At 35.6% G+C, this 72,089-nt stretch overlaps 4 protein-coding genes, 1 non-coding gene and 4 pseudogenes across 7 annotated transcripts; 6 read left to right on the forward strand and 3 right to left on the reverse strand.

Annotated features, from left to right (window-relative positions):
- Window positions 1-521: 521 nt before the first annotated feature.
- LOC145116231 (PI-PLC X domain-containing protein At5g67130-like) lies at window positions 522-3,543 on the reverse strand. The gene is made up of 9 exons (XM_079052593.1): window positions 3,356-3,543; window positions 3,189-3,269; window positions 2,954-3,076; window positions 2,728-2,865; window positions 1,840-1,938; window positions 1,401-1,704; window positions 1,107-1,330; window positions 923-1,009; window positions 522-791 (listed from the first exon to the last, which is right to left on the reverse strand). The coding sequence occupies exons 1-9, from the start codon at window positions 3,359-3,361 to the stop codon at window positions 564-566; spliced, it is 1,290 nt and encodes a 429-aa protein (XP_078908719.1). The 5' UTR covers window positions 3,362-3,543; the 3' UTR covers window positions 522-563.
- A 3,030-nt stretch (window positions 3,544-6,573) lies between these two features.
- On the forward strand, window positions 6,574-7,276 carry LOC145113224 (AP2/ERF and B3 domain-containing transcription factor RAV1 pseudogene; annotated as a pseudogene).
- A 1,383-nt stretch (window positions 7,277-8,659) lies between these two features.
- On the forward strand, window positions 8,660-9,362 carry LOC145113225 (AP2/ERF and B3 domain-containing transcription factor RAV1 pseudogene; annotated as a pseudogene).
- Window positions 9,363-10,699: 1,337 nt separating this feature from the next.
- Window positions 10,700-11,402, forward strand: LOC145113226 (AP2/ERF and B3 domain-containing transcription factor RAV1 pseudogene; annotated as a pseudogene).
- A 1,385-nt stretch (window positions 11,403-12,787) lies between these two features.
- Window positions 12,788-13,490, forward strand: LOC145113228 (AP2/ERF and B3 domain-containing transcription factor RAV1 pseudogene; annotated as a pseudogene).
- A 7,471-nt stretch (window positions 13,491-20,961) lies between these two features.
- On the forward strand, window positions 20,962-22,181 carry LOC145117759 (trigger factor-like protein TIG, Chloroplastic). The gene is made up of 6 exons (XM_079054070.1): window positions 20,962-21,134; window positions 21,208-21,300; window positions 21,396-21,483; window positions 21,710-21,790; window positions 21,876-21,950; window positions 22,064-22,181. The coding sequence occupies exons 2-6, from the start codon at window positions 21,251-21,253 to the stop codon at window positions 22,094-22,096; spliced, it is 327 nt and encodes a 108-aa protein (XP_078910196.1). The 5' UTR covers window positions 20,962-21,134; window positions 21,208-21,250; the 3' UTR covers window positions 22,097-22,181.
- A 961-nt stretch (window positions 22,182-23,142) lies between these two features.
- On the reverse strand, window positions 23,143-25,450 carry LOC145116222 (uncharacterized). Of its 2 annotated transcripts, XM_079052587.1 has the most exons (3): window positions 25,264-25,450; window positions 24,839-24,900; window positions 23,143-24,747 (listed from the first exon to the last, which is right to left on the reverse strand). In XM_079052587.1, the coding sequence occupies exon 3, from the start codon at window positions 24,718-24,720 to the stop codon at window positions 23,416-23,418; it is 1,305 nt and encodes a 434-aa protein (XP_078908713.1). In that variant the 5' UTR covers window positions 24,721-24,747; window positions 24,839-24,900; window positions 25,264-25,450; the 3' UTR covers window positions 23,143-23,415. The 2 variants fall into 2 exon arrangements, with proteins under 2 accessions (XP_078908713.1, XP_078908712.1); XM_079052586.1 differs by lacking the exon at window positions 24,839-24,900.
- A 32,830-nt stretch (window positions 25,451-58,280) lies between these two features.
- Window positions 58,281-61,875, forward strand: LOC145117350 (uncharacterized). 2 transcript variants are annotated; one of them, XM_079053644.1, is made up of 11 exons: window positions 58,281-58,663; window positions 59,124-59,351; window positions 59,495-59,561; window positions 59,695-59,723; window positions 59,843-60,054; window positions 60,268-60,386; window positions 60,602-60,697; window positions 60,756-60,828; window positions 60,911-61,064; window positions 61,176-61,359; window positions 61,689-61,875. In XM_079053644.1, the coding sequence occupies exons 2-10, from the start codon at window positions 59,136-59,138 to the stop codon at window positions 61,344-61,346; spliced, it is 1,137 nt and encodes a 378-aa protein (XP_078909770.1). In that variant the 5' UTR covers window positions 58,281-58,663; window positions 59,124-59,135; the 3' UTR covers window positions 61,347-61,359; window positions 61,689-61,875. The 2 variants fall into 2 exon arrangements, with proteins under 2 accessions (XP_078909770.1, XP_078909769.1); XM_079053643.1 differs by lacking the exon at window positions 61,689-61,875 and having other exon boundaries at window positions 58,282-58,663; window positions 61,176-61,524.
- Window positions 61,876-70,135: 8,260 nt separating this feature from the next.
- Window positions 70,136-70,208, reverse strand: TRNAR-UCU (transfer RNA arginine (anticodon UCU)). Its single transcript has one exon. It is a non-coding gene; the product is annotated as a tRNA-Arg (tRNA).
- Window positions 70,209-72,089: the final 1,881 nt, after the last annotated feature.

The following is a 72,089-nucleotide window of genomic DNA, read 5'->3' on the forward strand; positions in this document are numbered from 1 at the left end:
GTGAGGTACTGATGACTCGAGACAATTGCATGCACTGAAGTGCTTCATCTAGCTACATACATTTATTTAACTCTTATATTTGCAAATATAAACTAATTTGTACTCACTAAGCTTTATAAATTTAATACTTGTTCTTTGTCGACATTTCTATGCATAATGCATGGTTATGTAATTTGAGTACTCAATTTCTGGACAAAAGTGCGCTTGTGTACGTCAATATTGTCGAAAATCATGGTAGATCTTATAATTAAGTTAAAAGGATTTTTATTCAAGTGAAGTTCACGTCAATACTATTTTACGCGTCTGTTGTCAATTGATCACAAAACTTGCATATAACTTGTCAAACTAATTGTTGAAATCTATTCTCTCAAAAAGTAAAATACTTTGCTTAGAAAGAGAGGTTGCATATATATATGCACAACTCAAGTGAAAGTTCGTAGCGTATTTAGACCGAGTTCAAAAGTTGACTACAAAACAAAAATTATCTATAGCCAGAGAGCATTATATCTATATATGACCACATTCTGATTATGTTGAATTAAAACTGGGAATCTACCTTACATTTACATACAAAGAAGAGAATAGATGATACCTATCAAAGCAGTCGTCACCAACCATTCCAATTCAATCTGTTCACAATCAGAATTGGCAAAGCTCTTCTTATATCCTTCTCCTCCTCCTTTTGCTGCTGCAGATGCCGATGCAGAATTTGATGCTGATGATGCTGATGTTGTTGGGGCTGGAGCAGGACTGGATTCTCGTGGGTCACAGTCTCCAAATGTCATCTTTGCCTTTATATTATATTATACAATAATAATTAATAATCCAAATCTAAACTGGTTAAATCATACTGTACGTTAATAATTAATTATATTATCACGCTAGCTAATGATTTTTTTACTGATTAATATATGTTACATACCCTGCATGAGTCAATGTTGTTACATCCACAAACTAGGTGCCCATTAGCGAAATCTACAGCAGCAGGTGCACCTCCACCATCACTCCTCTGAAAAATTCCATTACATATAATAGCACGTGTAAAACTCAAGATTTCATAATTAGCACGTGTAAAAGTCAATGTGGTGGATGAAATGAATAAATACCTTGTAAAAGTCAACAGCGATGAAATTAGGCCATCGTTTACCAGCAGCATCATGGCAAGTATTCATCATGGTTATTAATGGGGCTGAATTTTGCTTACAAGCTTCGATAAAATCTGGGGTGTCTGGGAAGTGATTCAACAAAACCAGAGATCTTGTTTTACTGTTCATGGCGGCTGACTCAGCACGACTCGGGCAAGACCCGTTTTTCATCCCGTCCGTACCATCTGTAATTTTTAGAGTTCATTTACAAAAATCCAAACGGAATTAGATCAAAGTTGAGAGATTAAAACTTACATTGATTTTCAACCACGTATCTCCATATATATGCAATTCCTTCGGAGGCTTCTTTGGAGGATTTAGAAGTGAATACTACCAACCGTTGATTCTGCTGGATCATGGAATCAAGGGTGGGCCAATTACTACCGTTGCTTGGCATTCGAGCTACTGGAAACCAGAACTTGCCCAGGCCTGAAGCTTTGAAGATCTTGGTTAGACCACTTTGAGAGGTCACGTAGTCTTCTATGAATATGGTGATGATTTCTGTAGGATTTGCTTCTAGGAATTCCTCAACCTCTTTCAGGACATTGATAGCAGGTTGCTGATGAGATCAAGATTATAATTCAATATAATATCAAACACCCTATGGTTTAGTGTTCATAAATGGCTTAACTGAACTAAACTAAGCTGGCATAGATCAAAGATTAATTAATTTTACAGCAGAGTAAGTACTTACAAATGCTGTGTAGTTGTAGCACTTCCCATGAAAGGAGTGACATAACCAGATATCGTTCTCAAATTCATACATATCGAGCATCAGACCTCTCACGCCATTCTGCAGAAACAGTAAGCAAAAATCCTTATAATGTCTTAAACTTAATAATACAGAGTATAGGATGTAAGTAATGAGATGGTTAATGCATATACAACAATTAATCCTGCTGGTATAGTTTTTTAACCCAATCAAACATGATTTCTCCATTGAAGTCTCTGTGCATTCATCATTTAAGAAAATAGTAGGTTTTGACCTTTATCAAGTCTACAGATAAGTGGTGTTAGAAAAAATATGCAGGTATGCATGAGAGATTGCTACTTTCATAGTGTTATTCATGCTTTACAAGGCAAAATTTCAACACTCGGTTGCTAACAGCATATTGATCTAAAGTATCTACAAGATCATTCCTGTTCTTAATTTCTCTCCCTTGTAGGATGTTTTTGCAACCCAGATTTCTATACTAAAAAGCTGTCAAGCAAGCAATCGTGGCTGAAAAAAGAGATCAAGTTATTTTAAGGGGAAGCAAATTCTAAATATGAATCAACATAAATTCAATTGGAATTTCGTGGCCACAATGTTTTATTTACAGTTGCTGCTGAAATTTTTGTTTCAGTTCTGCCGGTTTCAAGTTCACTATTACTGTATTTGACGTTACAAAAATTATTGCTTATTTCTGGAGCATAGAGAGCATTAAGTATCAAATCGAATGCATTTGTTCGTTGAGATAGGTAATCAATCATGCGTTACGAAGAGAAATTGACTAAACAATACCAATTTAACGCCGAATTGAGAGTTTAACATTCTGAGAGAGAGAGAGAGAGAGAGAGAGAGAGAGAGAGAGAGGCATACGTTCAGCTGAGCAGTAATTGAATCCTGCTGGTTAACCGGAGCTAGAAGAACAGAGCCTGTATCTGACTTGTGTCCCATTCTAGCGAACGCATTGTGAGTCGTTAACCACGAGTAGCGATTGAACGGCAATCCTCTCACCTAAAACAAGTCTCGATCACATCACACACATCCATGATCCATAATCTATACACTCGTTTTCACACTTAAACAATACAATAAAGTATACCTTACGAACAGGACTATGAGGCTGGACGCGAATACATCGGGGAGGAACACTGACGTTTCCGGTGCAAGTTCCACATTGTGATCCACTGTCACAGCTCTTGTCGTTGATGCAAGTCTGTTTTTCCTGTTAGGTTCAAATAAAAGCTAATTAAGCCGATTGAATTGCCATAAACAGATCTCAGAGCTAAAACACAACAGAAGTGAACACATTCATCGATCAATAATTTGCAAATTACCTTGAGTCCTGAAGACAAAGTGAATAGAAAAGCTGCGGTGAAAAGAGTTGCGAAGAACACATTCGACGCGAGTTTGATACTCTGAAAACAATCAAGTACATGTTTCAGTTCTTTGTTGAGAGAGAGAGAGAGAGAGAGAGAGAGAGAGAGAGAGAGAGAGCTGTTACCTCCATTAATGGCTTTAGGAGAGGAAGTCGAGGAGAGTCTAGTGAGGGAGAGAGAAATGTATCTGTGTAATAAGTTTGTTTGAATGCCGGTTCAGGCTGTGGGAGAGAGAGCGAGAGATGCTTTTCAGTCCCGCGCCACGTCTAACAACCTCTTCTTGTGCCCCTTCTCGTTTCTGTTTGTTGGGAAATGATTATTATTTCTCTCACTGAATTTAGGAGAATGTAGGCGAATCTATCTTCTATAAAATATATTTAATCAATCCAACTACGAAAAACAATTCAAAAGTCATTTGTGTAATCGGTTTTTATTAAAATTAAATAAATTTAATCCAAATTAATTAAAAGTACTATAATCCATTATTTATATCTGTTTAATGATTAAATAAAAAATGTTGACGCGTAGTGATCAAATATTAAAAAAACAAAAAAAAAAACGGTAGTAAACTTAGAGGCTGTTTGATAGTTTCTGACTGAGTAAGATATGACTGAGTCAGAGCCTGACTGGGTCTGAAGTCTGACTGAATCTACATCTGACTGAAACCATACTGTCTGATTATGCGTCTGACTAGTTGTGCTGACTGTTCAAAATGACCATTTTACCCTTCTATTATATTTTTTAGTGGTATGAAAAAAGAACAAAAAAAGTACATTGTCATTTAGTGTAGGTTTTAAAAAGAAACTAATCAACAAACTAAAGTAAATTGCTATGTAGTGCACCTATGAAAAAGAAAAAATATAGCTTTTTTATAAATTTCTTTGCAATAACCTAGATAGCAAAACCATCGGGTCCTTTTGCTCATTAACCTTCTCCACCACATCGTTCCCTTTTAATCGCAAATTCCCCCACAAAATCAAACCCCATTGAATATGTTTGCATACTCAAGGTCTAAATAGAAGCTATCCAACTACAAATAATAATAATAATAATAATAATAATAAAAATAAAATAAATCTATTTTCTTGGTATGAACCTATCCAACTACAAAAATAAACAAAAAAAAACTTAAATCAAGATACTTGATTCACCTACTATAAGGTTAAAAGTAATGAGCTAAATGAACACTGATGAATGCAGACTTGATTATCAATTAGGAGAAATCCCAGGTGAACTATGAACTATAATGCACACTCATGGTTTATGTATCTGGAAAAAAAAACAAACTGCAAAAGGAAAATATATCAAGAGAATCCAATATCTCATCATGAATCTGAAACCATATCTTACAATAAAGGGGCAATGATATTCAACAGTAGGCGCCAAATTGATCAACAACCAAATCTTTCATTAACATAAGGGGTTAGGGCAGTTGCAATCGATTAGGAATGAGTTAGGGAGAGAGTAGATACATAAAGAAGTATTGATAAATTTTTAGAAAAAAAAGGGAAAGAGAATTATACCTGCAGCTTGATTAACAGAAATGGGGGTGAAATCTCATTTGCATTCATCGCGATGGGAAGAACAAGAGAGATGGCAACAGCAGGTGGGTCGTGCTGGAGAGGACGACGATGGAAGAGGTGGTCGGCGAGGCTGGAGACGATCGAGAAACACGAGAGGAGTGAGGACGAAGATCGCAGAAGGGTTGTTCAATGGAGGAAGTTGCCGACGAACAGAAGTTATTGAGATTGGGGAAGGCGATGGAGAAGGCAAAGGGCAAAAATGAGAAACACGCATAAGAGACTCGGTCAGCTCCATTTTTTAATAGGACCGAGTCAGCTGTTATTTACCGGGTCAGAATAATTTTTTGTGGGTATCAAACATGCTGATTGGGCTGACCGGACCGAGTCAGTCAAAAAGTGCTGACCGGACCCAGTCAGCAAGATATCAAACGGGCCCTTAGAAGACTTATTCATTAAAATGGTAATTTTGAAGGTTACATACATCAAAGTATACATCAAAGTATACATCAAAGTGACGATAATTTTTTTATAACAAGACAACGGCCGTGTTCGGCACGAAGCTTTTGGGAGCGTTTGAGAGCTTCTAGCTTCTAGCGTTTGACAAAACGCTCCGTTTTAGACAGAAAGTCTTGTTTGACACTACAAGCTTCTAGCGTTTAGTTTAAACAAAACGCTCCAAATCCAAATGCTACTTCATGTAGCGTTTAACAAAACGCTACAAGCTACCCGCCACCCGCTACAAGTTACCCGCTACCAGCTAATTTTGCCGAACACGCCCAACGAATCATGTATAGAAGACAACTATTTTAACCGAAAACATATTCGTGAATTATGAGGTTACTTATTATGACAAAAAAAATCAGGCAAAAATACTTGTTAAATTCACTCATGAATTTTCTCTTACTAATTAAGGTTTAGACCTATAAATAGGGATAAATAAGAAACATAATCTAAACCTAAAAGGCTTGAGTCTAAACTCTAATCACTAACATTTTCGAATATGTTTATGCTTGTGATTTTTTTTTTTCTGTGGTGTGATAATTTTGTCAAGAAGCTTTTAATAGACTTTGTTTTCCCTACAAAAATCATGTTAAAGGTTCTTTATAACCCGTTTAAAAATAAAATGAAGAAGATGATGGACACAAGTATCACATGTTAAAATGTTTTATTTTTATATAAATTGGATAAAATCAAAAACAGAATTATTAATTATTTCATATTGTATGTACTTTTGAGATGCAAAAAAAATATTAAAACAAGGAAACAGAACGTGTGTTGGCATATGATCAAGAATATATATATATAAAATAAGATAAATGACGATAGTTGAATAGGCTATAGTGACATTTACCTATATATATATATATATATATATATATATATATATATATATATATATATATATATATATATATATAGGTAAATGTCACTATAGCCTATTCAACTATCGTCATTTATCCTATTTGGTCACTAAAGTATTTTTTTTTTGCTCAGTAGGTCATTAAACTTACAATTTACATGTCTATTAATTCATTTTCGTTAGTTTTTAACAGATCTTACGTTAACCGGTTATTATAATTTACAAGAATGGTTACTATGATTTCAATTTCTTTCGAGGTTCGTCCCATACCAGCATAGCTCATCACCGACGTCACCACCGTTCAATTCCGGCAACCACCACCCTTCACCTCGGGCAACCCCGACAACTATTATACTCAATCTTTCTCTTGCACCCACTTCATATACATCATATTTCTACCTATACATATAGAACCTCATTCTTCTTCCTGCTTCTCTCTCTTTCAATAGCACTAATTACAATGGAAGGAAGTTCCACTGATGATCAAAGCACAACTATAGAAACAACTTCAACAGTTGCAGCATCGGTGACTACGCCTTCACTGATCGGCAGTGGGGGCAGCATGGTTCTTGACACCAATGAAGCGATGTTGGAAGCTAGTTAATTCTCATTCAAAAGCTGAGATCGTCGATGTGTTGAGGAAACACACATACAATGATGAGCTAGAACAAATTAAGAGAAGTTGCAGCTTATAAAAAACCTCTTTTACAAACGGGTTTAGATCGGGTGACAACTTGGTCAACGCCCGGGAACAACTTTTTGAGAAAACAGTCACCCCCAACGGCGTCAGAAAACTAAACCGGTTAGTGATACCAAAGCAGCACGCAGAGAAGCATTTCCCGTTGCAAAGCGGAAGCACTTCCAAAGGAGTTCTTTTACATTTCGTCGACATTGGAATGAAAGTATGGAGATTTCGTGATTTCGTTACTCATACTTGAATAGTAGCCAGAGCTACGTTTTAACCAAAGGTTGGAGCCGATTCATGAAGGAAAAGAACTTAAAACTTGGTGACATTGTGAGCTTTCAAAGATCCACGGGTTCAGACAAGCAACTTTACATCGACTGGAAGACAAAAAACAGGTGAGGTAGCTCCAATATTCAAGAACAAGCAACTTTACAACATGTTCAAGAACGGTAGTGGTGCAGGTGACGAACGATGCTAGCTAGTAAAGGACCAACCATGAAATAAATTGAAATCATAGGGACCATTCTAGTAATATTATAATAACTAGTTAACGGAAGATCTGTTAAAAAACTAACGAAAATGACTTAATAGACATGTAAGTTGTAAGTTTAATGACCTATTGAGCAAAAAAAATATTTTAGTATAAATGACGATAGTTGAATGGGCTATAGTGACATTTACCCTATATATATATATATATATATATATATATATATATATATATATATATATATATATATATATATAGTTCAAATAAAAACAGTAATAGTGTGAGAACGTAAAAACATTATATTTATGTTGTTATTCTGTAATGAATAATGTATATGTCTATTGTTGAAGTAATTCTGATATGAATATCAACATTTGATTATTCATATATTCATTAGAATGTTATTATTCTATTATAAATTTATGTATGTGCATTTTTGTACTAAATTCTAATTTTAGTTTTAACCTGTGACTATTTATTTATTCATTGCTGAATAATCACACAAAGTTGTGGATACAAAATTCATTGCAGAATAATAACATAAAAATAGTGTTTTTACGTTCTCACACTATTCACTGTTTTTTTTTTTGAACTATCCCCTATATATATATATATATATATATATATATATATATATATATATATATATATATATATATATATATATAGAGAGAGAGAGAGAGAGAGAGAGTTGTTAGAAATGTGTGCACGACAGAGGAGAGTCGGAGATGACAAGCTTGACGTTGTAAGAGGTTGTTGTGTTGAACAAGAAGACAATAGGGTTGAAACGTTTAAGTCGAATGAGCATGGGAGAGAGGCGCTATTGTTGAGGAGCGTGCCTGATATATATGATGTTAGGAGTAGTTTGGGTCAGACCCGCTCACCAACTAGCGGGTCTGTTTAGCATGAATGATGATTATTTGTTAGGGATTTTTTAATATGTGCCATAATGGCACATATAAGAAGCATTAAGTATGACAAATATTATGATAACTAAATGTAAAATGCAATAATTATGGGACAATTACTAATCTAGCCAAATTAAAGAAGTCATTAGCAATTTATAGCCAAAAATTAGTAAATGTCCAATTATAGCCCACGAAACCGTAGGTTTCGATATTCGTCTACTGTTTCGTCAAATCGTCTAATGATTTCAATTTCTTTCGAGGTTGGTCCCATACCAGCATAGTTCATCACCGACGTCACCACCGTTCAATTCCGGCAACCACCACCCTTCACCTCGGGCAACCCCGTCAACTATTATACTCAATCTTTCTCTTGCACCCACTTCATATACATCATATTTCTCCCTATACATATAGAACCTCATTCTTCTTCCTGCTTCTCTCTCTTTCAATAGCACTAATTACAATGGAAGGAAGTTCCACTGATGATCAAAGCACAACTATAGAAACAACTTCAACAGTTGCAGCATCGGTGACTACGCCTTCACTGATCGGCAGTGGGGGCAGCATGGTTCTTGACACCAATGAAGCGATGTTGGAAGCTAGTTAATTCTCATTCAAAAGCTGAGATCGTCGATGTGTTGAGGAAACACACATACAATGATGAGCTAGAACAAATTAAGAGAAGTTGCAGCTTATAAAAAACCTCTTTTACAAACGGGTTTAGATCGGGTGACAACTTGGTCAACGCCCGGGAACAACTTTTTGAGAAAACAGTCACCCCCAACGGCATCAGAAAACTGAACCGGTTAGTGATACCAAAGCAGCACGCAGAGAAGTATTTCCCGTTGCAAAGCGGAAGCACTTCCAAAGGAGTTCTTTTACATTTCGTTGACATTGGAATGAAAGTATGGAGATTTCATGATTTCGTTACTCATACTTGAATAGTAGCCAGAGCTACGTTTTAACCAAAGGTTGGAGCCGATTCATGAAGGAAAAGAACTTAAAACTTGGTGACATTGTGAGCTTTCAAAGATCCACGGGTTCAGACAAGCAACTTTACATCGACTGGAAGACAAAAAACAGGTGAGGTAGCTCCAATATTCAAGAACAAGCAACTTTACAACATGTTCAAGAATGGTAGTGGTGCAGGTGACGAACGATGCTAGCTAGTAAAGGACCAACCATGAAATAAATTGAAATCATAGGGACCATTCTAGTAATATTATAATAACTAGTTAACGGAAGATCTGTTAAAAAACTAACGAAAATGACTTAATAGACATGTAAGTTGTAAGTTTAATTACATATTGAGCAAAAAAAATATTTTAGTATAAATGACGATAGTTGAATGGGCTATAGTGACATTTACCCTATATATATATATATATATATATATATATATATATATATATATATAGTTCAAATAAAAAACAGTAATAGTGTGAGAACGTAAAAACATTATATTTATGTTGTTATTCTGTAATGAATAATGTATATGTTTATTGTTGAAGTAATTCTGATATGAATATTAACATTTGATTATTCATATATTCATTAGAATGTTATTATTCTATTATAAATTTATGTATGTGCATTTTTGTACTAAATTCTAATTTTAGTTTTAACCTGTGACTATTTATTTATTCATTGCTGAATAATCACACAAAGTTGTGGATACAAAATTCATTGCAGAATAATAACATAAAAATAGTGTTTTTACGTTCTCACACTATTCACTGTTTTTTTTTTTTGAACTATCCCCTATATATATATATATATATATATATATATATATATATATATATATAGAGAGAGAGAGAGAGTTGTTAGAAATGTGTGCACGACAGAGGAGAGTCGGAGATGACAAGCTTGACGTTGTAAGAGGTTGTTGTGTTGAACAAGAAGACAATAGGGTTGAAACGTTTAAGTCGAATGAGCATGGGAGAGAGGCGCTATTGTTGAGGAGCGTGCCTGATATATATGATGTTAGGAGTAGTTTGGGTCAGACCCGCTCACCAACTAGCGGGTCTGTTTAGCATGAATGATGATTATTTGTTAGGGATTTTTTAATATGTGCCATAATGGCACATATAAGAAGCATTAAGTATGACAAATATTATGATAACTAAATGTAAAATGCAATAATTATGGGACAATTACTAATCTAGCCAAATTAAAGAAGTCATTAGCAATTTATAGCCAAAAATTAGTAAATGTCCAATTATAGCCCACGAAACCGTAGGTTTCGATATTCGTCTACTGTTTCGTCAAATCGTCTAATGATTTCAATTTCTTTCGAGGTTGGTCCCATACCAGCATAGTTCATCACCGACGTCACCACCGTTCAATTCCGGCAACCACCACCCTTCACCTCGGGCAACCCCGTCAACTATTATACTCAATCTTTCTCTTGCACCCACTTCATATACATCATATTTCTCCCTATACATATAGAACCTCATTCTTCTTCCTGCTTCTCTCTCTTTCAATAGCACTAATTACAATGGAAGGAAGTTCCACTGATGATCAAAGCACAACTATAGAAACAACTTCAACAGTTGCAGCATCGGTGACTACGCCTTCACTGATCGGCAGTGGGGGCAGCATGGTTCTTGACACCAATGAAGCGATGTTGGAAGCTAGTTAATTCTCATTCAAAAGCTGAGATCGTCGATGTGTTGAGGAAACACACATACAATGATGAGCTAGAACAAATTAAGAGAAGTTGCAGCTTATAAAAAACCTCTTTTACAAACGGGTTTAGATCGGGTGACAACTTGGTCAACGCCCGGGAACAACTTTTTGAGAAAACAGTCACCCCCAACGGCATCAGAAAACTGAACCGGTTAGTGATACCAAAGCAGCACGCAGAGAAGTATTTCCCGTTGCAAAGCGGAAGCACTTCCAAAGGAGTTCTTTTACATTTCGTTGACATTGGAATGAAAGTATGGAGATTTCATGATTTCGTTACTCATACTTGAATAGTAGCCAGAGCTACGTTTTAACCAAAGGTTGGAGCCGATTCATGAAGGAAAAGAACTTAAAACTTGGTGACATTGTGAGCTTTCAAAGATCCACGGGTTCAGACAAGCAACTTTACATCGACTGGAAGACAAAAAACAGGTGAGGTAGCTCCAATATTCAAGAACAAGCAACTTTACAACATGTTCAAGAATGGTAGTGGTGCAGGTGACGAACGATGCTAGCTAGTAAAGGACCAACCATGAAATAAATTGAAATCATAGGGACCATTCTAGTAATATTATAATAACTAGTTAACGGAAGATCTGTTAAAAAACTAACGAAAATGACTTAATAGACATGTAAGTTGTAAGTTTAATTACATATTGAGCAAAAAAAATATTTTAGTATAAATGACGATAGTTGAATGGGCTATAGTGACATTTACCCTATATATATATATATATATATATATATATATATATATATATATATATATATATTGTTCAAATAAAAAACAGTAATAGTGTGAGAACGTAAAAACATTATATTTATGTTGTTATTCTGTAATGAATAATGTATATGTTTATTGTTGAAGTAATTCTGATATGAATATTAACATTTGATTATTCATATATTCATTAGAATGTTATTATTCTATTATAAATTTATGTATGTGCATTTTTGTACTAAATTCTAATTTTAGTTTTAACCTGTGACTATTTATTTATTCATTGCTGAATAATCACACAAAGTTGTGGATACAAAATTCATTGCAGAATAATAACATAAAAATAGTGTTTTTACGTTCTCACACTATTCACTGTTTTTTTTTTTTGAACTATCCCCTATATATATATATATATATATATATATATATATATATATATATATATATATATATATATATATATATATATATATAGAGAGAGAGAGAGAGAGAGAGAGAGTTGTTAGAAATGTGTGCACGACAGAGGAGAGTCGGAGATGACAAGCTTGACGTTGTAAGAGGTTGTTGTGTTGAACAAGAAGACAATAGGGTTGAAACGTTTAAGTCGAATGAGCATGGGAGAGAGGCGCTATTGTTGAGGAGCGTGCCTGATATATATGATGTTAGGAGTAGTTTGGGTCAGACCCGCTCACCAACTAGCGGGTCTGTTTAGCATGAATGATGATTATTTGTTAGGGATTTTTTAATATGTGCCATAATGGCACATATAAGAAGCATTAAGTATGACAAATATTATGATAACTAAATGTAAAATGCAATAATTATGGGACAATTACTAATCTAGCCAAATTAAAGAAGTCATTAGCAATTTATAGCCAAAAATTAGTAAATGTCCAATTATAGCCCACGAAACCGTAGGTTTCGATATTCGTCTACTGTTTCGTCAAATCGTCTAATGATTTCAATTTCTTTCGAGGTTGGTCCCATACCAGCATAGTTCATCACCGACGTCACCACCGTTCAATTCCGGCAACCACCACCCTTCACCTCGGGCAACCCCGTCAACTATTATACTCAATCTTTCTCTTGCACCCACTTCATATACATCATATTTCTCCCTATACATATAGAACCTCATTCTTCTTCCTGCTTCTCTCTCTTTCAATAGCACTAATTACAATGGAAGGAAGTTCCACTGATGATCAAAGCACAACTATAGAAACAACTTCAACAGTTGCAGCATCGGTGACTACGCCTTCACTGATCGGCAGTGGGGGCAGCATGGTTCTTGACACCAATGAAGCGATGTTGGAAGCTAGTTAATTCTCATTCAAAAGCTGAGATCGTCGATGTGTTGAGGAAACACACATACAATGATGAGCTAGAACAAATTAAGAGAAGTTGCAGCTTATAAAAAACCTCTTTTACAAACGGGTTTAGATCGGGTGACAACTTGGTCAACGCCCGGGAACAACTTTTTGAGAAAACAGTCACCCCCAACGGCATCAGAAAACTGAACCGGTTAGTGATACCAAAGCAGCACGCAGAGAAGCATTTCCCGTTGCAAAGCGGAAGCACTTCCAAAGGAGTTCTTTTACATTTCGTTGACATTGGAATGAAAGTATGGAGATTTCATGATTTCGTTACTCATACTTGAATAGTAGCCAGAGCTACGTTTTAACCAAAGGTTGGAGCCGATTCATGAAGGAAAAGAACTTAAAACTTGGTGACATTGTGAGCTTTCAAAGATCCACGGGTTCAGACAAGCAACTTTACATCGACTGGAAGACAAAAAACAGGTGAGGTAGCTCCAATATTCAAGAACAAGCAACTTTACAACATGTTCAAGAATGGTAGTGGTGCAGGTGACGAACGATGCTAGCTAGTAAAGGACCAACCATGAAATAAATTGAAATCATAGGGACCATTCTAGTAATATTATAATAACTAGTTAACGGAAGATCTGTTAAAAAACTAACGAAAATGACTTAATAGACATGTAAGTTGTAAGTTTAATTACATATTGAGCAAAAAAAATATTTTAGTATAAATGACGATAGTTGAATGGGCTATAGTGACATTTACCCTATATATATATATATATATATATATATATATATATATATATATATATATATATTGTTCAAATAAAAAACAGTAATAGTGTGAGAACGTAAAAACATTATATTTATGTTGTTATTCTGTAATGAATAATGTATATGTTTATTGTTGAAGTAATTCTGATATGAATATTAACATTTGATTATTCATATATTCATTAGAATGTTATTATTCTATTATAAATTTATGTATGTGCATTTTTGTACTAAATTCTAATTTTAGTTTTAACCTGTGACTATTTATTTATTCATTGCTGAATAATCACACAAAGTTGTGGATACAAAATTCATTGCAGAATAATAACATAAAAATAGTGTTTTTACGTTCTCACACTATTCACTGTTTTTTTTTTTGAACTATCCCCTATATATATATATATATATATATATATATATATATATATATATATATATATATATATAGAGAGAGAGAGAGAGAGAGAGTTGTTAGAAATGTGTGCACGACAGAGGAGAGTCGGAGATGACAAGCTTGACGTTGTAAGAGGTTGTTGTGTTGAACAAGAAGACAATAGGGTTGAAACGTTTAAGTCGAATGAGCATGGGAGAGAGGCGCTATTGTTGAGGAGCGTGCCTGATATATATGATGTTAGGAGTAGTTTGGGTCAGACCCGCTCACCAACTAGCGGGTCTGTTTAGCATGAATGATGATTATTTGTTAGGGATTTTTTAATATGTGCCATAATGGCACATATAAGAAGCATTAAGTATGACAAATATTATGATAACTAAATGTAAAATGCAATAATTATGGGACAATTACTAATCTAGCCAAATTAAAGAAGTCATTAGCAATTTATAGCCAAAAATTAGTAAATGTCCAATTATAGCCCACGAAACCGTAGGTTTCGATATTCGTCTACTGTTTCGTCAAATCGTCTACTGTTTCGTGTTTTGTATAAAAAAAATCATTTTTAGGATACAAAACCGTAGGTTTTTTAAAACCTACGGTTTTGGGTGAAAAAATACGTTTTTTTTTTTTAAATCTACTGTTTTGGGGGTTTTAACTACTGTTTTGGGGAAACCGTAGGTTTTCGAGAGGAAACCGTAGGGTTTAAAAAACCTACGGTTTTGTATCCTAAAAATGAAAAAAAAAATTATACAAAAACGAAACATTAGACGATTTGGCGAAACAGTAGTCAACCTACAGTTGACTACTCTTTTGTGGGCTATTTTTGGCTAAGTGGTTTTTTTTGGCTAATTTTTGATGAGTAATTAAGGATTTTGGCTAGATTTGTATTTTCCCCTAAAAAATATTATCATAATTAAATATGAATTGCATTAATAATCTTCATAATAAATGTGTTTCACATTTAATTATGATAATATTTGTAATACTTAAAGCTATGAAGGTCTAAATATTTGAGAACTTTAAATTTATAAGAAAATAAGAAAAATAATGTATTATTAAAATAGAAATGTTTTTTTATTTTTTAAATTAAAAAAAATAAGTTAAATAAATAATAATAAAAACTAATGAACTTTAATTTAGAAATTTTAAAATTAGAAGGTAAATTCATTAATGAAATTGATATCCATTTATTACTACATTTATTGTATTTATTACAATAAAATATTATGTGAAATTTAATCAAATATTAAAACCCATAAAATGACATGTGGAAAAATAATAATTCAAAATAACCACAAAATAACATTTAACAAATTGAATGAAAGTGTGACATGTGGCAAAAAAAAAAATTATTTATTAAAGAGATCTAGGATTTATTAAGAAAAAAACAACAAGACTCGGTGTAAATCATATGTCTACATCAAAATATCATACATATTAATGTCTACATCAAAATATCATACATATTAATCAAAAAGATTTTTTCTAATCGAAATGCTTTAAGCTCTTTTTTGGGTTTATTCGCTTTTACCTCATAACTTTTTTTCAATATTACCCCATAGATTAAGTCTAAGGGTTTCTTATCGAACTTAAAGAATTTTAACTGAGAATGCTTATTTAAAAGTTTAGAATCTAATCAAAAGGATTTGGAAAATAGGAGGCCACATTTCAAGATTTTGAGTTAATGTATCTGATCTTCACTTAACCCTTTTAATTAGATTTTGACTTGGAATGTTAAATTGAATGCCATATTAGGTTAAAATTGAAAGAAAAGAAGTTGAAGGACCATTCTTGCCAATATAGAAAAGATTAAATCTAAAAGGCCCCGAAGTCTCCTATCTTCTTCATTTGAACAATTGGATCATGAAGAACATAATGAAACTCTTTTTTTTAAGACATAAAAGTTCTAGCTTCAAAACACTAAAGGAAAGATAGTAAAGTTATCTTTTATTACATTTCCTTGTCATTTGAGCTTCCATTAATAGTTGATTTTATAAAGTTTCTTGGGATTTTTCTGGATTTAATTTCTTCATTTTTCTTATGGTGATTGCTAAAGGTGACTAGGGTGGGTGACATTGGATCTTTTAACATGGAGTGTGGGGGTAAGTACAGGCGGATCCTCTTAAGGGCTATGGGGCCATGGCCCCCTGATTTTTTTCACCAATACCAGTATTATATGTATATAGAAGATTGTTTTCATTTTTCACTAAGGTTTTGGCCCCCGCCTATTAATACATGAATATAGCAAGAACATTAATTAAAATATAACTGATTAACTTAGGAAAACAGAAAAAACCCATAGAATCAATCGTATGTGACTTATAAATTAAGAAACTAACCAAGTAATCAACAAAAAACACGAAATTTTTTCAAAAAATCAAAACCAATCCTAGTAAACTTAGGATGCTAATTATTCGGAAGTTTAAACTTAACAGAAACCAAAAATCTATCTTGACGTACAACTTTATAACTCTATGATTTAGAAAATAATTAAAACCCTAACCTAACTACTGTCGGAAAAAGATTTGCTCTCCGGAAAAAGAACTAATGCCGGAAACACAATTACACAACTGAAACGGCGGTCTTTGTGGTCGGTGCTCACCACTCCGTTCTTCTTCTCGCCATCATTGACATTTGTACGCTCTCTGTGTCTCCTCTCAAACGTTTGCGGAAATACTACTCTGACCGGTGACCTTTGTGGCCGGTGCTTCATCTTCGCCAGAATATTATTGAGCTCTTGTGCTCTATCTCATCTCTCAAACCGTCTGACTAAGGTAAGCCATTTTTCTTTTTCTTTATTTTTCTTTCTCTTTTTGATCCCTAAATTAAAACCTGAATAACATATGAAAACTAATATGTTAAAAGTACTAAAATGTTTGCACGTGCCAGTGTGCCAATTTATTTTATAAATTGTTGTTTGATTTACTATTATTTATTGTTTTTCCAATTTATGATTCATTGTGTTAAACAAAAGAATGTTACGATAGTTTGAAGAATTTTACTAAAATCTTAGGAAAATTATTAGGAATATTTATCTTATGTTAGTTAATTTTGTTATTTGATTGATAATATTTTGTGTTAAACAAAAGAATGCTACAAAAGTTTTAGGAATTTTATTGTTAGTTAACTGTGCAAAACTTCAAATAAGCAAAAAAATCGACGAGTTTCAATGATATCAGAATATTTCATTTTATTCGGTTTGTAGATGTCTCTTTTATATGTCACAATTTCGAACCGAATTAAATTTGCATATATAATTTGTTTTGAAGTTTTGGTTTCCGCCCCCTAACTTTAGTGTTCGTGCTCCGCCCCTGGGGTGGATAAGATTCATGATTCCCAATAAAAGAAAGACAAAAAAATATACAAAAAATAAAAATATGTAATAAGGGCTATATATTAATTTTAGGTCGGTTCGGAACAAACGTCAAAACAAAAACAAATTACATGGATGGTCCAAGTTAAAATAATAATAATAATAATAAATTAGGGTCCAAACATACAGATTATCCCAAACCCCATTGACCATTTATGTAACTTACCTGTGCTAGAATGTTAGGGGTATTGATAAAAATGACCACTTCTTTGTTTTTAATAAAGGGATATTGACAAAAATGACCATATGAATGAAATATTTAATCGAAATGAACAAGTTTTTGGAGTTTTGGAAAAATAATCTCCATGTCCAAAATGTATAATTATGGAGAACCATTTTGAATTTCAAACCACCATACATTTCGGATTCCAGACTACCATTATTTCAACCTCTATATAAAGTTAATTTAAAAGTTTTTTACTAATACAACAATTTATAAGTTCACCAATACTTATCTAACATTATATATATACTATTAATTGCTAAAATGGTGGTGAACAGGAAACTTTTGCATTTCTCATTTGTGCCCCTTTTTTTCCTTCCTTTCCTACTTTCGCCACATACGCTTTGTGTTTTAAAAGCTTATATTTTTTTATTCACACCGCCTTCAAAATTGGGTACGCTTTATCTTTTCCACCGGCTTAAACATTTTCTAGACGTTCTCTTCTAATTTCCCTTTGTGATTCTCGCTTTCATTGAAGAAAAATCCCTTTGTCGTTCTCACTTTCATTGAAGAAAAAAAAATCGGTTCGTCCCTTTGTTGCGATTATCTGTTCTTCTCTTCTGCGGCCTTTGTTTTTTGTTTTTTAGGTTTGTCTGCTTAGGTTTCCACCCTACACATAGGTTTCCACCCTACACAGAGGGAATAGATCGAGACGAAGGGTTTTTCTATTCGACTATGGTTCAGTGTGAAACAGTGCCGACAATCCGATGGGGAAGAAGCACGCGAGATCTGAATCACCGTCTTCCTAGCCATCGCCGGTCATCACGTGTTCTATTCAGGTAATAGATCAAGAGGTTGATGGATTTTAGTTCCAAACATATACATGGACTGACAAACTTCTCAATTTCTACAGTGGAGGTTCGATTGAGATCGATTGTAGTTCGAATTTCAGAAAAAAAAAAGACACACACACATCAAATTGAGCTATGGTAAGTCGATTCTCAGGAATTTTAAGATTGTTATGATATCAGATTCTGTTTTTCGGTTATTACATTGAATTTGGACAACTGGGTTTACGTTTTTATTATGTTTGCATTTTAGAGGCGTATTTCATCTGGGATTTCAAAGTGAATCGATTTGGGTGACTGTTGGGTGCCTTTACACATGATATTTGTATATCCGTTTTTTTTATTTTTCATTCTCTGGTTTAACTCCTCCGTTGCACGATTGCTTTTGCGCCATAATGGACTTTGATTCTTTCTTCCTTTCAGAATGGGTCGCAAAGGAGGCGGTGGCAGGGGTTTTGTGCTCATATGGAATTGGGTTTGTTTTCCTGTGTCGTGCTTCTTCGATATCTGCTTCAATTTTACCTTCTACTTTCATTGCTGCTTATTTTATGAATAGAGGAGGTAAGCATTCACTCTATTTTTTGTGTTTCAGTTTGGAAAAAGTTCTGCTAATACCCGGGAAAGCAAATAAGCAGGAAATGACAATAATGCCCCTCTATTAAATATTAGTTAATGGTTCCTTCCTTTTAAAACTTTGATGGAATGTGGAAAGGTTAGAATTCAAATCCTTAGAATGATTTGATTTAAAGTGTTAGTTACTCTGGTCTCAACCAACACCTATCAAATCAAGTTTCTCAAACTTCAAATTGATCATGTAACCCAGAAGGCATAATCAATTCCTCTATGTTGCTGTTAGATTACGGGAACAAAAAAATTATGACTGCAGCCGTCGATGGTTACGGTGCCTACCACCGGCAAGTGCAGCGGTGGTGTTCTTTAAACAGTACCAGATATCAAGGTGAGTTCTTCTATCCATACTTCAGCACTCAGTTTGAACTGAAAATGATAGATCTTTAAAGAGTTTCATTTGAATAAAGGTCAAAGTAGGAATACCCCAGGAAGAGAATTTAGCTATACAGGGCCACAATTAACATAAAAATTAATTTAATCTCACACTCTATTGAAACTGATATTATTTATACTATTTTTTTGTGAATTCTTTTATGGAAGACGTGATTACATGTGTTGAATTTCATTTCTATTCATTGTAGCACTTTCGCATATACTAGCTCGAAAGGATCCATTCGTCTCATTGATTTGTGTAAATCCGCGTTATGTGATAAACATTCTAAATTGTAACCTTTTTATGAATTTTATGCCAACTTTAAGTTAAAATAAGCACTAAAATATTCTTTTTACAGATTCACATTTACTATGTTTTGCTATGAGATGGTATTTTCCAAATTTTGGGTTTTTAAGTAGAGAGCCTAGAAAATCAACAAAGGGATTGGGCTTCTTAAGGAGCATATGAGCCTACTTGGTAAGGAACGAAAGAGGTAAGCTAAACTTTGTTAAGACTTAAGATAAGTGATTATTGTTTCTTTTCAATAGGTCATTTTGCAATATATGGTGTTTTATCCTTAGTTTTTCCAGATGATGCTTATAAAATATTTGAGAAAATGATGAATATTTGGGGACATTGATGAAAAAGGCAAAATCTGGCAAATTTGATTATAGTTCGGTGTTAGACCTTAACGAGAAAGCTTCATTTCTGTTTTAGGGATCCATTATTGTCTACAAATGAGTTCATATTAAAGATTGAGTTGGGTTGTTTGGATGTGTATTTTCAAAGCAATTGAAGCAAATAATCCTATAATCATTTCATCCCTAAAAAATATCATCAACTGCAGGACCATGTTGCTGCAAAAGTTAAAAATGTATCCACAAAAGCACAAACTGTATAACATCCAACTCAGCCGGTAAGTTCTCCAATATATGATTCTTTCTATTTTGCTTAATACGATAAGAAAGACTTAAACTTAATAGAGAAAGTCTAAGAATTTTGTCTTTTCCAATTATTATTTTCTAAAAATCAGTTATATATTTACTAATTTACCCCTTGAAGATTCAAGAATGTTATTTATTTATTTTGGCAGGGAATGGTGTTGGTAGTTGGTAGAAACAGGTAAGTATATTTCCATTTTACAGGGAATGGTGTTCGAAGTTTTTGTTTCCTGTTACATTTTGTATACCGGTAGAAACAGATACATGCATTGCAATTTAATAACTTTTATGTTGCAAAATTTGTTACATGTAATGTTTTTTTTTTTTACTAAATTCATGATTTTTGATGGAATATGGATATTCAGCAGCATTTTGCACTTTTCATTCACTTTCCATCCATCAATGGAGACGTCCTCCAAGCCCTCATCAACCAGATTGAAGCAGGGAAATTGTCGCTCCAGAATATCAAAAGTGGTTTCGCCGATCACCAGCAAGCCAAAGAAGAATGGAATGGGTCATTACATTCCATTATAATGTTTGGTTGGATTTGCAGGTTTCCAATTTGATGCAGAAGATGGAGATAGAATTATTTCTGGTTTTCTTGATGCCATAATTAGAATTCAAGGAGGTGAAACAAAATCTTTCCCACTTACATTTCCAGATTCATGGAAACAAGAAGATCTACGTGGCCTTCCTTGTCAATTTACTGTAAGCCCCCTCCTCTTACAAATTCTGTTAATAATTTACACAAATATTAATTTTCTTGCAAATATATCACTAGGTTGAATGTAAAGAACTCTTCTATAGAGAATTACCAGAGATGAATGACTCCATTGCTGATAAGCTTCTTACTGGATGCACCACTATCGATCAAGTTATAAACTTTGTCTATTAATCATGTTTTGACTTTTTACACAATTTGATTCGTGCTTTTGACTAAATGTTGTTTACTTATGTTTTTTTGGTTAGGAAGTCATTGTTGGAGAGGTTTGTGGAACTTGAGCAAACAGCTAAAGATCAAGCAACAGATAATGCAATACCTGATCAGCTTCGAAAGGTATTTAGACAGGGGTAAAATGGTAATTTTCCATTGATTTAATGGATGCTCTGTGAAGTTATGCAATAAAGAATCACTTTAGAGTTTAGATACTGCTTGTGCAACAAATGAAACATCTAGATGAAAATCGTACCTTTTGACAAACCACAGGGACTAAAGTTGTAATTTACTTTTTTCTTTTTTCTTTTTTGTTTGATCAAAATAATTTATTGAAACTTGTGTCCAGATGATTCAAGTTGAAATCCCACAATCTTTGTTTGAAGAGCAAGGAAGACAGCTTTATGGAGTTAGACTATTACAAATACAGGTTTAGTAACAAATATATGTTACACATTTGATTAAATCTGAGACATTTTTATATAAAGTTTTTAATTAAATATTTAATTTTTTAGGCAAACATGAAACTAAATGAAGAACAGTTGGCAATGCGCATCAGTTTTATCCCCTGCTCAACACGAAGGGATAGGGTAAGGGGATAAATTCCAACTCTTAAACCCCTTTTGCTCTTTTCTTGTGTTTAACATATTTTCCTTCATAAGTAATAATATATTTGTTTGTTTATATTCCAAAAAATGTACAGATCAAGGTTTATCATCATGGGGCTGGAATTTGACTGGTCAACATTCTACATATCATGCATTGTTCTTTTGTTAGTTGGTGAATATTGGGAAGGAAAGGGCACAAGTCAGCCTTCTTTTAACATGGACAGTAAGTTTAATTCTCATTCTTCAACTCACTGCTATTTTGAGCATTTTTCCACATCGGCTTCTTGAATATTTATGTGTTTTGTTTTTACTTTTTACTTTACAGAACTCAATTGGAGGTGTTTCACAAAAAATAAAATGACTCAGCGCCAACGGGCGCGCATGATTCCCATCTAGTTGTTATTAATTTATGAGTTCACCAACTCCCACCGGTCATCTTATCTCCACCTACCACTTTATTATCACACTAACACTCACATAACTATTTATGAATTAACGAGAATACACATGTACCACCTTATCTAACATCTACCCACATAGTTCTTTATGAATTCGTCAAAATACACACCTATCACCTTATCTAACATATATTTAAACATGTTAAAACCATAACATAATTCACATCAAAACTACACTAGTAATTCATTACCTTGATTAACTTAAAAGCATAACTTTCAATCGTGCCCAATCTTATATGAAATCCATCACCCACAAGCATAGACAAGACGTTGACTTTTCAGTAGGTGATCAGGTGTTCCTTGAATTGCGACAACATCGATAACAATCATAAACTTTAAGCTCACTACTATGGGTCATTTCTCATTACAGCCAAAATTGGACTAGGAGTCTACTACTTTATTATCACGCTAACACTCACATAACTCTTTATAAAAAGGAACAGGTGGAGGGCAAGTATAGAAGAGGTTGTTTTGCATTAAAGGGCAGAGTATAAATACAAGCGTGAGAGCATGTATTGTAGGCATGCGAGAGTATCGGTCATTCATTGCTTGGGCAGAGTCTGATTGCTCTGTTTAGTTTGCTTATGCAATTAAATATTTATCTCTGCCTCTGATTTTTTGTGTTATCGGGTTTAAATTTATCTCTGCCTTCGATTATTTTTGTATTATTGAGTTTAAAGTGAAGGATTCTATCAGTAAACTTCATCCCTCGTACATACATGAAAAATTATTTGGCAAACTGAAGTTGGATTTTGTTCATACACATTTGCATTTTGATCAAAACATGACCCAAAATTACAACTTCTTTATCCACGTCATTAATATGTTACAAAGTTGTAACAAAATCGTATAGCTTTTCATCAACATGCAGCCAACATAACTTTGATTCCAATAGGCAATAGCCACAAGGCATACTAAAAAGAACCACGTGGCAATTTTTCTTCAAACCCATTAAATAACTACCAATCATTTGGTTCTTATAAATATAACTAGAGGCCACCAGCAGCCACCAGGAACTTCTGTTTGCTTACTGGTTCCTCATGCAATGCAACAACCTCATTCACCTTTTCAAACAGCTCCTCAAGCTTATTCACACCATATCTTTTACAATCCAGTGTTTTTTTGTATCTTTGCTGATATATTTCCTCAAAACAACTTAACAAAATCTTACAAGAATAACTCACGAGTATCTCCTGCAACTCATACCTAAACTCATTCAGAATTTCAACACTCTGTTCTTCAACAACCACTCTTTCATCATCATCAAACTCATCATCATCAGAAGATCCAACACCCTGCTTCCCTTTCTTATCATCCTTTATGGTGCCCACTATTGAACATTTCTTGAGTAACACAACCTTCTTTTGTCCATGTCCTTCAACACAAATCACATCACTCATCTTTTTCAAAAGATTCACGAGTTTCCCACTTCCATACTCTGAAACATAAAGGGGTCTCCCGAAACTTTTCTGGTATTCAGCAGGAAGACGTGCAAGAGGTAAACTTCCACCGGAATGTTCTAGAAGCTTCATTAGTTGACCTTTCAAACCAATCAAATCTCCAGGCTGGACCCACATCACATTATTCGAATTCGATGCAGATGGAAGACTATATGATTTTGATAAATTGTTGCATTCAGGAAGTGAAATCCCTTTATATACAATTGCTTCTTCTTCATTTTTAGCTTCATCTATGTTTTTAACATGAGATCTTGAAGGTGTCACAAAGCCTTTTCCACGAACCAGAGCATGCCAATCCCAGACATAACTACCAGCATTACTCAAAGCAGAAGAAACAGAAACACCAACCCTAGATGGAATCACAAGAATCACAGTGTATCCACGTTGACCAAGGACATGAAGTGCAGGAGAAAAGTCAACATCACCTGAAATCAGCATGATGGAAGAGGGTGGAGGATTATCAAGAGCAAAGAGAAACATGTCAACTAATATTGCTTTATCAGCAGCATCTTTTCTTCCATTTGGAACATCTATGAGCTTCACTCCAGTTCTTTGACACCCTTCTCTTAATCTTCTAGGGAAGCCATTAAAGTCTCCATATGCAGAGAACATATTAACAGCTCCTTTGATTATGGGGTGGACACGTAAGGCCATTCTAATATTACCTGCAACATCTTCTGGACGTATGTCATTGGGAACAGGACAGTTTTCCATGTCCCAGAGTATAGCAATTGGACCATCTAATGAGTTTATGTTTTTCATTAACATATGTGGTTGATGTTGTTCCATGGATCCTGAAGATAATATTAAAGCTGATGTCATTCCATTCGCCATCAGTAGCTCACAGAAGCTTCAAGCTACCTGTACAATGCAAACATGGAATATCACCAACATTTTTCAATGTGAGATCAATTGCTAAAGCTTTTTAATTGTTGTAATCAGGGAAGAGTACCCGAAAAGCTGAAATTGATGATTCTTTTGATACCAAAATCAAAAACCTGGAATGCTTATTATCTAGCAAATTAAATTGAAATTCATCAACAAACAAGATAGACGAATTTCTTAACAAAAATGTTTCCAGGTTCTTCGAACTATAAAATTAAACAAATCAAGAAAAGACAAAAGATCGGCAAATAAATTTATTGACGGAAGAAGTATTCATCCAATCAATTAAGGAAACGAAAAATTAGACACATCAAATATACTCAAAGTGACAGCAACTGAACTTAAAAAGACAGTCATGATCAATCAGCTGCCGCATGAATGCAATTAGGACGATCAACAGAGTAAACCCTACGAATTAAAGATCTCAACCTAAAACCGTGATATATGTAAAAAGAATTATGCAACCGAATATACAGATAGAGGTGTTGGTACCTGACGAAGTGGGAAGTTTCTTCCGATTGTGGATTTTGGGAGGAAACGAATAGATGAATTAGTGGTGCTGATCGGTGTACAGCGATTAGTAGAGTCCGATGACGACGATGGTAATGACGGTAACGGAGTATTTTCGTACCAAAATCGAGGAATTATTGTCGAAATTTGGTACTGACCGCCACAATATATACACACAACCGACATAGTGTTATGTTCCGTAGTTCTTGTTTTATTAAAGGGAAAATGACTCTGTAGGTAATTAACTTTTGCGTTTGTATTCATTTGGTCTCTTTTCTTTTTTTTTTGTATTCAATATACCATCGAACTTGTTGTTTGTGTTCACCATAACCCTTATGACCGGCTTTTGACCTGTGATAGCCGGTCAAAGGGTTATGGTGAACACAAACAACAAGTTCGATGGTATATTGAGTACAAAAAAAGGGACCAAATGAGAACAAATGCAACAGTTGGTTACCCTCCTGAGTCATTTTCCCCGAAAAGTTAAATGAAATTAAAGTTGCAAAATTATCAAAGACTGCAACCTTCTTTGGCTATAACGTATATGAAGAGCGTTTCAGAGTGGTAACTTCGTTAAAACATGGTCTATGTTATGCTTACTGTGGTTAGCTGTCAACACTTCTCTACAAAAGGATATGACTGTGTATGAGAGGTATATTTATCAGCATAAACGTTTACCTCAAGGTATATTATGGTGATGTGTCTACAAAAGCAGCATGATATTGTACATATTGATGTTGTATCTTATCCCATGAATTCGATCTTAAAGCTAAGTAAACTCAAAAATCATAGCACTTGTGATTTCACTCGTTTGTAGACTTGTCTAGAATCCATGATACGATAAATCATTTGATTGGAAATGTAAATGTAGTCATGAAATGCGCATGCTTAGTCAAGATTCCCCTAATAAATATTCAAGTGCATTACAAAGTTGTACATGTATGATTAATGTTCTTTCGTGGGCTATGTTTTGAAGAGAAGCAATAATGAATCTCATAAAGTCATTAATATCAGTAGGAGATGACGTGGGATTTGTTGTAAATGAGTAAAGGAAAAATGAATCTGGAGAGTAACCAACTGTTGCATTTGTTCTCATTTGGTCTCTTTCCTTTTTTTTGTACTCAATATACAATCGAACTTGTTGTTTGTGTTCACCATAACCCTTTGACCGGCTATCACAGGTCAAAAGCCGGTCAAAAGGGTTATGGTGAACACAAACAACAAGTTCGATGCTATATTGAATACAAAAAAAAATGGACTAAATGAGTACAAACGAAAAAGTTAATTACCCTCAAAAGTCATTTTCCCTTTATTAAAAGACAAAATTGCAAAAATGTCTATTTTTGTCCAAAAAAAGTTTGGTAGTTAGTAGTCCAATTTTGTATATTTTATATGGTTTTGGTATTTTTTTTTAGTTTCGATCCATATCTCAAAATATTATTAAAAGAGAAACCTTATGACATTATCTTAAATAATCTGGACCATTGATTGTATTTCAATCTTATTTTTTCCACCCTTAGATCAAATTGCTGACTATCATATTCCTCATATGAAATGTATTTTATTCCAATAAATGTTTTCCAATCGTCAAACAATAACTTACATTCGTTGAAATGGAATGTATTTAATTCCAATAAAAGCTTTTCATATTTTAAATCTTGAATTTCCGGTTATGAAGATTTTAATATGGTCAATTTTAAAAGCATATTACTAACAAACCATTTCAATCAAGACATTAATATCAACCATTAATATAAATCCGTTTATATTAGTAAACCATTAATATAAAATATATTTTTATTAGGAAATCAATAATACAAAAAATCATATTCAAATTATCACATACATATACGATTCATCCTTCAATCCGCGGTTCATACTTATTTTCAATCGTTTCTTTTCTTCAAACTTTCTCCTACAACATCATTTTTATTGCTTATAACTTCCATTATCATTCTCTGCTTCAAACATTCGCTCTTGTGCACTAGAAGGTCAGTAACTTCTTTCGTTTTTTATATTTTTTTCGATTATTTTTTTGTTCCTATATCAAATATATGTATTCATATATTTCGATTTTCTTTGTCACAAATTACATGAAATCAGTTAACTATTTTTCTGAAACTTTTCAAATAAATAGGAAAATATATTACGTACCTTTAACAAAACATAAATTAACTATCTTGGGAACTGACATTAATCACGAAAATGTTACTTTTATATATTAGAGATGATTATGATTTTTTTTTAAATTTTTATGTCATAAGAATCCGGTTAATTTTGGCATGATTTTAAAATATCATTGAAATTATTATGTTTTTGTATATCATACCAACCTACTTTTTTATCTTTATATAGTAACAATAAATTTTATAAATTTACACAACAAATATAAATATTTCGAATTTTGTAATATTATTATACCTTACAAAATACAACTCCCTCCAAAATAATTTTCGCCATTAATTTCATCCATAATTTCACCAAATTCAAATTTGTATTTTTTTTATGTAAAAATTTTTAATGATCCTGATTTTTTTCCTCCACAAGTATATCAAGCATTTACGTCTTAGATAAAGTTGCCCCATTATAATTATTACTTTCCAAAAATATATCCGTTTAATAAGTCATTGATTTAATGAAGGATGTAAATGTTAATTAAAACGGGATATATATTTCATAATTATTACACGAGTTTATTAAAAAAAATCAATATCAAGGTGTAAACATTAAGCATTTTTAAAGTGAAATTTCAGAATACATACAAACGATGATGTTGTACAATGAAATATAAAACTGAATAGACTGAAAAAAAAACTATTAAGACAGTCAATCTTGAAAATAACATAGTTATGTAAAATTATAAAGTAAGATAAAAACTATAAGATATTATGAGATTTGTAAAAAGTACAATTAGTAAAAAGCGTTACGATTATTAGAAAAAAATAAGACCGTTAAGATTAATAAAAATACAATATATAAACTAAATTATCACAATAGTAATGAAATGTCATTATTTGATATTTCATATAATTAAAAGATATACCAAAATTACATTGATGATATACTAAAATTATTCAAAGTTACGCCAAAACTAATGCAAAATTCTTGCGAACACCAAATAAATAAGAACAAACATAAAAGTTAGCACTTATATTCATAATCAATTTAAAATAAACCAAACATGATTTAGAAAAGAATCTTCATTGATGATATACTAAAATTAAATCCATATAACATTTAACATTCTATAAATTATATTATATGATTTTATTTGAATAAATGAAACAGTTGTCAATATTTAATGCAGTGGAAAAAACGGTATATTGGTTATCAATATATATTTAAATTAGGTAACCTTATTATGGAAAGAACGTCTAATTAAAATGCTTATAATTATATAACAATATCATAACTATATGAGACGAGGAAAGTCGTTCAACTAATAAAACAAAAACTGTTGTCTACAAATAGGTCATTCAATGATTATAGATATTTATCGTTTTCAATGTATTTTCTACACATTTCAATAATACCAATAACCATATTTTTTTTATAATCATTATGCAATATCTGTAGACAATTATATGTTTTTTATGTGTTTCCCGCATTTAACGCGGGCTATAATCTAGTTCTACATGAAATGATAAATATGTTCTTAAATAATTTTTTTAATTTCGTTAATTATTTTATTATTATTCTAGTTTTTTTTTCTTTTTAAGATTGGCAAATCTACACTGCTTCAGACTCCTAAACTACTCCTAATACCACATATATCTCCAATGAGACTTGAACCTTCAACCTCTAGGAGGGAAGGCAACACCCGGTACCGCTGGGCTAGAAGCCCTTTGGTTATTATTATTCTAGTTAGAAAAAAAAAACTCACCATGCATTCCAAGAGTCAAATATTTTCCTATCCATTTCCCCTCTTCAACCACTAGCGCGGGTCGCCTTCTCTGCCGCCACCAGCATCTAACAATGTCACCCCTTACCCTTCGTTCAAAACATTAATCATCCATACCCTTGCCGACGACCATTTAATTTCCTTCCATATTTCATATCCGACAACCACGAATCGTCCCCCTAAAGATCCACCATCGTCGTTGAACCCACATACCAGACAACTCTACATGTCGGACCACTGTCATTGTCAGACCACCTCCGCCACCGAACCCTAGCGGAATCTGCCCGCCATCCAGGTTCTACCCTTCATCTTCTTCGACCTTTGTACCAACAAAAGAATAAGACAAAAAGGCAACGAAAACCTTAGGCTTGCCCTTAGTCGATTGAGATATCTACTCGTCGGAGTCCAGATGTAGAGTGTACCTTCTCGGTCTAGATCGAAGCTTATCATAGTTCATGTAGGATAGTGGTGGCGGCGTTGACCGGTGGTAGTTGTAACACCAGCAAAATTAGGTCAAAAATAAATTTGTTCAGTAACCATAATTGAGTATACTAAGTGGTAGATATCGTAACTAGGTTTCCAAAAATATAAAGAACACTAAAATTCGAGTTATAACGAAGAAGTTATGCAGATCGAAGATACACGACAATACCGGTAAAACACTGTTAAGCATAAAACGAGAAATTTCAATAAAATAATTTTCAACCTTAGGTGTCTAAATGAAAGTCGTAGATATCCCAAAACCGTGAACATACATAAAAAGAACGCCCAAATCTGACTTCATATAAGGAAGTTATGATTTTTCGAAGTATCGGACATAGCAGTAGACAACTAAAAACTCGAAATCGAGATCGAGCGACTTTCTGCCAACATGACCTAAACGAGAATCGAAGATCTCATCAATCGTATTACAACGGTAAAAAGTCTGACGAAAACGGACATCGGACGAAGAAGTTATGGATTTCTAACAGAGTTTTCCTGTCCCGGCCTACTAAAAATAATATATTAAAAATAAAGTCAAAATTAGCCAACAGAGTCTAAACGAGAGTTGTAGAGCATAATCTCACCTACGCGTGGATATAAAGAACGTCGAAAACGGAGTTCGTATGCGAAAGTTATGAATTTCTGAAGTTCAGGCGCGAAACCCCAAAACTGTCAGTGTTCACGACGTGAACTGACTTCTGACACCTTCTGGACCTTGACAGACGCAAGTTGCGATGACGCACCTGATGACGACTGAACTCACGACGTGAATATTTGAGATTCACGACGTGAACCCAGAAAATTCACCCTATAAATAAGGATTGAGGGCAGCCGGCTTTGGTTGTTCATTTCCATCCTTTCTCCTACTTCTACTATGTGTTAAGCCTCCCGAGACCACCCCGAAGCCCCGATAGCACCTCTAACACACGACGCAAGTCCCGAAGATCCCGAGAAACTTGCTTCTTTTCAGTCGAAGTACTGCCCGAGTTGAGTCTCGTCTTCTTCAACTCACCACTTCTATCAAGTGAGTTCATACCCCTACAACCACACTTTAAATGCTTTTTAAATGCTTTTGAAACACTTTTATGGGGGGGGGGGGGGAATACAAGTAAACACACGGTTAAAAATCGTGTGAAACACCAATCTTATGCTATACTTTTCGTACTGTTATTTTAACTATCATATAAAGTTGTTATCATGCAAAACACCTCACAACACAACTTTATCCCCTTGGGATACAATATGTTTTATAAATAGAAATATGTTTTATTTATACGTTTGCATACTACATCATATCAAGGGTAACCATTTCAACTATAACATGATGCTTTTACAAGAGAACTCAACTCATCATTACGCCTTTGTAACACGGTAGAAAAGGAAATCATTTCATACACACGATTTTTCATCATATTACTCGTGAACTTGTTGTTAGCAATCATGTGATGTCATATGGCTTTGTTTGTACCAAACGAAAGTCCCCACCTATAACCAGAGTGTCTTGGAGGGAGAGCGTGACAAGTGTGTATAGATCTATACGGGGCTGACGACTCCGCACCCTGACTGTTAGCTACAGTCCCCGGGGTGACAAATGTCAACATTAGGTACTGCGTCTAGTATGGTTATGAGGAACTCACAACACGCGGAAACAATGACTCATGCACGTAGTAATACATAACTCAATCATGCTCGGGGGGGGGGGGGGTAATAACTATATTATAGGGTATTATCAGCATGTCCAGAATTCAGGATAAACACTTCCACAACTAGTTTTACTTAATAATAAAACTATACACCTTCATTTCCAAGCATGGCATATTTGCTTACAGGTTACAGTCTTGGTCATTTAAGACTGCATCTCATTTAGGAAAATATAGGGTTTTCCTGGTTCAAACATTCACTTTATACAACAATGATTCACAACCCACTTTATTAAGAAAATATCGGATTTTCTGGAAAACATACACGAACTTTCGAATGGCATACATTTTATCAAAACACTACTTATGAACTCACCAACTTAAATGTTGACACTTTTTCTTTGAAATACCTTGTATTTTCAGGAAATCGCTAAATCAGCTTAGCAACTGCTTTTGAAGACTCACGCTCAGGCGTTAGTTTAATCTTTTGGACATCATATTGTAATTGGCTTTTGCAAACATGTAATACTACAATCATGTAAACTTTTCAATTATGTATACGATGGTTGTGTGTACTTTCTTTACTATTCATTTGTTATGATACTGTACATGACGTCCTCCGCCACCCAATGTTTCCGCCGTTCAGGTTTGGGGGTGTGACATATTGGTATCAGAGCATTGTTTATAGTGAACTAAGTATATCAAAACCATTTTTGATATACAACTATAAACACAACTGGGCAAAAACACTCTGAGCGAGAGTTATACTTTTAAAATGAAATTTTTATAAAGTATACATGCATATATTATATAACAGGGTCAGTATCATAATGAAAACAATATAGAAGTATTATAGATGAGTTGTGCACTACAGGTATGCCTTGGGACATGTAATCGGGACTGGGACAAATATAGCCTGATCAACTATATTAATCCAAGAGCCGACCAACATATGCCAGGGGATAGCTACAATGGACAACAAGTCTAAAACTTACCAAACTCATAAACCTTAAAATTAAAACATAACATTTAGAATACTATAGGAGTATTTTATGCATACGATAGTTTAACTTTGATGTTCAACCTTATGTGCCTTAGTTCTAGACAAATCCTTATCTCCCTATTCTCGTACAGACGCAATGGCCGGATTCCATCTACCAGGGGATCCCTACTACCCGAACCAAGACAGTGGGGTTGGGTAGAGAATGATCCAGAAGAAGAAGTGCAAGAAGACTCAAACCCAGATCCCGAGGACAATAACCTACCCTTAGTGACTCCGATCCAAAATCCTAATCCTCGACCGGAATTCATGGCTCGGCACCTCTATGGGCAACCAACCTGAATAGGTGGAGTCGCGAACAGGGTCAACCCCTTCCATACAATGGAGACCGAAGCTTGTACAATCTGAGCAAGGGAGGCTCAGCAGACAGAGTCCTTCCTATAATGGTTCGCCGAATTGCTCGCAATGATGAGCAAGGAAGGGCAACTATCCAACGAACCGAGGAGAATGATGTGAACACCGGAGTCAATATAGTTCGCATCCGACAGTTAGGATTAGCTCATGGTAGAGCCGTAAATCAAAATGAAGCTTGGCAGAGAGAGCTAACTGCAACTCAAAATGAAGTCAGAGAGAACCGTGCTAACTGTAGAGTCAACACAGTTCGTCTTCGTCATCTGACCGAGGACCAGGACTTTGAAAGGTCTCGTACTGACGCCTTACAGATGGAGTTGGATGCATGTCGATCTGAGACCAAGGATCTTCATCAGAACCAGGTGGCACTGCAAAGACGCGTATGGGAAGCAGAACAGCAGCTGGCTGAAGCCAGGGCTGAATCGAGTACCGATCACAACAATTCCCCTTGCAAGTAGAGTCTACTCTACTCTGTCTTTTGGAGATAATTTAGGTCTTTGTATAGACCCTAGTATTAACTTCCTGTACTGTAGACCTGTAGATAAGGTCAAATTTTCCCAACATTTCGATGTATCCACGATATAAATATATATATAACTAACGCATTTGTATGCGTATAAATTTTCTTGGTTATCACTCCAATTCATAAGTTTATCTATTTATACATAAACTCTCATTATGAATCAAACTCAAAACCTTGTTTAGGTCAAGTCCAATTTATGAAATGTTTAAGATAGCTAACTCATTAACACGCGACTTCAATCATTAAAGACTTATTGTCTTCATTGTTATTTCTTTGGCAGCTCGATGCCGCCTTGCAGATCTGCACGCCTCGTCAACAATGCAACACCTACGCCACCGCCACCACCTCCACAATATGATCCCTTCATGGTGCAGGCTGCTATCACTGCAGCAGTAGCAGCTGCTCTTACACAAATAAACACTAACAGAGCTGGTGGAACTGGAAGCAGTACCAACCACTTTAATCATGGCACTGGCCATGGTCATATCAGGGAATGCACATACAAGGAATTTTCGAATACGAAGCCAAAGACTTTCAACGGGGTAGGAGGAGTCATTGCACTTATGCAATGGTTCGAGAAGACCGAAACAGTCTTCGAGATCTGTGCATGCCCGGAGACCAGCAAAGTCAAGTTCGCCGCTTGCACTTTCTCTGATCGAGCCCTCACCTGGTGGAAGGGCCATGTGAAAGCCCTATCTCTCCCAGTTGCTAATGCCACGAGCTGGGAAGATCTCAAAATCTTGATGCTGGAAGAATACTGCCCGAGGGGCGAAATCCAAAAGTTAGAGCATGAGCTATGGAACCTAAGGATGACCGGATCGGACCTAGTCGCTTACACGGCCAGGTTCAGTGATTTGTCAGCCTTGTGCCCAGGTATGGTAAACCCGGAATCGAAGAAGGTGGAGAGGTACATTTGGGGATTATCACCTCAGATCCAGGGGCATGTCTTGGCCTCTAACCCAATCACGTTTGACAGCGCGAAGCGCTTGGCTCAACGATTGATGGATCACGGTGTTAAACAGGGTACTATTACCGCTGTTTCGGAGCCACCGAAGGATATAGAGGGCCGAAGGAAACCCTGGAATAAGAGAAAGGGGGAAACCATGCAGGAGAACCCCAAGAGGCAACAGTTAGTGACAGCTCACGCTGTTACTGTCCCTACCACCCCCACACCCATAAGGCCGTACAACGGCAGCCAGCCTAAGTGCAACCGATGCAACTTTCACCATCACGGACCCTGCCGTGAAATGAATTGCACTAGGTGCAATAGTAAGGGACACACCGTCCGCTACTGCAGGGAACCAACCCAACCAGCCACTCCAGCCGCAAATATGGGAGTAGACCGTACTTGTTATGAGTGCGGAGCAACGGGGCACCTCCGAAGGGACTGCCCGAAGGCAAACAACAGGAATAGTAGTGGAGGAGGCCGAGTATTCGCAATGGGCCAAGAGGAGGCTATTGCAGACCCCACGGTTATTCCGGGTACATTTCTCCTCGATAACTCATTTACATGCATTCCATTTGATAATAAGAGCGGAGAGGAGTTCCGTGAGTCACAAAAAAAATCTACTCAAACAAACACCCCAATCATTAAGCAAAACCTTCATGGTAGTAATAACAAAGATAGACTAAAAGCACTGAAAACACGTATGTAGAATGCACTATCCCACTAACGAACACTTGTCCTGATCGACTTCTGTGACAACCGTCAAAATTCGATTCGGTTCTAGATTTGACTAGACTTAGTTGCACATATAGGCACTACACATAATAAACTTAGTAACTAGAAGCTAAGTTATAACCTACTAGAAACTTGGAAACAATTAGAATCAATGGATAGTGTACTTAGATTTCACATTGATATGTGAATTCTACGTCTACTGAGCTGTAGTGACTATCCATATTTGGGTCACTCTTTGACTCGAACAACATTTCATGAATCATATACACACATCATGCACTTGACCTAGAAGTAGAAGTTAGGTCAAAGTCTCATAGAAACTTAAGTCAAAGTTGAAGAGTAGGACTAGTATACTTGATTCCTCAATTTCGCTTGAATCTCGAAACCACTACATAGAATGCCAATAAACCGATAAAATAAGTTACAAACATTATTTATAACTATAAAAGAGTTATAATACCATAAAATAATTTGAAGTCTCAAAGATACAATTCACTTTGATGTCCAAAGATTTATTAAACTCCAAAAACCCAAAAAACCCTAAAACCTAAATTTTATAAAGTTTAACATCAAGAATTATATAAAAAAAATTTATGAAACTTATAAAATTATCTTAAAATAATCAAGTTGGGAAATATAATCAAGGAAATTATAGTTTAATTTTTTTGAATTTTCTTTTTGTTTGGCTCCAATAAATCATAAAAGCACTTTCGAAAATCTTAAAATGATATATAACAATTTTCGCAGTTAATACCAGAGGTATAAGACTCAGAAAAATATTTTCAGAATTTTTCATAATGCATTCCTATTTTTACCCGATTTTTGTATTTATAATGGCCTAAAAATAGAAAAAATAGTTCTGCTCACCCAAAATTCATGAACATTTACCAAAACACTTTTTAGTACATTAGGAGGCTACGTAACAATTTTGATGATTTTTCTCTTCTGTATACTATTTTTCTCCTATTTTCTAAGATTAAATACACTTAAATACACAAAATCGGATTTCAGTATATAAAAACCACATTTGGTATTTTTCCCAGATTATTTACTCTGTAAATGAAGTGTACAAAAATTTTGGTAATTTACTTTAACTGTTTAATAATTATTCTCAAATTAATGATTATTTAAGAGGATAAAACAAAGAAAAATAGAAAGACTAATTGAAAAATATATTTTATATTTTTCACAGTTTCTACATGTATAATAAAAGTGTTACAAAAATTTTGGGTAATTTTGGAAACTGTTTTCTATTTATCCCCATTTTTATTAGAATAAATGCATAAAAATCATAAAATTGGGTTAAACAGTTTAGAAACCCCTTTTTATATTTTTCCCAACTTAAGTATGTGTAATGACATTGTTATAAAAATTTTGGGGTATTTTCATAACTGATTTCTATTTTTCATGAATTTGTATCTATTTAGAGAATTAAATATGTGAAAAATGGTTATACATATTCATAATCCATGAAAATTTATCTAGAAGTCTTTTAGTACATTTAGAACCAAAATCTGAAGTTTGGTAATTTTTATTAACTTTTTAGTATTTTTCATGATTTTATGGTTATTCAAGAAACTAAAATCGTGAAAAATAGTCAGACAAATCAAAAATTCAAGAAAATTTATCTTAAGGTCTTTGACTTCAATTAAAACTTAAATGCAAAGTTTGGGAAAGTTTAGAACTAAATTGATTTAGTTTTGAATATTTAATCATTGGAACACCTCTAAAATGTTAAATATTAACATTTCAATAATGGAAATTTTCCACTTAAATTGTTATATAACAATTGACTCTTTGAAACTTAATTTCCACAGAAAAATGTTTGTGACTTATCAATATTAAATTTTGACACATTATTGGCATAATTCTATTGTAGTAGTAAGTATACTAGTGTTAGATTTCGATTAGAGACTCACTAGCGAATACCATTATTGTAGGAATCGGTAGTGGTACACGTGGAACGTAGTTCAAGGCACCATTTGCATCATCTAAATGCATTGTGAGTATTCACGACTCCCCTTATTTTCAGTTTTTATGTTTTGGGGTGGAAAAGCATGTCCCGAAAAACTATTTTTTGAATGTTGTATTTAAATTGATTTGTATCAAACATGATTGCTATTTTATTGCTATGTCTCTCTATGTATGTCTATGCAACACGGAACATGAGAACTTATCGTACTAAGGCCCTTCCCTTATCTCTAACCATTAACTCTTTGAGCCAATGGTCATTATGGATAGCGCTATTAGGAATTGACAACTCCTCACTCGCCCTATTGCTGGAGTGCATGATACCATATTCATCTATGGAACGATAAGCATAGATCTTGATAGGGCTTCAGTCATAGGTTTGGTTGAGACTCATTGTTTGCTCATACACATACAAACTCGTTTCTCGTTATAGCAATAAACTTGTTATTAATTATAGCAATGAACTTTGTTTCTCATTACAACAACGAACTTTTATTACTGAAAACTTATATACATGTTTTAGTAATGAAATTGTTTGCTCCTTGTAGCAACGAAATTGATTGCTCATTTTAGCAATGAAACTTGTTTACTCGTTTGAGTAACGAACTTTATCTTCCATCAGAATATGAATGTTGCATCTTATTTGCGCAACATACTTTATCTCTCATGATGACAAAGAACTTTGTTTTTATAAACTTATTTACTCATTTTAACAATATACTTTTATTATTGGAAACTTTTATCAAAACTTTGATTTCAATTCATGGAACCAATATTATTTTGTTTATCTGTGAGTACTCACCAACTATTTTTATAGTTGACGCTCGTTTTACATGCTTTTTCAGGAATCATCAAGTAAGTGGCACTTAGGGACACTTCACTTTTAGGAGCATTCGCATGTGTTGTATTTCAATTTACATTGTAATTTCTTTTAAAAGTTGTTCAAACCCATTGTAAAATTGTAATGATTTTTAATACTATGGTTGGTGTTGTCTTTTAACTTTTGCTATGAAACCCTTTATACTGCCACGCCTCGTGTTTCCGCTTTAGCTGGGTGTGACAACTTCACAATTATTACGATAAGAAGTTCCCAAATAGCTACTAGAAATGGATTGGCTTGGTCTTCACCATGCCAATTGCATGTGTTATGAAAAGACCCTTCACTTTCACCGTTGGCTAACGAAACTCTATCGATTTATAACGACAAACCCGATACAACTCCCAAACCGTTCCTAGTTTCAAAATCCCATAGCACTCATGTGAGGAGTACTATATCCTTTGCGACCTTCCCGAATTATTACCGACATACTATTTAGGAATAGCACACGTACGACGAGTTAATTTCAAACCCGGAGGCTAGGAATGATTACGATTAACCTATCACTACAAAGTGTGTATGCGAATGGTATACACAAGGCGATGATAGACGGACCAGGTATGAATTCAACTATGAAGTTCAAGACAAAGCCGACCCATATTACGAGTAATCAATACTAACATTTAGATGAAAATAGACGAATAGACCCAAATCCACACGACCTCTACCGATCAAAACAATAGACAGAATAATGAAGATCCGCTGGAACACCCACGTTAGGATCTGGATTCACTAGAGAACAAGAAGGTCAAATGGAACAGACGTACACACATCTTTCCTCAACGATTGAAGTCCCAGTCAAAATGCGAATTTCGGGACGAAATTCTCTCTAACGAGGGGATAATGTAACACCAGCAAAATTAGGTCAAAAATAAATTTGTTCGGTAACCATAATTGAGTATACTAAGTGGTAGATATCGTAACTAGGTTTCCAAAAATATAAAGAGCACTAAAATCCGAGTTATAACGAAGAAGTTATGACAGATCGAAGATACGCGACAATACCGGTAAAACACTGTTAAGCATAAAACGAGAAATTTCAATAAAATAATTTTCAACCTTAGGTGTCTAAATGAAAGTCGTAGATATCCCAAAACCGTGAACATACATAAAAAGAACGCCCAAATCTGACTTCATATGAGGAAGTTATGATTTTTCGAAGTATCGGACATAGCAGTAGACAGCTAAAAACTCGAAATCGAGATCGAGCGACTTTTTGCCAACATGACCTAAACTAGAATCGAAGATCTCATCAATGGTATTACAACGGTTAAAAGTCTGACGAAAACGGACATCGGACGAAGAAGTTATGGATTTCTAACAGAGTTTTCCTGTCCCGGCCTACTAAAAATAATATATTAAAAATAAATTCAAAATTAGCCAACAGAGTCTAAACGAGAGTTGTAGAGCATAATCTCACCTACGCGTGGATATAAAGAACGTCGAAAACGGAGTTCGTATGCGAAAGTTATGAATTTCTGAAGTTCAGGCGCGAAACCCCAAAACTGTCAGTGTTCACGACGTGAAAACAGTGTTCACGACGTGAACTGACTTCTGACACCTTCTGGACCTTGACAGACGCAAGTTGCGATGACGCACCTGATGACGACTGAACTCACGACGTGAATATTTGAGATTCACGACGTGAACCCAGAAAATTCACCCTATAAATAAGGATTGATGGCAGCCGGCTTTGGTTGTTCATTTCCATCCTTTCTCCTACTTCTACTCTGTGTTAAGCCTCCCGAGACCACCCCGAAGCCCCGATAGCACCTCTAACACACGACGCAAGTCCCGAAGATCCCGAGAAACTTGCTTCTTTTCAGTCGAAGTACTGCCCGAGTTGAGTCTCGTCTTCTTCAACTCACCACTTCTATCAAGTGAGTTCATACCCCTACAACCACACTTTAAATGCTTTTTAAATGCTTTTGAAAAACTTTTCAGGGGGGGGGGAATACAAGTAAACACACGGTTAAAAATCGTGTGAAACACCAATCTTATGCTATACTTTTCGTACTGTTATTTTAACTATCATATGAAGTTGTTATCATGCAAAACACCTCACAACACAACTTTACCCTCTTGGGATACAATATGTTTTATAAATAGAAATATGTTTTATTTATACGTTTGCATACTACATCATATCAAGGGTAACCATTTCAACTATAACATGATGCTTTTACAAGAGAACTCAACTCATCATTACGCCTTTGTAACACGGTAGAAAAGGAAATCATTTCATACACACGATTTTTCATCATATTACTCGTGAACTTGTTGTTAGCAATCATGTGATGTCATATGGCTTTGTTTGTACCAAACGAAAGTCCCCACCTATAACCAGAGTCTCTTGGAGGGAGAGCGTGACAAGTGTGTATAGATCTATACGGGGCTGACGACTCCGCACCCTGACTGTTAGCTACAGTCCCCGGGGTGACAAATGTCAACATTAGGTACTGCGTCTAGTATGGTTATGAGGAACTCACAACACGCGGAAACAATGACTCATGCACGTAGTAATACATAACTCAATCATGCTCGGGGGGGGGGGGGTAATAACTATATTATAGGGTATTATCAGCATGTCCAGAATTCAGGATAAACACTTCCACAACTAGTTTTACTTAATAATAAAACTATACACCTTCATTTCCAAGCATGGCATATTTGCTTACAGGTTACAGTCTTGGTCATTTAAGACTACATCTCATTTAGGAAAATATAGGATTTTCCTGGTTCAAACATTCACTTTATACAACAATGATTCACAACCCACTTTATTAAGAAAATATCGGATTTTCTGGAAAACATACACGAACTTTCGAATGGCATACATTTTATCAAAACACCACTTATGAACTCACCAACTTAAATGTTGACACTTTTTCTTTGAAATAACTTGTATTCTCAGGAAATCGCTAAATCAGCTTAGCAACTGCTTTTGAAGACTCGCGCTCAGGCGTTAGTTTAATCTTTTGGACATCATATTGTAATTGGCTTTTGCAAACATGTAATACTACAATCATGTAAACTTTTCAATTATGTATACGATGGTTGTGTGTACTTTCTTTACTATTCATTTGTTATGATACTGTACATGACGTCCTCCGCCCCCGAATGTTTCAGCCGTTCAGGTTTGGGGATGTGACAGTAGTGGCGGCTGAAAACTCTAATCGCTAAAAGATAAAGGACAATGTCGGTGAAGGTGGTTTGGGTGGGTGATGGTGCCGGTGAAGATGGTTTCGGTAACTACACCATCGGTTTTCGGCAATAATGGCGAAATTGGTGGAGGTTTTCGGCGAGAACATTGGTTGTGGCGGTGGTTTTGTGGTGTTGCTGGTAGAAGAGAGAGGACAGTGGGTGTGGAGTGGGTGAGAATAATTTTTAATTTTTAATTTTAATTATTATAACAATTAAAAATTTGAAAAAATAAATAAATTGTAAAAGCGTAAAAGTCTTCTTAACTGGATAGAGACCAAAATCACTAAAAAGATTCAAAATTAGACTGCACCACTAAACTTTTGGACCAAAACTATCGTTTTTGGACAACAACACGGACAATTTTTGTAATTTTTTCTTTTATTAATAAAAGGAAGAAAACATAATGTTTATCTTTTATTGCACTAGTTATGGAAAAATACGATAAAACGATAGACAGGAAATGTGTTTGTAATTTAAAAATAATCAAAAAACAAAAATAAGAATTATATATGTTCTTTGATTTCTTATGAAATTTTAACAATTCTTGAAAAAATTAAACAAAAGCTCTAAAAAAGATTTTAAACATCAAATGACGGCTTCGAATGCATTCTCGTGAGTTTGTGCTAACAGGGTGTGGAAGCAGATTTTGACGGGAATCAGAAAATCACAGGAATGAATAAACCAAAAGCGAGAAGAAATTAGATAAGAAATATGTTTCTACTGAATGATGTAATGAGAACACTAAACAATCCCAAGGAATCTCTCTCTCCCTCTCTCTCTCTCTAAATAGACTAAAAGTTAAGTGTAAGAACCCAAAATTTAGTGAGTTTTGACTTATGCAAAATAATTGACCAAAAGGGCAATTTGGTCATTTAGAGGAATTTCATGAATTAAGAAGATGTAACTTCATGAAATTGTCCAATATAAGTTTAAGTCACATTTATAATATGAACTAAGTGAGTTCAAGAAGAGAAATGCAAGAGATGATGCATTAGAGGTGGAAGATGAAATGTTAGAATTATGATCAATTAAGTTATCATTTTGACATATAGAGTGATTAAGCTCTTAATAGGTTAAGAGGGGTGGTTCTAAGGATCTTCAAAGAATATGGAACAAGATGCATCAATTAAAGAATAAAAGCCAAGGGTAGTTAGTTTTCACTAACTAATAAAGCGAGTTATAATTCACTCTCTCACTAGATTATGTATGCATGCTTATATGTTAATGTTATGTTTGTATGTTAATAGTATTGTGTCAAATACCCACAAGATAGTAGGTAAAGATGGAATGTATGTTAAGGTTATTATGTATGTATTTGTATGTTAATGGTATTGTGTCAAATACCCACAAGATAGTAAGTAAATATAGAATGTGATTACATGAATGGTAATCATGTAAATGATTATGTAAGCATGGTTAGATGTTCAAGGTATTATGTTAAATACCTACAAGATGTTAGATGGAGATAGATTATGATTATATGTTTATAATAATGTAAATGAGCATGTATGTATGTTTAGAGCATGCATGTGTGGTTGAAGATAGAGTATGTATGTGTAGTTGAAGATAGAGTATGTATGTGAGGTTGAGATATAGTATGTATAAGTGGTTAGATATTGATGGTATTATGCTATATAACTGTCACACCCCCGAACCAGACGGCGGAAACGCCCGGGGTTTGAGTGACTTCATTTTTGTAGTATCATCACAGTGTATATAATTGAACCCAAACATCATCATCATCACACATGCAATATTACAACAGTCATTGTTTACATCAAGTATTGTATTTCAAATTACATGCCAAAATATCCAAAGTATGATGATAACAAAACACAACAAAATATCCAGGTATTCTTGTTGACCAACCTGCTCAACGATTTCCTAAGAATACAAGTTAATTTGAAAAGGTCAACATATATAATGTTGGTGAGTTCATAAGCATGTTTGAGTAAAATGTTTTGTATTACTTTGTAAACACCAGAAAATCCGATATTTTCTGAAAAACGGTTTGAAATGTTTGTGTCCGATCTCGTATTAATGCATGTGTGTTAATGTTTGAAAATGTATAAAATGAATGATCCCAAACAATCCGATATTGTCTGTCTATAAAACATTGTAGTATTATCCGTGTAAGTTTCCGTGTTACCAAACTGTAAAGGTATTCCGTAAATTTTATAATGAAGTTAATTCCTCTAAGTGAGTCGTTATAACCATACTTGATAATGACTAATCCGCCCGTCATGGAGTTTTTCAGACGCCGACTTGTTAGGTAAGGTTTGTCACCCTAGACTGGCCTAGTCTAACTGTAGCGAACAGCTCAGGTGTGGGGTGTCACCCCCGTATCGATCTATACACAAACTCCCGCTCTCCCTCCAGGAGACTCTGGTTATAACTACAGGCTACGGTTGTACACTCGATAGGTGCCAAACGACGTGTCTCACAAGATCCTTAACTGAATTTACGCGAACATTGAATTGCACAAAGTATATTGTTTCCGTGTAAGTTTTAAGTTTACAAGCCAAACAAGTATATATGAATGAGTGAATGAAGTCAACAAGCATGTAGATGGATATTCCAGGCCTAACAAGCATGTAAATGGACCACTAAGGCCCAATAAACATGTAATGTGTATTACATGCCAAATAAGCATGTAAATGGACGACAAAGGCCCAGTAAACATGTAATGAACATTCCAGGCCCAACAAACATGTAAATGGAACATTAAGGCCCAATAAACATATAATGAACATTCCAGACCCAACAAGCATGTAAATGGAACACTAAGGCCCAATAAACATGTAATATATATATTCTGGGCCCAATTAAGGTGTAAGTGACGTAATTAATCCGTTTGTTGTTATGTTGATTGGTTAAGCTTAATTATTCACCAAAATAACATAAAAAGCCCACTTTTGTAAAAAGCCGTTTTATGGTCCTTAAAACCGAAAATTTACAATTTAAGCACATTTTTGGTAAAAATGACACTTTAGGTCCTTTAAAACCAAAAGTTTACATTTAAGGGCTTGAATCGAGTAAAATAACATTTTTAACCCTACTTTTGTCAAAAAGATCATTTTCGGCCCAAAAGCATAAAATTTATTCCCTTTTGGCCCAAGTTTGATAAAATTATCATTTTCAGCCCTTATAACCGAAAAATAACATTTTTGGCTCAACTTTGTTTAAATTGACACTTAAGCCCACAAAAGTCCAAAAATTTACAATTTTAGCCTAAAAACCGTGAAAGTCCAATATGAGGCCCATTTGTGAAAGTTTACACTTTTAGCCCTTCTAAAATCATAAATACCATAAAGATCCATATTTATTCAAATAAATCTTTTCAAAACCATGAAATATGTATAATAACTTCACTTTCAAAACCACCTTGAAATGTTTTAAGCCTTTTCTTTGCATAATAAGTTACATCAAGTGTTATGTTCTACAAATATCATCATATTTTAGCATATTGTGGAGTTTATGAAGTCTATAACACATAATCACAACATATAACATGAAAAACACACATAATCATGCATATACACATAGATCTACACAAAACAACTTGTATTATCCCCCAATATATAGTAAAAACCGAAAATAGGGGGTATAAACTCACATTGGGGTTGATGGATCGGTTTTGGAAGAAGATTGGAGGAGTTTTCGGCTCTAACAAGCTTCCTTGAAGAGATTTTCGAGTTCTAGGAAGTTCTAAGAGCATGGATCATGAAATAGAGTGTTAAGGAGTGAAGATTTATCATAAAATGATGTTAAATACTTTGATTAGGGAGTAGCTTACCAAAATGATGATCTTTGATGAAGTTTTCTTGATCACCCACACAAGCATACACGAAAATTTGAAGAAGGAAAGATGAGATTTTCTTGAAGTTCTAGAGAGAGTTTTGGAATTGAGATAGAGTTGGAAATGGGGTGTGGGTGGCCGAGAATAGGAAGAGAGAAGATGAAGGGTGGTTAAATGGTTCTTACTTAGTGGTTAATCCCTACTTGCATATATATTTGTTGGACAAATTGCAAGGATATCCAAAATGTAATATTGAGGTGTCCTTTATTCAAATAATCATGTTTCTTTTTTTTTTTTATAAAACCGAGAATTGAGGAGTAGAAAGAGATGAAATTAGATGTTGGGTTTAGTTTTGGTAATACTCGAAATTATATGGACCAATATGAAGGTTTTCGGCCCATTGGGCCCATAAGAGGGTTTACGGCCCAAAATGATAAAGGAATTGGCTTTTTAGGCCCAATGAGGCCCAAGAAAATATTTATGGCCCATTATGATTCATGTAGACAAAGTAAGACATTTTAGGCCCAATATGGCCCAAAATTCTATAATATAATGAATGTGGATCTAGTTAGAGCCCAAATGGAGTTCCTTGGCCCAAAATAGCTAAATTGAAAGTTTAATGGCCCATTTGGCCCAATAAGAGGATCCAAATCCATTCTGAGTTTGAATCGGGATATTGGGGTTACGAATTCACAGTTAAGTGTGTGAAATGGATTGAATTAGGTTTTGGACTTCACGAGTGAGTTTTGGTTCAAATAGTTGTTTTTGGAATAAGCATTAGTACATAACATCAACTTAGATTACAAGTTACACAAGAGTTGAGTACATGAGGTCAAAATTTCCTGGCCAAAAATGCTAGTTGTGACATCATCCCCCCGTTAGAGGGAATTTCGTCCCGAAATTCTTTTGAAAGATAGAACTATGAACGAGAGAATATGTGAGGGTACTTTTAGCTTCATCTGGTCCTCGCGTTCCCATGTGAATTCCGGTCCACGCTTAGCGTTCCATCGAACCATCACAATCGGTATGCGACTCTGTTTTGTTCGCTTCACTTCTCTGTCCATTATCTCAACAGACTCTTCAACGAATAGGAGGTTTTCATTTACTTCGATCTCATCCAGGGGAACGACGAGGGTTTCATCTGATAAGCACTTTTTCAAGTTCGAGACGTGGAACACGGGGTGTATGTTGCTGAGCTCCGTAGGTAGCTGCAACTTATAAGCCACCGAACCAATCCGGGCAAGAATATCGAATGGCCCGATGTATCGTGGGTTTAGTTTGCCCCGTTTTCCAATTCAGGTCTTTCTTTTCTAGGGAGAGTCCTTCAATAGCACCCGCTCTCCGACTTGAAACTCCAGAGGCTTTTACCGTTTATTAGCATCGCTCTTTTGTCGGTCTCGCGATGCTTGGGGTCGTGCCTTGATTTGAACTATTTTCTCCATCGTTTCCCGAATGATCTCGGGGTCTATAAGAGTGTTGTTCGGTGCTTGTCCTCTTTCTAGTTGGGTGTTGGTCATCTCAGCCCAACACAAAGGTATTATGCCTTCACCTCCTATCTGGGGAGGTGAATTGATGGTCACGGTTAATGAGGATCGTGTACTTGACGTCCCAAAAGTAGTACCTCTAAACCTTAAGGTGAACACTATTATCGCTAGGGTTAAGGTCGCGTGATGTAGTTGGCCTCATACTTTTTAGGCTGCCATTGGAGTTTCTTACTTTGGGATTCTAAACTAGTAGGATGTTGATCTTTGCTTGTTTCTGGGGGCGGGTCGAGCAAGTCTTCGTTTCGGGATGGGGGATATCGATCCTTAAGGATGGGTTCGTTTGATTCTTAGTAGTCAGTGGTCCTATGGATACTTAGCCTTTCCTCTTTATGAGTTGGATAGGCGTTCTCTGAGGTTCAAGTCTTGGTTTGGTAACTCTCATACTTATTGGGTCATTCCCTTGACCGGATGGATTCGGTGTTCTTGCTGGCACTTAGTGTCCTTGGTGGTCTGGCTATGGAAATGGTTTCATTAGTTGAGTCAATTTCCGAACTCGACTTGACACATATAGATAACATTTCTGAAAGGACTTCTGGAATCCACTTCAGAAAGGTTTTAAATCTATAGGTTACCCTCGATGTCCTTTGCTTCTCGTTTCTTATCTCTATTGTGGGCTAGGAACAAGCGTGGTATTTCTTACATAGGTACTTAGGAGTCTAAATGCCATGAATGATTCGGGGATCTGTCCTTATAAGTTGTATGGATTTCGTTAGTCGATTGGTTAAGGCGTAGGGTCTCTACATGAAAATTTTATGGTGAGGATCAAGCCAGCCTCTGTCAAGTGACATTGTTGGGTTCCTTAGAGTTTGTTGTAATAGATGTTGGATTGACTTGGAAGGGATGGTTTTTCGGAAATGAGAGTGTGTTTCATGTACTCGTTTGTAATGTTCCCGGTTTCGTCCCTGTTATCACTAATGCGGACGTTTTAGTGAGTATTAGTAGTATGAGTGTTCCGATTATTAGCGATGAAATTTGATAGCATGGTCCTCACCAAGACTTTCTATAATCGCTTGGTAGGTATGAAGCATGTATAGTTAAGAGTGGAAGATTGTCGACTGAGGGGCTCTGTCCTAAATCCATAACCACTCAAGGAACAGAAAATAGAACGAAATTACGCACTCTAAACCTTTAGAACCTCAATTATATATGACCCTAATATACACTAAGCCATCGTGGCTCACCTGCAAAACCCTTGGTTTTTATACGAATGATATGTCTTGTTCGGACGATAGAGTAATCTATAATTAACGACTAAAGCCTTTGAATATCTTCATTGGGAAAACGTACCGCTGTTCATAGGTGATTCCGGGAGGGTCTCTTCTGTAGTGATTGTCAGCACTCTACCTTTCCTGCCAGAGTTCCTTGTTATTGGACAGTCCCTCCTGAAGTGTCCAGATTCATTACACTCGTAACAGGCCGGACTCATTCTAACGTTGGGGGTTTGGGGGATTGGTCGTGCTGATGCCCTGCAGGAACGGGTAGGGTGCCCTTTCCTATTGCAATTCTTACAGTGTAGCTTTCGGCAGGCTCCCTTATGATGGAAACTGCACTTGCTGCATTTTGGGAGGTTTCCAGCATGTGGTCTTACTGATGTTGATGTGGTAGGTGTCGTGGCAGCATGGACCGCAACAGTCTTTTGTCTCTTCGAGGGCTCTTGTGCTGTTTTATCCTTCCTCTCTCTTCGGGACTTTCTTTTCTTGCTTTTAAGTTTGTGGTTGGGGGTGTTCCTTTCGGCAGCCCCTCATTGGTGCCCTTGGTTGTTATTACGCTTGGAGTTGTTGACACCTTTTTCGTTTTCATTTCTCTTTGTGTTGTTGAGTTGTGCCATGACAACTGTCACAACAGCTGTCACTACAGCTTGGAAGGTAGCAGAGTCTATTCGTAGGATCGGTGCTTTGTCGGTTGGCTGGTTGTTTCCATGGGAGGACATAATTTTGTTGTATGAGGAGAAACGAGTGCGTGAGTAACCAAGGTCAGTTCTAGTTGTATTCATCTATTTATATTCGCATATAAATTTCATGTGTGGGTGTATGATTCTAAATGCCTCAACCTACATTCTGCTGATGTATTTGTGGTAAGAGTAGAAATGGACATTGTACGAATGCTATGTTTATCATAATAGGATATGGCTATCAATACACTTAGCGAATCAGGATTGCATGGATTCTTGGAGGGCGCATCTCCCTTGATTTACAACTACTAGTTGTAACGAGGACATAATAAACCTAAGACGTAGTGCATGCATTGTAGGGACTCCCATATGCCGAAGTGGCGCACCAGGCGCCCAGTCATTTCACTCATTTCACGAATGGCCTATTCCATTCTCGGTTTTGCTAAGGCTGCCCTAACCTTAGCCTTAATGAGTTGTTGCCTTAGGGTGATCACTTCTTCATCTAAGGAGTGTAGATGGTTGGTGGGTCCTCCCGTTCCGCGGGTTGGATTGGTATTGCTCATGATGGGTAAGGCTCACTAAGGATTCCTCCGGTGCTGCGGGATGGTCCTGTATCATCTCTGAAGAGTGAGGCTCGCTGGGGGCTTCCTCAATGTCCCCTACTTATTCCATCTCCTCATCGGATTTCTCGTACTCATAGTCTGTCTCCACATACTCCTCAGGTCCTAAACCTGGATATGTCCCTTTGAATCATACCCGGTTCTCCTTCGATCAACACATTGGCCACCAGGGCCTAATAGTAAAGGACACCCTGTTGGAATGACTGCGCGAGAAACGGAGGGGTGAGAAGTGTGTAAGGAGTGTGTATGTAGATAGCATTCCAAAATACTCTTATAGTATTTTAATTGTTTGTGTTTGAGTTCCTTAAAGCTTTTTGGATATTAGGTTGGTAAGTTTCTAAATTCATTGCCCACCATGATCACTCCCAAACACATGTTGGTCGTATTTTGAATAAATATAGTTGATCAGGCTCTATTTATCCCCAATACGACTACATATTATCGGGGTTTAACCATGATGTTCAATTTCCTCCAGAGACTTTTAGTGTTATTGCATTAATGCACAACTAGGTATGTATTTTAATTATTTTGTTCAGAGTAGTTTAGTCTCATTGTATTTATAGTTGCATATCTTGTATGACTAGATATGTCAGTTCACTATAAACAATGCTCTGATACCAATCTGTCACACCCCCGAACCAGACGGCAGAAACGCCCGGGGCTTGAGTGACTTCATTTTTGTAGTATCATCACAGTGTATATAATTGAACCCAAACATCATCATCATCACACATGCAATATTACAACTGTCATTGTTTACATTAAGTATTGTATTTCAAATTACATGCCAAAATATCCAAAGTATGATGATAACAAAACACAACAAAATATCCAGGTATTCTTGTTGACCAACCTGCTCAACGATTTCCTAAGAATACAAGTTAATTTGAAAAGGTCAACATATATAATGTTGGTGAGTTCATAAGCATGTTTGAGTAAAATGTTTTGTATTACTTTGTAAACACCAGAAAATCCGATATTTTCTGAAAAACGGTTTGAAATGTTTGTGTCCGATCTCGTATTAATGCATGTGTGTTAATGTTTGAAAATGTATAAAATGAATGATCCCAAACAATCCGATATTGTCTGTCTATAAAACATTGTAGTATTATCCGTGTAAGTTTCCGTGTTACCAAACTGTAAAGGTATTCCGTAAATTTTATAATGAAGTTAATTCCTCTAAGTGAGTCGTTATAACCATACTTGATAATGACTAATCCGCCCGTCATGGAGTTTTTCAGACGCCGACTTGTTAGGTAAGGTTTGTCACCCTAGACTGGCCTAGTCTAACTGTAGCGAACAGCTCAGGTGTGGGGTGTCACCCCCGTATCGATCTATACACAAACTCCCGCTCTCCCTCCAGGAGACTCTAGTTATAACTACAGGCTACGGTTGTACACTCGATAGGTGCCAAACGACGTGTCTCACAAGATCCTTAACTGAATTTACGCGAACATTGAATTGCACAAAGTATATTGTTTCCGTGTAAGTTTTAAGTTTACAAGCCAAACAATTATATATGAATGAGTGAATGAAGTCAACAAGCATGTAGAGGGATATTCCAGGCCCAACAAGCATGTAAATGGACCACTAAGGCCCAATAAACATGTAATGTGTATTACATGCCAAATAAGCATGTAAATGGACGACAAAGGCCCAGTAAACATGTAAATGGAACACTAAGGCCCAATAAACATGTAATATATATTCTGGGCCCAATTAAGGTGTAAGTGACGTAATTAATCTGTTTGTTGTTATGTTGATTGGTTAAGCTTAATTGTTCACCAAAATAACATAAAAGGCCCACTTTTGTAAAAAGCCGTTTTTTGGTCCTTAAAACCGAAAATTTACAATTTAAGCACATTTTTGGTAAAAATGACACTTTGGGGTGTGGGTGGCCGAGAATAGGAAGAGAGAAGATGAAGGGTGGTTAAATGGTTCTTACTTAGTGGTTAATCCTTACTTGCATAGATATTTGTTGGACAAATTGCATGGATATCCAAAATGTAATATTGAGGTGTCCTTAATTCATATAATCATGTTTTTTTTATAAAACCTAGAATTGAGGAGTAGAAAGAGATGAAATTAGATGTTGGGCTTAGTTTTGGTAATACTCGAAATTATATGGACCAATATGAAGGTTTTCGGCCCATTGGGCCCATACGAGGGTTTACGGCCCAAAATGATAAAGGAATTGGCTTTTTCGGCCCAATGAGGCCCAAGAAAATATTTATGGCCCATTATGATTCATGTAGACAAAGTGAAACATTTTAGGCCCAATATGGCCCAAAATTCTATGGTTTAATGAATGTGGATCCAATTAGAGCATAAATGGAGTTCCTTGTCCCAAAATAGCTAAATTGAAAGTTTATTGGCCCATTAGGCCCAATAAGAGGATCCAAATCCATTCTGAGTTTGAATCGGGATATTAGGGTTACGAATCCACAGTTAAGTGTGTGAAATGGATTGAATTAGGTTTTGGACTTCACGAGTGAGTTTTGGTTCAAATAGTTGTTTTTGGAATAAGCATTAGTACATAACATCAACTTAGATTAAAAGTTACACAAGAGTTGAGTACATGAGGTCAAAATTTCCTAGCCAAAAATGCTAGTTGTGACAATAACCATCATAGATTATATGAAGATATAGTATGGATGTATGGTTAGATGTTAATGGTATTGTGTTAAATACATATATGTTAGTAGATGAAGATTTAGATTTAGTATTTAATGAATCAAGTACTAGATTGTAGGTAGAAGACCTTTTAATGAGATGATGAGATAGATTGATATGAGACATGTGATGTTTACATGAAAAATTATGAGATTGTAGAACTATGATTACTTCATGAATGAGATAGATGATTCCTTTGGGAATGGAATAAGATGATGATTCCTTCAGGGATGTAGATAGATGATTCCTATGGGAGTAAGATGTTGTGTCGTTAAAAAAGATTGAGAAATAGTTCCACTAATGGAACTAAAGGGTTTTAAAGCTTATTAAAATACATATGAAGAGAAAATCTTAACCCTTAAGTTCACATGCAACCTATAAAGGATCTATGTTTTCTCTAATTAATAGCAATAAACTATGAACATCAAGAACCCTAAGGGAAACCTATTATAATCGAAATATACATAGGAGCAGGGTTACACACCTTTGATTTGTTGTAGTAAACAAATCACTTCAATCCCTTGAGTTTGTTGGTATTGGAAAGCTAGCACCAAAACGATAATGCATCTAATGGCTCACACCCAAAACCAGAAACCCTAGAATGAGGAGGAGAGAGGAGATATGATGGAAATTTCGTTCCTATGCTTATAGGTAATATGGTGAACGAAATTTGAAAGCCAATGGGTCCTATTTATAGTTTAGGTAACTTGCAGACAAAAACAAGATTTGAATTGTTTAAATAATAGATTTAATCCCAGTTCAAATCATTTCCTTACATACAACCAGGAGGCTTCCAGAAACATAGGAAACCCTCCAAAACTGTCCATACCATGGAGGGTTCTGGAATTGTTTCTTTTGTTCAACTATTGAACAATTACAATTCACCCATTTCACATTCATTTAATTCCAATTAATCATGAATTAATTCCAGATTAATTTTGATTAATAATTAATCGATTATAATTGATTTCACATTAATTTATTAATCATATAAATTAACAAATCAATTATTTAACAATTGATCTCAATTTAATTTATTAATCACAAAATAAATCAACAAATCAACTCTTTTTTTTCAAATAATATATTAATCACATAATATATTAACAAATTATTATCCCATAATTTCCAATTAGTTTATTAACCATATAATAATCTAATAAATTATACTTCTCTCTCCTAATATCATTTTTAGCTATTTCTGGTTATGAGGGCAACCCAAAAATGACTTTGCTTTTAACTACAAGAGTATACCAATTTAGTTACAAGCTTAGACACCTTAATCCAACAGTCTCCCACTTGGATAAGTCTATAACTACAATTGCACGTATAACCTTGAACTAAACTGCAAAGAGTGCTTTCCAAAGCCATTGTCGAACTCTGATTCAAATCAAACATTGGCCCTAAGATAAGTGATCAACTAATCCTTCGTTCTACAAGATATCATATGAACAAAGTCATGGATTAAATGATCAACCTATTGTTCATTGGTTTGTTTCCCGATTTCCCGATTTGTGATCAAATTCAGACTACAAATCGAACATATTAGTTTAGTTCGGACCATGCCTGGTTTGTGACATCCCCAAATTTACAGTCTTTTTAAAACTTTTTTCTTTATGCTTATTTTAAATCATAGTGATCTTAAAAAAGGTATTTTGGTCCAATTGTGGAAAAAGTATGAAATTTGGAAATATGTTAGTAAATGTCCTTGAATATGTTTTATTAGATGTTAATAATGTTGGTTAAGTGATTTAAGCCCCTGAATTGTGTATTGGAGCTAAAAAGGGTAAAATAGAAAAAAAAAATTGGACTTTTTGCATGATAATTAATTAAGTTCTATGTGCATTAAGTCAAAAGTAATTGGATATATGTGTGGTTCTTGTTAATACCTTAGTGTGCATATACATATTAGTGAAAACAAGTTTAGAGCGAAGAAGTTACGATTGTTTGAAGTTGGAATGGGAATTGGCCAAAGTTAGAATGGAATCTGTGAAATGCGACACCACGGCGCGGTCAGAAGGTAAACATTGGTCACCACAGCACGGTCAAAAGGATACTGCGGCACGGTTTCGAGACTAGAACGAATATTTAATCTGTTAAGTCTCATTTTCACGAACCAAACATTCCCAACTCGAATGAGAGCTCTGCTATGGCGATTATAAGGTTGTGAAGTCGTATAGAGAAGGTTAGAATCAAGGGAAACAAGGTGTAATATTTAGAAATACATAAAGGTATTGTTTTATTTCCGATTGAGCTTTTGAGCTTTTAAGGTAAATGTTCAATTCGAGTTTGAAACTCAAAATAGCTTATGAATAACTCGATTATAATGTTATGGAAAGTTTTAGAAGTTAATCATAAGCTTTATGTGATGATTTCATGGTTTAAATCGTATATTGATTAGTAGGGTTTCAAACCCTAATTTGTGAAAGTTATGAAGTGGTGAAGGTGATCATAAGCTTTATCTGATGATTTTTTGCACCAAATCATATTCTTTACCTTTCCGGTTGGTGCCAAAACTTTATGCCATCTCTTGTCCTCCTCCTATTTATCGCCATAGACACATTATTCAAATTTTATTTGAGCTCAATGGTATCACTCAAAAGAGTAGACATTTTCCATGTCGTCTTCCTAGATGATTGATTTCGGTTCAACATCCTTATACATTGGAGCTCTACATCATATGACCATTGTCACAAGCATTCCATCATAATATCATGGATCATGGGGATCAGGTGCATAGTTTCCACACCCGTGCTTCTTGAGTTCACATCTATGCATGTTATTCTATATATAATCCTTATACCCAAATCTCTTGTAACACGAGCAAAGTAATTGTTAGATGTACTATCCTTAAGATAGTATGATGACCATATTTATCATTGATATTAAAGTCGGATTCTTTTGTAGATTAAGTTTACATAGATATTAAGATGTGAGATAAATTAGTCAAATTACACTAGAGAAGCAATAAGGTGTGTAAAACTTAAAGTACATTGCTATTTTAGTACTTTGACATTATTTGAGATACATGAGATTTATTGGTGATTATGAGAAGCAACCGGTAACTGCCTAGCATAGCTGGGAGCTGGACTCCCCTTTGTTATCTTTCAACCGCTAACCGCCTAGCATAACTGGGTGCTGGCCTCCCCTTCGGTATCTTTCAACCGGCAACTGTCTAGCATAACTGGGTGTTGGCCTCCCCTTCGGTATCTTTCAACCGGTAACCGGGACTAGTTCACCCCTACCACTACCACATAGTAATATAACATACTAACACATATATCCTAACAGATAGTGGCATACCAGATAATTATCACGAAGACAATCATCTAACTCATAACTCCTACTAGTGGGCCGACATTGTGGCCTTAGACCCACTTCTATTGGAAGGTAATTCACCTCAATGTCGTGAAGTAGTTGAACTTTCCTCGGTGTTGGGATCAACTCCTTTCAAACTCCTACACATAACAGTCTCCTTTAATTACTCTTTCATACTCATAACCCCTTTAAGGGTCAATTATGGACAATGGTCAAAGTCAAAGTCAACACCCTGGTCGAAGTCAACATCCTGGTTGACTCAACTCGCTGAGTTGGTCCATCAACTCGTCGTTCCATAATCCATAAAACTCTAAAATCCCGATCCTACTCATCGAGTCCTTTCATGAACTCGTCGAGTTCATCCTCATAGCATAATCTGGACCTTTTACCCACAACTCGCCGAGTCCCTCCTTGAACTCATCGAGTTCTCCTTCATATAGAGTCGGGACATTTTGCTCATAACTCGTCGAGTTCCTCCTTGAACTCGTCGAGTTCTTCAATCTTCAAGCCCAAAACATGTCCAACTCGCCGAGTCATCTCCTAGACTCAACGAGTTTACTCAGTAACAGAAAAGGTTGGGGGACCACGACCCGACTCGCCGAGTTGTATGAGCAACTCGTCGAGTCCACAATGTTCTACATCCATACAATCGATTTTAATCGGGCTTAATGCATCCAAAACGTAGATTTGGTCTCCTAGGGTCGATATATCACGCAAAGTTTCGAACTTTACGTTCATGCATGGGTTATTTAGCTCAAAAAGACTTAAAAAGTGCTTCATAAGATGCATGGGACTCCCATGGCCATAAAGTTGGCACCTTTATGCCATGGAGTCCCTCAAAGACTCTGGATCTGAAGTTATTATCCCAAAACATGCTTGCATCCATGAATGGTTCCATCATATGCTCCAAATGGCCCTAAACTACCCCATGAAGAGATCTAGTAAACAAATAGACAAGGTATAGACTTTATACCTCAAATGAACTGGAAATGAAGTTCTTCTTCTGGATCCAAAGCTCCTTCCTTCAACCAAGCACTTCTAGCTTCCACTCCTTCAAGAAAATACCAAAGAATCACTCCTTTATCACTCACACACACTCACAAAACTCAAGATCTCGAATTAGGGTTTTCTAGACTAAGGGAGGCGATGAGGGAGGCCACAATGGGGTGTTAAGGTCTTTAAATAGGGTGCAAACCCTAAAAATTAGGGTTTCACTCTGTCAGTTCTACTCGTCGAGTCGAGGCTCCTCGGCTCGTCGAGTTGGTTTCAAGTCCCGCATCCAAAAATATCCCATTCCTACTTGACGAGTTTGGGGCCTCCAAATCGTCGAGTCCCTTTGCAAAAATGAATAATTATTTATTGAGATACATACCAGGAACCGGGCGTTACATATATCCTATTATGCATGCTATTGTACTATTGTGATCTGTTAGATCGGTATCCTGGTATATAGGATGTTACTATGTTGTAGTGATCTGTTAGATCGGTATCCTGGTATATAGGATGTTGCTATGCTGTAGTGATCTGTTAGATCGGTATCCCGGTATATAGGATGTTGCTATGCTGTAGTGATCTGTTAGATCTGTATCCTGGTAGATAGGATGTAGCTATGCTATTGTGATCTGTTAGATCTGTATCCTGGTAGATAGGATGTTAGCGTGCGGTAGTGATCGGTAAATCTGTCTGTTTGTCATATGATATCTTGTAGAACGAAGGTAAATCTGTCTGTTTGTCGATAGGTTATGGTTGGTTGGGTTGAGGCGGTCATGCTTTGTGCTGAAGGCCAAAACACCTAGGGCGGACCAGATAGACTGTAGGTCCTGCGAGGCGGTCCAGTTAGGCCGAAGGCCCGAAGGACGGTCCAGATAGGCTGAAGGTCCGATGCGACGGTCCCGTCATGAGTGAAGGTCCTGTGAGCGGTCCAAATAGACTGAAGGCCTGCGAGGCGGTCTAGTAATGCTGAAGGCTCTGTATGCATGCTGTTTGTTATTGTTATATGTATTGTGTGTTGGTACTTTGGGGGAAAGCTCACTAAGCGTTGGATTACAACTTTGGGTTATGTTTCAGGTACCTCATATGATCGCAGGAAGACGAAGGCGTGATCGTGCACCTCATCGTGTTTTGGACATATGATTTGGGAAAAACTCTGATATTAAACATGTTTGAAAACTATATTGTAAACAATTATGATTTTGTACTGGTTTTAAAAGTTTAAATTTTTCATTAATTTTATGGATGTTACAGTACACACTTCTAACTTCAACCCCTAATCACCTGAAACAATTGATAGTTTTTTTTTTTTTTTTTGTTTTTTTTTTTGGTACAATTTAAATATGATTAGATGGTGGTACAGAAGTTTTCAGAAAGCAAAGATTCTAAAGAAAATAAACAAGTAAAATAGAACAAAAGAAAAAGGGTGATAGCTATCATACCAAAAGTTGTAGCATCACTTGAACATTTCAATAACCAATTTCTTTTTTCTGATCACGATATCTTGCTGCATCCTTAAAGAACACGATAGCAATAATCAACTTTACTTAAGTGAATACATACATAAGGTGTGTTCAATTTTAATCAAATATATAAAAGGTCATTTAATAAAAATAAACATGACCAAAATTAATGTTATTTATATTCAGGAACAAGTAAGAATGCAATCATAAATATCTGAAAATGTCTTCACTTCTGACCCCTTTATCTGCCTTTTCATCATCTCCTACGTGTACAACTTTTGAAGCTTACACATTAATCTCTTCTACATTATCATCAACAATCTATATTCAAAATTAACATTTTACCCCTTTATCTGCCTTTTCATCATCTCCTACGTGTACAACTTTTGAAGCTTACACATTAATCTCTTCTACATTATCATCAACAATCTATATTCAAATAAAAAAACATCATTTTTATATATAAAGGTAAAATGATCATTTGTTAACAATTTTTATATAAACAGTAAGCAGTCATTGGTTATTTACCATCATTTCTACACTGAATGGTAAAATGTTAATTAGACCATAAAAAAACAGTGTTTATGTATGCAAAATTTAATCTCAAACACACATTTAACCACTTTACCTATACAACACTTAAAAACAACCTCTATCTTCTATTTTTTTTAACCGAATTAGATTAAATGACCATTTTACCTTTTAAGTCATGTCTCCGTTAGCTATAAATTATAAAAGAAACAAGATTTTAGTCTTGCATAATACATACTAAAACAGTTTGGAATATTTTTGTTCTATGACTATCTTTTTTGGACTGAACAAAGAGTAAATGACTATTTTAGCTTTTTTTTTTTTTTTTTTGTCTGGAAGTAATGCAGAAGAATATAAAATGAACCACCCCTATGATTAAGTCTACCAAACCACTACCAATTACCAATTTAGGCCTTTAAAATTTGACATAATTAACAATTCAAAACTAATGAAACAAATGATACTTATTTAAAAACAATTGAAACAATAAGCTCTGATAACCAAATTAGTTGATCAGCAGCTTAATTGTCGAGATTCTGTGTCTGCAAAATCACATGAATTAAACATAATCTCAGGAATTATTTCTTATTAGGCAGGGTTATCAATTGCTATAAAGGGTAGATGTTTTCCAGTAATGCAAAAAGCTAATTTGCTAATTTGCAACACATTCTTTGCAAATTGTATGCTATTTTTGATAAAAAATGTAAAACATGTTTATTTTATGATAAAAACTTGATATGGAGTGAATAACTCTTATATTTTAAATTTTTATTAAGTTTTTTCTTCATCGACTTACCCTTCCCTGACGAACGATTGTACTTCGCCTCTGCGGTTGCTTCTGTCGATCTGCTGCTCTCTCGAGGTATTGCTTTCCCTGTCTGTAATTAGTTTTTGATCAATCTCCATCAGTATCCTCGTGTTTGGGGTTTAGGGTTTAAGATTTCTTTCTATTGCTTCGATTGAATGGTATTAATTCTTTGCTATGCACAAGTTATGACATCTACATGTTTTCTTTCAAAAATGTTGATATTACTCATCTAAAATTTCTTTCTATTTACCCGAAGATGGTATGTTTTCTTTCTCTAGTCAAGTCTGCCTTAACATGCTCACCAACTGTTTGTTAAAATGTCTGAATGACAAAATGCTTCAAATAGACTTCGTTAAAAAGCAAAAACCAACCGGTACTGAATGGTATTTGAGCAGTAGTAAATTGTCTCTGCAAATTTTCGACTTTATAAATTAAGAATCGACATGCTGCTATCATTTTCTGTACATTCCATTGACTCTTGAATGTGCTGATCTTTTGAACTTTCCATTTCCAGCTCATAAAGAAGATGCCATTTAAGGAGCTAGTGGAAGCTTTGCGTTTTGCTTGCACCTCGTCATTTTGGAGAATGACCCTTCACTGGACATACTCCCTTGTATTTTCCTATATAAATCTACTCACTCAAACCATGTTCACCCAGAAATCCGTATATCATCAATGTGTTGTTTCACCTCTACCTCCAATAACATCTGACAAACGTCTACCAATCTGCATCATCACTGGTGTAAGTCAAGTTGCAAACCCCTTAATAAAATGTTAAATTGTAGAAATTATTCAATTAACCCCAATGTTCCCCAAAACATCTGTATGAAATTTGAACTTGCTGAAAGGTATATCATTTAACACATGTTGCGATGTGTAATATAGGCAACATCTGGGTTGGGTGCTGCAGCAGCTCTTGCTCTTTCAAAGAAAGGCTTCTATGTGGTTCTTGGTATGTTTATTGGGCCTGGTCCATTTCTCTTCTCTTAGCAAGTAGCAATTCTCACTCTTACTTTTACTCTTTTCTTTATCATGTGCCAAATATCAGAGATGTATATAACTGAAGTTTCGTTACATGCATGCAGCTGGAAGATCCTCTCATAAGTTATCAAAGGTATATATTGCATTCAGATTTCAGAATCAGAAGCTTATTATGATGTAATGTATCATCTTCTTCCTCAGCTCAAATATGCTTCTTGAGTCACCTCAACTTCTTGTTTGACTCTATGACAGGTTATGTCTGACATCAGAAGTCAAAGTGAAGAGGTGCAGCTTAAAGCATTTGAAGTTGACACATCATCATTCTCATCAATAATGAGGTTCAAAGAATCACTTGAGCAGTGGCTTTTGGACTCTGATATGCATCCTTCTATACAACTTCTGATAAATAATGCTGGGATATATGCACTAACAAGCAGACTCACTACAGAAGGACATCATGACCAGTAAATCATCTTTTCTTGTCTCTATATAACGAAAACTCATATAGTTTTATGAATAAAATTACAAAATGGTCCCTGTGGTATATAGTGGAAATTCCACGTTCAGTCTAAGTTTTGGTTTTGTTACAAGGGATAAATCAGACGTTAAACCTTATGAAACAACCATTTTACCCCCAATTTTGTCTTTTTCTTTATATAATTTGTTTCTTTTGCTAGGATGATGGGGACCAATTACATTGGGCCATTCTCTCTTACACAAGTTTTACTCCCATTTCTAAAGAATAGTCCAGTTCCTTCTCGCGTTATTAATATCACATCCTTTACACATCGAAATGGTGAGTTTTTTCAATATTTTTTCAGTTACACTAGGCTCATTCTGTTATTATCAAACATGTAGTAGAAAAAGAATATAAACTTTGTAATGCGTACATGCTTATTTTTTAGGTCATATTGTATTTACACATAAGTTTGTTATTATTATTATTATTATTATTATTATTATTATTATTATATTAATGATGGATTTGCATGTTTCTCTTTTCTTCTACAGTATCTAGTTTTCAGGCAGATAAGGAGACAGTTTCTGGCATGTGCTTATCTAAATTTAAACACTACCCATGTGCTGAGATCTACGAGTATTCCAAATGTAAGCATCTTAAATCCATTAGCTAAATGACATCTTTACCCCTTCATAATTTCTCCAGTATGTATGTTACTCTTTTCATATGAGCTCCATCGACAACTTCAAGGATCTGGATCTCAAGGAGTCTCAGTGATGTACGTGTTTGCAATCATTAAAAAATATATAGATGAATTGGATTGGACAAATTTACCCCTGATATGTTTGATAACAATGTAGTGGTGTGGATCCTGGATTAGTGAAAACGAATATCATGCGAGAAGTACCATGGTGTATCAGGCAGCTTGCTTTTATTGTCCTGCAGTTTCTAGGCCTTCTGCAGTCACCTGAAGCTGGTGTCTCAGCTGTTATTGATGCCGCCCTTGCCCCTCCAGTAAGTTCTAATTCTCTGGGAAGAAATGGAATGGAATGTCTCATTCCATTGGAATCAAACACACACAGACTGAAAGGCTGAGAATTAATGGGAGCTTATTATTGAGTGCAGGAAACATCAGGATTATACTTTTTTGGTGGGAATGGTAGGACAGTTGAATCTTCTGCACTATCTTACAACATGAAGCTTTCAAGGGAACTATGGGATACATCTTGTGATATATTTCAAGATTCTATGCTGAATTACAACAAAGTTTCAGTTTCTAGTGAGAAGGTTGATTGATAAATGAAAACTGGTACTACCCCTTCTACATTTAGAAAGAAATGTCAGTGTTTCTGGAATATATATAACTTATGTTGGAAATAATGTACCGATGGTTAATTGTTATGGAAACTTTGCTACCGTGTTCAAACTTTTATCAAGAACGTGTCCTTATATTTATGCACAAATATACTTTCAATTTTTTTCTTAAAAAATCTCAAATTTATGATATGATGCATAATGGGAAATTTCAAAGGGAAAACCCTATAAGAAAAACTGAGCTTATTATATCTTGTTGCACAAAAACACCATTATATTGTTTTTGTTTCTATTAAAACCAAGGTGCTGTTTGTTTTTTTTTAGACGAAATGTCTGCAGTCTGCGGACCATATCTGCATACCTTTGCAGTAGAAGAGGTGGACTAAACGTCTGCAGCCTGCAAAAAGAAGACTGTTTGTTTTGGGAGTTAAAAGAAAAGAGATTCCAGTGAAGGAATAAATTGATTAGGGCAAGTACATAATCTTTAACTTTAAGATTTATAATATTTTTAATCGCAAATATAAATTACAAATGCACAAACATATATACAAATTATGGAGAAAATATAAAACCAAACACAAGTTTGTAAAATGGCTCATCAAATGAATTTGTTCATTAATCTTTAAAGGTAGATTATTAATGTAATTCAATTTACACTTATTTCTTCATAAAAGATTTCAAATTTATTATTATTATTATTATTTTTTTTGTAAAAATAAGTTTTCGTATAAAATCATATATCTATATAACCGACCATGTTTACCATTTAATATTTTGCAACGAATCCCATATAACATATAAAACCAAACACAAGTATGTTTACCATTTAATATCTAGAAGATGTCTGAAGATGTTAGAAGACTTTAGTCCACATCTATGCCAAGAAGATGACGCACATACCTTTTTAGGTCTGCAGTATTCTAAAAAACAAACAGTCTGCGAAGGCTAATGTCTGCGCAGCGCAGACCAAAGAGGTCAAGAAGATCTGCAGACAAAAAACAAACACCACCCAAGCCTAGATTTATGCTATGTGACTAGCAAACATACCTATGAGAACCGTTCCGTCTTTTGGGCAAGACATGATATATACATGGGAGAATTCTAGAAAATCCCCACTTAAATGCTTAAAATTATTTTATTTTCTTGTATTTATTTAAACCCTTTGACCTTCGGGTCCGGGCCTGTTGCCACCCGTTATTGCCGATGTGGCAGTGCCTTAACGACGTGGTAACGGGGTGAACATCCCCACCCATTATGTGGTATGTTGTTGTCACGATAACGAGATGCAACGTGTTTGATTTCTTTGACTTTTCCGAATTCGACCGTTGAACATCTCCATATAGTGCCTACTGCAATAAGTTGTATTCCCTTGTCAGGTTTTAAGAGCGGCGTAAGAGGAGCAGCGACAATAAATTCTACCAAACTCGAAGGGCATCTTCCCCTAGCCATAGATTAACCACAAATGTAATAACATGTAGGAGGTTTTTGGCTATAATCGAACCTTCTCCACAAAGAGCATCCAAAAGGTGTTGAGCTCTCAACCCGCCTCTCCCACACGAGGTACCTTTAAGGAAGGATTTAATGCCCCCAAGGCCATTGTCAACATCCACTAGAAGGGGGAGGTCATGAAAATATGGTGCTCGACATGGAAGGTGGTGGTTTGTATGGATGCTTATCCTCCAATTCCTTTGTGGTATCACCCTCGAATGGAGCGACCCCCTAGGAACATAAAACTTTCACTACTGCTGTAAAATGTTCATTGACAACCTTACGAAGACATTGCCTGAAATTAATGTTGCCTAGTTTTCTTTCCTCCTGAATGTAATCTTCTTTTTTGCCTTGTTGCTCCAGTCTTGCATTGTCAACTAAGTTTTTAACTAGCTTGGCGATACCGTCTTCAGTCCCCCAAGTAGATAATACGCTCAGTATATTACGATGTTACAAAGACTTCCTATTGCCAAACTTACTTTCTTGCCTATTCTTAGGCCTAAGCACCTGAAGAGTACACCTAAGAAGAATTAACAATGCAACCCACGCTTCAACGAACCCATGATGAGCAACCACCTTGAAAAGGGCTACTTTCAAATCCTGAGAGAAATCTATATGACAACAATGAGGGATGATTTTAACGGTGGTGATAGGTAGTTTAAAAACACGACCAGGTAGTTAAGCATCCAACATTAACCCATCATTGAGGCCGGCTTTCGGTTCATTGGGTGGCTACTTTGGAATGCTAACAATATGCCCGCTCATGTCATCAACCTCGTCAATAAACTTAACCAGACCACCCGGGTGGTGACACGAACGAACCAGGGCATGAAGACTCAATCAATTCCCACATATCCATTGACCAAACTCTTGCAATGTTGCTGCCACAAACATAAACAATCCATGGTCAGAAGTAATAGCCTCTTGTAACACAACTTTGCGTTCATCTGTAGGGAGGTGTAAGCTCTTGAGATGAGATATCAAACGGGAAATCCCTTTACTTCCTACAATACCATTCAGGCAACAATGAAACCCCCGAAAAGGACACACCCAAGTTCCGCTCGGAAACGAATGAGAGGACGTCATGAACACACAAACAAAGTTTATTTAAGCCTCAAGGTGAGAACTGAAATTAGAAGCAGTAACCCAAAGGAAAATGTGACACTCCAACAAAAGGTTGGAGTGTGCACAATGAAACCAACACCGAGCAGAAACGCTACATCTTGTTGAGTCTACAATTGGCTGCAACACTTGAAAACCTCATTTAGGCATTTTATCAAACACTTGGCGGACAGAAAAAGAAACACTTTGTGTGCACCAAGAAACCTTGATAATTTTACCCAGAGGGAAGAAAGAAATCAAGGCACTAAATAAAGTATTACTTCCTTCTTTGGCAGGGATATTTGATGTAGAGACTATGTTCTGAATCGAGACTCGTTTTTTTTTTTCGATTTGCAGGTGTGCTTGTAGGGGCAGTGAATTAGTGATTTAGTGGGTTATATGGCTGGAAAGAGGTGTGAGAAACGGGTGGAGAATGGTGGAATTGGTTGGTGATTTCGATTGTATTTATTGATGATGAACTCCATTGACGGGTCTGATGAACATGAAAGCATTACAGATCATCCACAAAATTCTTCGAATAATGGCAAGGTTGTAAAACTCGCTACTCGGTACCTACTCGGACGACTGCAGAGTAGCAAGTACTCGGGAGTACTCGGGGAGTACTTGGATTCGGTAATTCATGTAGAAATATTTTTAGGGAACTTATATATGTCAAGATCATACGTTAAAATCATACGTTGATTGAAATATATAACAAAATTAGATACATGTGAATACACAAAAACAGAAAAACACACAATGGTCTCACTTCATTATAATTGCTGAAAAATTTAAGATATATATGTAGTAAAAATCACATATGTGTGTGTTAAATAATAATTCATTAAGTATATTATACAAATTAATCACCGAGTTGGCCGAGTTTTATAACCCTGCTTGCTTCAGTAAGGGGTCGATCAAAGAGTACTCGGATTCTGTAACCCGCCTCGGTAAGTGGGCGAGTAGGGAGTACCCGACCGAGTAATCGGCCAACTCTGAATAATGGACGATTTGCTGGAGGAGGGGCGACGTTGGCAGAAAGGCGGCGACTGAAGATTGGATGGAGGTGGGCGTGGCTGGAAGCTTAGCGTAGAAAGGAGGAAGTGGGTTCTTCTTCAGGGTGAGATGGAGGCGTCGACGGTGAAGGGCATCAAATAGTTTGGTTTTGATTTGTATCGATTTGGATGCATTGTCTTCAAAAATCAATTGCATTCGTACTGATTCAATGTGTGAAAGAAAAGACAAAGAAAATGGTCAAGTATGAGTAGGTGTGAAAGGTAGTAGAGGCCTATACTATCCGAAGCACATGACTCGCACTTGGATCAGGAAGAGTCACAAAGTTGCTAAGGTACTAGTAGTTAGGTAGATAGTGTGACTAACACTATAAATTCATTTTGCGTTATATTTGTCATTACCTATTGTACGGTGATGTCTAGGAGAGTGACTCTAAGTTCAGGCCCAAGTGGCCATAAAAGATCTAGTCCGAATAAAGTAGAGTTGCGTAAGTGAGTTGGTTATGAGAACCTCGATGTAGTACCAACTTTAGCTGTGAGAATGAAGTAGGACAATTGGAATATAACAAGGTGATTATCTCAGAGAAACAAGAAGGATGAAGTGAATTCAACAACCATCGTTGTTGCTAGTAGTTCGACTACGTTAGTAATTACCCCTATACCATTTAAACATGCGTGTGGGTTAGTGCGTCTATAGACAACGGTGTGCTTGTCACGACCTTATTCTGTTTTGGTCGGGCTATGCAAGGAGATCACTGCAGTAGACACGAGCAATAATATGATGATTGGAATATCGAAGGTTATTGAATATGACAACCAAGAGTTTCTTCAAAGTCAAAAGGAGCTACAAGTCACATAGGTAAAGCCACTTTAGACTTCGGCTAGTTACGAGCAACAACAGATGATGGGTCGAACCCAAGTGGGGGAGAACCGACTCTTAAGGAGAAAGTGTGAAAAGTAGTTCGACTTTCGATTTCGACGTCAAGGTCCAAGAGAGTAGCAACACAAGTAGGCGGAGGTTGTTAGTTTTGTTGAGCGGGTAACAGAAAAAGGAAGTTTTTTTTGCTAGACTACCCATAGGTTATGAGTTTCTTGCTTGTCGAGGAAACATTAGTCTTTCCTTCCAAGCATCTATTAGGATTTAGGAAATTGCCAAATTCCCAGGTGCAGCTCAGATAGCCAAGAGAACCATCTAGGTTCGTACTTTCATGAATAAAGGATTCATCCTCGCAGAAGAGGTTTAGCTAGATAAGGAACGCAATAGGTGGCGTAGTTTGCCATATAGATCGTTGAGTACTCAAGGGATACATCAGACTTAGAAATATTAGTTAAGCTTGTAGTAAGAACTTAATTGCCTTATGCTAGAAGACAGAAACCATATGATCTAAGTCAAGGAGGAAGTGTTTTCGTAGTATGAACGTTTCAAGTCATTGTATAATATGCATATAGAGACGCCTAGAAGAGTATCATTCGGGATGGACCATGAGAGGCGGTAGGTTGAAGATGTATCATAAGTATGCATAATAGGATTGATAGATCAAGTGTTAATCCAGGGTGAACTAAATGGTCTCGATGTTATCAGTAGCAATTAAGATTAACTAAGAGTCCCTAGTGTAAATTGACAATTGTTCAATTTAGGAGTGACTCAACGTTAAAATTGTGTAAGCAGTAGTAGTTGTTGTAGATTCAGTTGTAAAGACGCCTCTTTAGATGTCAATAAAAGATAGACCTACAAGGAAAAGATCTAAAGATTTCCTACGAGGTTTAAAACTGCAATAAGATGGTAGAATATTGCCAAGGAACTGTTCAAGCTTTTAGGGTGCAAGGTTGCAGTTGGCGATAGAGGACACAAAAGGATCGTAAGCGATTATTATAAACTCCTAGATATGTTCATTTAGTTAAAAGTCACGTTAGATAGATCATTGAGTGCAACTGCATATGCGTCCTTAGTCTTCGAGGGTGAGCTACGTGTTTGGTTTAGTTATTCCTTTAGTCGATAAGCATAAGAATTAATAGAAAACTAAGATTGAATTCCCAACATTCATAGGTTAACATAGGATGACAGTTAGACTTTAACATCCATACAATGTAGATTAAGGACCTCTAATAAGTTGTAGCCTCAAAAGATCCATTGTGATAAGTAGATATCAAGGAAGAATGATGACTAAGACAGTCAGATAATGAGTATGAGTGTTTAGGACCATCGAAGGGTTGATCATGAGTCTTCAGGCCCGATGGGGATGATGACAAGAACGATCCAGCATCGAAATCCTAGTAGTGAATAGGGCCACGACGTGTCGTGAGCTGGCATAAGAACGAATTGCGTGAACAATAGTTGTACCTTGATATAGGAAAAATTGTTAGAGCTTTGCGAGAGTGTTATTGGTAACCTGGTGTTCATTATAATCCAGTAGGTTGGAAGCTAAGTAAGCCTTATAATGAGTCCTTCACCAATATTATAGTATTGGTTCCAGTGTTTTCAAGCCAGTAAACCCGTTATAGTAGTTTTGGTTAAAATTCAGGATGTTGGAACACTTGAACCAGGTTGGAATACCGTTTGTAATCTAGATTCGTGTGTGTTTTAAGGACACGCCATAAGCCTTTTAGAGGCATGTTCTTAAAAGTAGATTCCGTTAGGATATCTTAGATAAATTTCCATAGTTAATCACTTCATAACAAGTTGACCGTGTCGACATTTTACGTCTGAAGGCGATTGCCAATCGTGACGTGTAAATTTTAGAAGTCCAAACCGACGAGTTCTCGGTTTTGGAAGACTTCACGAGGAGTTCAGGAGTATGTTTAAGGTAGAAAATGAAGTTCTACGAGAAATATTGATGTGGCAACGTCGGCTAGATCATAATTTGATCTCGATAACTCTGATAAGATGACGTATAGGTGCGCTAGGAGTAGGATTTTGGGGACAAAATCTCTGTAAGTCGGGGATAGTTATAACATCCCATTTTCATCTTACAATATAAACGACTTGTTATGTAAATAGACGTTTTTGGATAGAGGACTATTTAGGATAAATAGTCTTGATGAAAGTCATAGTTATCGAAAAACCGAGAGCGTACATATAGAGAGTGCCCAAATCTGACTTCAGAAGAGGAAGTTATGATTTTTAGAAGTTGTAGCGCGACAATGTGTGACATAGAAACCAAAATTGAGATCAGTTGATTGTTAGGAAAAACAATCTAAACAAGAGTTGAAGATCTCATAAATACCTATACATCGATATAAAGACAGTCGAAAATGAATATCGTATGAGAGAGTTATGATTTTTATACGGACTTTAACAACTAAGACTATAAAAATATAACTTTAAAAATAAAGTGAGAATTAGCCGACGAAGTCTAAATGAAAATTACAGATCTCGTCGATAGCTACAGGTGGATATAAAGAACGTCGAAAACGGAGCTCGTATGAAGAAGTTACTAAATTTACAAAATTCACGTTTTGCGCCGCGCGCATACGTGCGGCGCACGATTCTAGAAGGTGGCTACGCAGACCACAGAGAGCTTGACACGTCGCAACATTTCGGAGGAGCGACGTCAACAGAGGTGCGTGGCACACCTCCCCTTAAACTGCCTATAAATAACAGTCTATGCCATATTCTTTCTCTCACAATTCTCTGAACTCTCTCTGAATCAATTCTCCTCTCGAGTTTTTTCCTCTAGATTTTTAGAAATAGTTAGCGGAGCCCTGAGTCGTCAAATGGTTTAGCAATTTGAGGTGCTCGGGTCGAAGTCCTGCCTGTGACTTTTCCAACTTTCACTAAAAAAAACTCTGTATAAGTTAGGCTACACTTACTATGTTTTAAGTGTAATTTATATTTATATTCATAGACATTGTTATGAATGTATAAATAAGATTTATCAGTAATTCCAGTTATAATGCTGATTGATCTACTTACGGAAGAAGTGTCTAGAATGGTCACATTGACTTGGTTGTTGGATTTCATAAATGTTTTATGCTGAAATGGTCCTGCCTCCCAACTGCCCGACCTGGATGATCCTTATTTTATAGGACTTAGAGTATTCATTGAGATTAGTGAAAGATTTAGCTTTCAATACCAGATTGCCACAGGGATTAATAAGTTATAGTATTATAGGTTAATACTTGTTAAGCGCGTTACCAGCTAGATTGGATCGCCAGTAGAATCACCCAGATAGCTGTCAATCGTTTGAATAACTGTCCACATGAGTTTTCTCACTATATTATGTGCTCCAGTATATATCCTCTGTCATGTTGAGCAATTTATCTGTTAGATATTTATTGATATATTATGTGGGGAGTTGAGGGCGGCCCAGCCTCGGGCAGAAGGCCAATAGACTCGGACGGACCAACTTTATGTGAAGGACAAGGTGCGGACCACCTTTACGTTGTAGGCAAAAAAGGCGGACCAACTTTGTGCTGAAGGCCAAGGGCAGGTCTGTTTTATGTTGAAGGTCATTATGTGTATGCATTGTATATGTATTGTGGTATATGGTATTTTTGGGGAACTCAGTAAGTTTCGTGTTTACCCAGTTGAATATAAATGTTTTTCAGGTACTTCATTGACTCATTTGAAGGGCAAGGTTCGACTGTACACACGCGTATTCGCAACATGTTTCCGCATAATGTAATTATACTCTGATATAATTTAATAAATAAAAATGAAAAAATTTGGGTTGAATATCGGGACGTTACATATATCAACCATTTCATTTGAAAGATTTGATGTTGCATGAACATGGTTATGACATTGAAGGCTTTTTATGTGAACAACTCTCGACGATTGGACAAGAAGGCTGTTGAATGTGACTTGAGAATTGAAGTCCTCAGCTCGCTAGAAAACCGTCAACTAGCTGACGAACCATCGGTTGGCTAATCCGTAGTTGGCTAGCTAACCAGTAGCTAGCTTGGCTGACGATCAACTAGCGGAATGAAGGTCAGGTTCGAATTTTTTAGCTAGGGTTTGCATCATACTTTGCCTATATATGTAACGATTGTTAGCTAAGGGTCGTGTAATATTATAACATCGTTTTCAAGCTCAACAATCTACAAAAATGATCTTAGTTAAAAATAAAAAGTTAAAGCCAAACACACAAATTACATAAAAGCAATAGGGACCATTTATGTAATTTACTATAACGATGTAGATTAAATTTGAATATAAGTAAAAAATAACACGCCCGGTGGGACTCGAACCCACAATCGCCTGATTAGAAGTCAGACGCCTTATCCATTAGGCCACGGGCGCTTGCGTTTCTAGTACTTGACGTTAATATTTCTATACCATACCAATATATGGTTGTCGTTATATAATTGTGTGAACCTTTGTGATTATTCTGATATTGCAAAGGCCAAAATAATCAAATGTTATAAAACGGATAATTAGTTGCTTCAAAAATATTGATTTTCAAGATAATATCTATACTTTTCTATGATTAAGGTTATTCAGTTAGTATAGATAAAGATAAAGAATTATTTTTTATCAATTTGATTTTTGTATTCATAATTTTATAAACTAATGTAGAATATTTCAGTTATTTAATACTCCTTTCTATATGTATTTAATAAAAATAATAATACATTACAAATCTTGAAATCAAAAAGAAAAAGTAAATAGATTTTAATAAAAACCAGCACTTGTCATTTACAAGGTTCATATTGTTTTAAAATAATTCGTACTCTTTAATATGTAAACTATCCATTTTAACATGACAAGTTAATAGAGAACTACTCATTTTGTATACATTCAAATATCGATGTCGAGTCAACAAGTGACATGAAATATAGAACCTCCCTTGTCGAATTGCTTTTGAAGACATCTTTGATCTTATGAGATAAAGGACCTATGGCTAATTGCTTTTTCTTTAAAGCACTCGATCGTACATTACGAGACATCCTCCATGATAGATTTGCAAACGCTACGACAAGGCCTTTTTGTGGATTAATTGTTGTTTTAGGGGAAAATATTGGAGTTTTACAAATGACTACTACAAATTGGTTATGGGTCATTTTTTAAGATAATGAAAAAGAACTAGTTAAATTTTTGGCAGACATTATACAACAATCAACGAATTGTAGCATAACATCGATTGTTGACATTGTGTATCCGGGCTTATATGAAACTACCAAGACCCTTACTACTTTGAAGGAATAAGAAATACTCTCCATAGAATGATACAATACATGAGCTTAATAATGTAATCATGAATCATCATTTTTTTTAGAATCCGCAAAAGATTATATTACAAACAAAAAAACCACCACCAAGCAAGAAGCTAGGAGGGGCGAAAAAACGGAAGAAGAGTTACAAAGTCTGTGAGATAGTTCTGAAATTACAAGCAAATAAATGGATTAACACACCACTCAACCCATTTAAAACAACATTTTGACCTCCTATTGAAGCATCCCAAAAATACGGTCTAAAAATTTCATTTTTAAGTTATTAATAAAACCATAAATATCATCATCATCATCATATAAAATCTTAAACCATGTATCTCAAAATACCGTATTATCTGTCAACATATCAAAATCTCATGTCAAATATCAGAGTAAATCTCTCAGACTAGAAAACTGTGGTGTGTGTCATGCGACCATCCCGAGCCCTTCCCTGTGCTAGCTGAAATACCTGAAACCAAACTGAAAATTATAAGCACGAAGCTTAGTAAGCTCCCCCAAACTACCACATACCATACACATAACATATAACGTGTAACATAAACTTTGGGACACCGCCCAACTGCATCGGGACGAACCCGAAATCGGCTTACCCGGCATCGGACTCCTGCCCGGCATCGGGCTCACCCTGGCATCAGACCACGTTTGGCATCGGGCTCACCCCAGCATCGGGCTTGCCTCGGCATCGGGCTTACCCCGGCACATATACAGCATATCATATATCATAAACACATAACATAAGCATATAACATACATCGGGCTTACCCCGACATCGGACCGAAGCCCGGAACACATAACAGATAACATATAAACTAACATGCATTGGGCTTGCCCCGGCATCGGGCTTACCCCGGAACACATAACACATAACAAATACACTAACATACATCGGGCTTGCCCCGGAACACATAACACATAACATGCATGAATCACAAAGACATCAAGCATACAT

This window comes from Lactuca virosa, chromosome 5 (assembly GCF_052849685.1).
Source record: "Lactuca virosa cultivar CGN04683 chromosome 5, Lactuca_virosa_CGN04683_v6, whole genome shotgun sequence".
Classification (NCBI taxonomy): domain Eukaryota; kingdom Viridiplantae; phylum Streptophyta; class Magnoliopsida; order Asterales; family Asteraceae; genus Lactuca; species Lactuca virosa.

Excerpts from the sequence above, each read along its gene's own strand:
- LOC145116231 (XM_079052593.1), bottom strand. Across the intron at positions 2,866-2,953 it reads CTCATAGTCCTGTTCGTAAG|GTGAGAGGATTGCCGTTCAA; the intron begins GTATACTTTATT and ends GACTTGTTTTAG. Across the intron at positions 1,939-2,727 it reads CAATTACTGCTCAGCTGAAC|AATGGCGTGAGAGGTCTGAT; the intron begins GTATGCCTCTCT and ends CTGTTTCTGCAG.
- LOC145117759 (XM_079054070.1), top strand. The coding sequence starts at position 21,251 with ATGACTCCATTGCTGATAAGCTTCTTACTGGATGCACCACTATCGATC. Across the intron at positions 21,301-21,395 it reads GATGCACCACTATCGATCAA|GAAGTCATTGTTGGAGAGGT; the intron begins GTTATAAACTTT and ends TTTTTTGGTTAG. Across the intron at positions 21,791-21,875 it reads TTAGACTATTACAAATACAG|GCAAACATGAAACTAAATGA; the intron begins GTTTAGTAACAA and ends TTAATTTTTTAG.
- LOC145117350 (XM_079053644.1), top strand. The coding sequence starts at position 59,136 with ATGCCATTTAAGGAGCTAGTGGAAGCTTTGCGTTTTGCTTGCACCTCG. Across the intron at positions 59,562-59,694 it reads AGGCTTCTATGTGGTTCTTG|CTGGAAGATCCTCTCATAAG; the intron begins GTATGTTTATTG and ends ACATGCATGCAG. Across the intron at positions 59,724-59,842 it reads CCTCTCATAAGTTATCAAAG|GTTATGTCTGACATCAGAAG; the intron begins GTATATATTGCA and ends ACTCTATGACAG.
- LOC145116222 (XM_079052586.1), bottom strand. The coding sequence starts at position 24,720 with ATGGCGAATGGAATGACATCAGCTTTAATATTATCTTCAGGATCCATG.